This window comes from Nannobrachium achirus (assembly GCF_963921795.1).
Source record: "Nannobrachium achirus genome assembly, chromosome: 5".
NCBI classification, from domain to species: Eukaryota; Metazoa; Chordata; class Actinopteri; order Myctophiformes; family Myctophidae; genus Nannobrachium; species Nannobrachium achirus.
Window position 1 is genome coordinate 29,789,337 of NC_137814.1, and position 65,000 is coordinate 29,854,336.

The window sequence follows — 65,000 nt, forward strand, 5'->3', positions numbered from 1 at the left end:
ACACACACCATTGTGCTGTCAGCCTTTCCTCTATATTGCATCAATTACAGTATCAGTTACATAACAAAGACAAGGGCCGAAATTTGAAATTCTGATTAAATGCACTCTCAAAGAGACAGGGAGAGAGAGAGAGAGAGAGAGAGAGAGAGAGAGAGAGAGAGAGAGAGAGAGAGAGAGAGAGAGAGAGAGAGAGAGAGAGAGAGAGAGAGAGAGTTGTATTAATACAAGGTCAAGATGGGTCTGCGGCCCAAACATGGTTACCTAACCAGTTTTGAGAAACACTGGTCTAGACTAATCCTTCAGAGAACCTATAAACAATATTTAATAATAAATAAATGTCTAACACCATCTTTGATCTTTTGACCAGACAGTTTATTCAAACATCAAGGAGCTGAAATCCAGAGTGATGCTCATGCATTTTAAGGTTCTGACAGCCCGCCTAGATCTATAGGCTACTCCAACAAAACAACTTCAAACTAACTTCTGACTGATATTAGGTATTCTGAATACAGAATGATTTCCATGCTCTCTCATGATGAGAGACTACTCTGTGACTCTGGTCTATTGTCATTCAGCAGAGAATCCACAAGGACAACACTGCCTTCAGCAAACTCCGTTCATTCACTGGAGAATTGAGTCGATATACACAAACTCGCCTCTCACTGTCTTCTCACTGTTGCTTAATTATGCCCGCTTGGCACACACTCGCACTCCCAATAGTAGAGCTAACCTCAACTTCAACTCTTTCAAACGTAATATGAGATAAGGATAAGGTAAGCCTTTATTTATCCCCGTGGGGATATTCAGGTGTTCACAGCTTATGTTTGTTATGCGTGTGCAGCGTGCATGTGTGCACGCACACACACACGCACACATGCCCATCAATATTAAGCCCATATGCCGATACAATAGAATCCCTTTTATGCCATAAATATTAGCTCATATCTGGGAATGCCCATATATGGACATATTGTGTTAGTTAAATTAACCAGTCCAATTTAAACAACTAACCGTAACTCGAATCACACTTGCAAATGAATTCTGTCCTCTGCGAATTCCATCCTGCGTGACCTCTATCTTTAGGACGAGGTCGCTTTTCGCCCTTAGGTGTCTTACTGATATAGTATAGTATAGTATACATGTACAGTATAGTATGTATATTAACACGATGACTGCCAAGGGCCACAAGAGGCCGCTAAAGTGCCAGACATTCTCCCGTAGGCCATCACTATAACATACGGGTACCCACGCAGAAGTGGATTGTCATTTCACGTTGAACAGTGTTATGAACATGACCCGGATGAAGAGAGCTAACAGTTAGCTATAGGCTTTTTTTTTTTTAGAAGCCCGATTTGAGGCCATTAGCCGCAAAAAAAAAACGTTTTCGCTTCCATAGGAACACAGTTCAGAGAAAAAGGGCTATAAAGATGTGAGAATGTATTGGATTAGGCGGCGCGATGCGGCGGCGTTACCCGATTACGGGCCGGTGGAAAGAGATTGCGGTTTTCGGCCTGGATGAATATTTAGACGGGGGCTTCGTTGAGGCCTCCGATTATTTAATTCATTTTATTAAAGAAACCGGAATTCTTCGGTTTCGGCACCTCGGTCTATAGTATAGTATAGTATAGTATAGTATAGTATAGTATTAGGGGCGGCTCCAGGGGGGGCTAGAGGGGGCTTTAGCCCCCTCTGGTGAAGGCTTAGCACCCCCTAACCCCCCCCCCCCCCACCTCACAGACCCAATTGTGATGAAAAATATTTAAGGAATAAATAGATAAAATATATATGAATATGTGAAAGACAATTGACTGACTTCTATGTAAACCATGCTATAAAATCATACTTTTTATGCTGGAAAGCATCTTACGCCCCACAAAAACCCTATCTGTTAACCTACAGTCCTCAGATTTGGAGCTGGAAACTACCTATGATCTGGTCTGTTCAGTTATCCATAACCTATAGGTGCGAGTGAATCATGTTTGTCATATTAGTACTATTCATTATTGTTTGTTGCCTAAATTAATTAGCCCCTGCTCTAAAAAAACAGCTCCCCCATAGCCCCCCAGTCACAATTTTCTGTAGCCGCCACTGTATAGTATAGTATAGTATAGTATAGTATAGTATAGTATAGTATAGTATAGTATATAGTATAGTATAGTATAGTATAGTATAGTATAGTATAGTATAGTATAGTATAGTATTAGGCCTATAGTATAGTATTCTTGTACAGTAGTAGGCCTACTTGTAATTTACTGCTGTGTTCTTTGAACGTCTCTCTCTACCACTACTGAGGTCACAACCCTGAAATCCTCACTGGCAATTAGTCAGTCGTAATTCCATGTTGCTAATCTTAATCCTGCAGTCTACACAAATACACTCCCGCAAACATGAGAACAAAGCACTGAGTCCTATACCTGCCTTTGTTTAGGGTCTACTCCAAATGATTTTACTCACTTGCAGGCCTAAATATAGCCTAATATAAAATAATAAAATAACAGGCTATAAGATATAATTCTACTAGGCCTATATATATATATATATATATATATATATATATATATATATATATATCATTCTAATATAAGTTAGTAGTTGCAATGTCACTTTGTGCATTATACAAAGGTGTTACACTTCTTTAAATTGTTTGAATATTTAAAGGTTGTTTCTTTGACATGGTTGGCCACTCATTGAATACCTTCATACATGCAGGAGAAAGCAAACCAAATCAAGTCACTGACAACTTTTTGAGCCACAGCCCTTGCATATCGCCCACATGATGCTGGAAACACTTTTAAATGAAAGGTCACACTGTAAAAAAAAAAGCTTAATTTATTTTTATATAATTATGCTATAATAAATAAATTGGCTAAAATGGGAAAAAAAAAATATATAGGTCTATATATAGACCTAATTGGTCCTAATTGGACAATGTTATTTTGTTGTTACCAGCAGATAGTTTAAAGAGAGACACATATTATTTATATTAAATTGCATTGTGGCTTGTGGGGCTGTATTAATTATCCATAAAAACTACAGCCTACTCACCATAGTAAGGTCCGGACTGCGTCTCGTTTGTAACAGCGGCAGCATTCTGTTTCTGTGTCACGTATCTGTGGGACGACATGCCTGGTTGTAGTGGAGGACAGGTGGCGAATGAAACACGCACACACTGGAATACAAGTTTATAACGGACCGTAACAACAACACCTCTATCTCTCCCCCTCTCTCTCCTCCTTCCCTCCTCCCTCACCACCAGGCAGTCACCGATGCTCCGTCAATTTCTAGTAATAACGCTCGTCAATCTCTGCCTATGGAAGCTAAAGGGATTTCCGGTGGGATTTCAAAATAAGATAATTAATGACCAAGTACAAAGTACAAGTTTGAGATATTTGTACTTTACTTGAGTAGCCTATTTCCAATTTCCAATACTTTTTCTACTCCTCTACATCTCAGAGGCAAATATTGTACTTTTACTCCATACTCCACTACATATTAGAAAACTTTAGTTTCTTGTTAATTTATAGATTTTGAACATACAATAACCACTTCAGCCGGCAGCCCTATGTTACATTTCAGCCATTTGGAAATAGCAGATCTACAAGCTCACAATGGGTCGCTATGCAACGCATGAGCTTGAATATCTGAAGATCAAAAGAATTTCATACATTTGAAAACTTGGGGAATAGGACATTCTGCATAATGAGAACTTTTGGTACTTTAAAGGAGTATTTCACCCCCAAAATTCATTTTTTTCCCTATTGATTACTCACAACAAGGAGACTTGAATTCATGGATATTTTTTTGTATTTGTCGCATTCTTAAGACAATAATTTGATTATAGTAAATGTACCACCATTGATTACGCATGGGGACCCAAATGCATACCTGGTCTGAGGCAAGACCAGGCCAATGAGAGTCGGAGCCTCGGAGGAGGGGGTGAGTCTAACAAGACAAGCAAATCAGCAGAAACAGAAAATCAACAGAAACAGTGGAGGGAGGGAGAGCTCAGCCAGAGCTCTTAATTGCTCCCTTTGAACTTCAATAATGAAAAAAAAAAAACATCACAAGGATGCAACTGGGACGTATCATCAGTGATGTAGCCTGGGGTCGACGGGTGTTTCGGGTCTCGCAACATCATACACCCTCGCCCAGGTGACCCAGCCGGGGTTGATCAAGTCCCGACTTACGTCCCAGTAGCTATCCACGATCAGTCCTATTAGGGAAAGACAGGGTCACTCAATGTGCTGCACCGGAACTACTCTGCCGGGATTGGGGGTACTATTCTGGCGCGTGGAAGAACTAGGCTCTGTGGGTTGACTCCTGGCCGGGCTCCTCCTACGTCTCACCAGGTCCACTCCTGCTCTCACCAGGTTCAGAACCTGTGCGTTGCACCAGACCCCAATCCAAACATTCCATTCAGCTGCTGCAGTTGAATGGCCCTCCTAAAGGCCTCACCGTGGATTTGTCAAAGGGGTTATGCACTAAGGTAATTGATTGGGCCATAAAAGTGTCAAGTCCTCGTTAGTGATCTCTCTAATCAATGAAAGCATCAAAGACAACGACCTGTTTGATGCCTGTATAGGGGAGGGGGAGGGGGGAATGTTTTGTGTACACACAAGTCAAACACAACCCCTCCCACCCTCCCCTTTGAAATCGCTTACAATGGGGACAATGTCAGACTCAATTAAGCACCAGCGCTGAGTCTGAAATCAGGCTAACTCCTTTATGTAGTCTACATTTTCATTTTCATCATTTGTAGGTAGGCCTACATTTTGAATTACAATTTTACTTGTAACAGAGTAGGCCTATTTCAGAGTATTAGAGTAGCCTACTTTTCCCACCACATGATGATGACCATGACTAATATGCCTATGCTACACCACAGGTTTCACAATAAATTGTGAAACTGTTTAATATGAAGGTATATCCTATATGATAAACGAAGTTTGTGACGCTTTAATGTGGTCACATAGAATAGAAAGGTATAGATAGGCTAGATAGGCTAACTACTCTATGCAGTGCAGCCTGCTGTCTCACTTTAACTGTGAAATGTCGCCCTCTGCTGAATGTAACTGGGGGCTGTTCTTGTTACATCCACAACAAATATGTTTCATTGTTTTGAAAGAAAAATGTACGAATGTTTGTCCATTTTGAATTGTTAAATTCATAATACACAGGAAAAATCCTCAATGTTAGTTTTTATACCTTTAAAATGTTACCCATATCAGTTAAATGAACACAGGTTTTATGCCAGATATAGACATACAGTATGTGTGTAATGATATAGTAACTGAATTGAAAAATCGATTTTAATTTGCAATGATCTACATCAATGTGCAAAAGCAAAATATCGTACCGTTTTGTATCGTATCGTTTTACAATGCAGATAATCGGTATCGAATCGCTTTGCACTGCAAATAATCGATTGTATGGAAACTAAGTATTTTGCCTTGTATTTAGCAATTTTAAGAGGGAAAATAAAAAAGGGTCTAATTACTTTTTTTTATAATTCCATTCCAATAGCTATAGGCTCTTGGTCTATCGATAAATATGTGTAATCTCTGTGTCCATGTCAAGGTGCAGATTTGTCCATATGTGTTGAAATAGGCCTATAATGTCCATGTATTTGCTAGAGAATCAGTGTTTACTTATTTATATCCATAATAATAGATTTTCCCTTAAAAAATATGCACGTTTCACACATATTTAATTTCTTTGCTAAATAGTTACTATATCGATTTTAAATCATTGAATCGTATCGTCATGAATGAACCAATATCGTCCATGTATCGTATCGTCAACCATGTATCGTGATGCGTATCGTATCGCTATTAAATGTATCGTTACACCCCTATAGGCAACAGGTATGTACTGTATGTTTTTGTAAAAATCCTATTATGTCTGTATTCTATTAACGGTATTGTGCTGTTCATAGTCACTCATACAGCATGTGGTCAGTTCTAAACTTTGATGGAGGACAAGTGGAGTGAGTTGCATGAGCTCTGCAAGAGCCAGGAGGCATTGGGCTCATACAATGTCTGTTTGGCACAGAACATAATTTGCCATCTTTGTTGAAAAAGTCATGATGGGGATTCGCACTCGGCCCCTGACAGTCAGGGCTGCCCACCTCCTCAGCAATACAGAACCATGGGGGCTGTGACTCTCTTGGACTGTGAATGTGATGACCAATCTAAAGCAGAATGCAACTACAAGATACAAGCAAAGATCAATAATTTAGGAAGATACGCCGTCCCACGCTTTAGCATAGGTGCGGAACAAATCAATGGTACACAAAAATGGTCTCCTGAAAGGTCACCATCTGACATCAGATCTTGCAAACGTCCTATGATATACTGTTGCTAGATACCGCAAGAGTACATCGCTGTGACAGAGAAAGGTTGATAACAAAGTTGATTTTCTCCTGGTTTGTCTCTCTGAAAAATGCAATTTTTGTGTCAGCATGTTCTGAAGATTTTGTGGCTTGTGAACAATGTCCAATATTTAGTTCAGTGACCATGGGGCTAAAGAATGGGTCAGAAACTGTGTTCATGTTCACCTCTCTGATTAGAATTAACTCATGACCATGACCTTTTTCACCTAATAAAGTTGGTTCCTACTTTTCCTTATGTATATAAATCTGAGCTATTCTGGTTTGTTTGTTAGATTGATTGACATAATACTTCATTAACAGTTTGCAAAAAGTACAGTGGTATAGTTATACAATAACGCTGAAATGACAAAGGCTCTGGGGGCTTGTCTCCATTGTGGTGGTTAGCACATTTGAGGTGCTAGAGTACCATGACGTTCATGCACAGTCAAAATGACAACTAGTGTCCTCAGTGCATTCCTACTGACCTCCCCTCATCATCCAATCTAAAACTCATGTCAACCCATGCAGTTGTTTCATGAGTTGTTCCCACCACAAGATGGCAATGGTAGCATAGAAAACAGAGAGAAGGGCTGTTATGATGAGACATAACCCCTTACTCTCCTCCATCTTGTCCAGTTAGCAACAACCATGCAATGTTACATACATCAAGATGATTACATTATCTTGGGAATCTTTCTCAAAATATCAATCCGGTTATCTGGAAATAACCTAATGTTGCATTTAATGTGTTGTGTTACCTCCTTTGAGTGGCAGGGGTAAACTGACGTGCATGGTTGCCAGGTCCTTCATCTGAATAACTGCTTAAATGTTTCTATTCATTGAACATTAAATGTTATTTATTTCAATAAAAAGTTGCACATTTAAGTTTAAAGCAAAAATATGGAGATTATATTGCCTACAGAGCGTAGTGTCGGCTTCACATACTGTATGTGGTGCATAGTTGTAAAGTGGTGAAAACTGAAAAGTCATTTATAGGGGGGCTTACAATCACATGGGTTCTGAATGTAAGAATATTGAAGGGGCACAGTGGGGCCCTGAATTCCTGCCACTGGCCCTGTTCATAATGAGCTGTGCAGAGCAACTCTTTGACTGTTAAATACAGAAACCCTAACCCTAAATCAAATGAAGGTTGCACACATTTCTCAATTAAAATAATTTAATTCAATCATTACACCCACGTGTTTTGGTAATATGCCAATACATGTATTGCCATGACAACAGTTTATGAAGATTTTCCACAAACAATCAAATGGAAAGTATCTTTTCGAAAACAAAACCTTTTGTTGGGTGTGCATTCCCCAATAACCGTTGTCAGAGCACTTGGTGCAGTATCCATTATCATAGCTTGGAGGCATGATGTCATGTTTGAAGTCAATCGGTTGGAACTCTTATGTGCGGAAAAAGTCAGACGCACAAACAGATTCTGTCAATCAAATATATTAGTCATCAAGATGTTTTTTATTCCAGATTAATACAATAGTTCTCTGACTGGGTCTACAATGAGAACATTCTGTTACACATCAAGACAAATCAAAGCACACTAACAAGTTAAATCAAAAGCAAACTCACATGGGTCACAAACACGAGAAAATATTTAGCGCAAATGTGGCCTGGCAAATCTGCCCACACTACAGCATAACATATGAATATAAAATCTCATACTGGCATACTGGTTATAACATATAAGTGCTATATGATATATGTAATATGACATCTTGAATTATAACAGATGATACACTCACATTACTTAAAGTAGTAATAATGTTCTAAAATCATATGGCTCCTGCAACTCTACATTTAAATTACATTATCTGCTTTAGTTGTGTTTTCCCAATGATGCCTGCAGGGGGCATTCTCAATGTCAATCTCTACTGACTCTTTACATCATTACTGTTACAGCCATCTCTTAAAGGTGATACACCATGAAATTTCACTTTTCCTATTTTAAAACCTTTTTTTGGGGTCCCACTAGCACCTTCTATCCTCACAAAGTCCCATTTCTGACCGTTGTGTCTTTCTCTGGTTTTGAGAAGGTGAAGGTTAAAAGTATCCCACGGGTTCTCAAAACAGGCTGTTCAGATTTGCTGCCGATTGTGACGTCATCTGCCGATTGTGACGTCATCACAAAAAAAAAAAAAAAAATCAAAAAGATTTTTTTTTTTCAAAAAAAATTTTTTTTTTCAAAAAGATTTTTGGGGGGGTGGCGCAGTTCAGGCCAAAGGTGGTACTGCAGCTGAAATGCTCTGAGAGCCATTCAAAAATGAGAGAGGCTCTCTATTCAGGAGTGGTAATTTAGCCTCAAACCTTTTGAAAAACGTTTTTGGGACATAAACAATATGACATAAATACTTTTTAAATGCATGGTGTATCACCTTTAAAATAAACACCTTTAGTGTATTATCACTGCCAATGCTGTTGTGTGAAAACTTCAATTTGATTTGTTTTTACATTTTAAAACAGGGCTTAAGAAAGTGTTATCACCATTACCATTCAAAAGCTTACATTCACTTATTTTAGATCTACGTGATCAGCGGCCAGCAACAACAAACTAACATGTTTGGTGTGGACAGCACGCATGAAACAAAATGTACAGTACTTCATTCTGACATAAACTATATAAATATTAAAGGTGGACCAATAACATCTTTTATCCAATTAACATTATGCAGAAAGAGTGGTAAAACTTGCACCTTTTTGCTCAGCATTTATTCTGCCTGCTTACCTTTGAACATGCTTTCAGTCAACAATGCAACAGTTTACAGTTTCTGCATTTAGCAGACGTTCATATATCAAAAGCAGTCAGACAAAGTGAAACTTGTTTTCTTTCAGCAAAAAGCAAAGCATTTCTAAATAAAAACTTAATTGATTTGAATAGTTTCATTATCTCTGATAGAACATTTATCCTGATCATGAGATACTTTACTCTAGTCTTTTGTGTTTTTAGTAATAATCCTAGCCTTCAATACAAGACCAAAAACTCTCTCAAACTTGCTTTCCCCTGCCCTGGCCTGACCCTTCTATGCTAAAGATGCTGACAAAAATGAGGGATTTTACTAAGACTGGACTTGACTAGGCACAGTTAACTGAGATTTCCTCACTAGAAAATTGAAACGTCTGTGGCATACAGGACAGGCTCTTTGTAGCATTGTCTGTTAGGTGGAATGTTTAGAAATTCACTGAATACTATGACAGGCTTGAGTCATCTGTAGCCACCAACAGCTTCATATGGCTTAGTATAAAAATGCTTTCTTAGAATCGCTTTCATTGGGGTCCAGTGTTCCTGAGCTTAACCAGTTGGCCCTGAATGTGTGTTTTTGTTTTTGTTTTTGTGTGTGTGTGTGTGTGTGTGTGTGTGTGTGTGTGTGTGTGTGTGTGTGTGTGTGTGTGTGTGTGTGTGTGTGTGTGTGTGTGTGTGTGTGTTTGTTTGGTGGTTCTAGTGTATTATGTGTGAAATGGCTAAACAAAAATAACTAAGAATTACAAAAATCTCCATACAAGTACATCATTGACTCTAAAGACGTTTTAGACCATGACTTCCAGTTATGAACGAAAGATGAAAAGGGGAATGTCACTCATTTTCATCGTTCAAGTCTTCTAATTACTGTACTATCTGTACAATAAATACTGCATTAGTGAAGATTCATTATTGTCTACCCAAATCAGAAACTAAAGTGACATGTTGACTTAACAACTTAATCTACTGTACAGAGTGTGTGTATTGTAATGTAAAATGAATGCATTTGAAAGGTCATCAGAGTTGAGTTTGACAATTATAAATGTTGCTCTGTCACAAATATTGACTTAAATATCCTACAACAAAAGAAGAAAACATGCATTTTGAAATTAAGTGTATCCCTCCTTTTGCTTCACACCACCTTCATAAATGTACAAGTACAAATGTACAGCTGGAAAACATCACTTTTGTTCAAAAAAACTATTCCTTCATACCTCCAAATCCACACAATATCGCCATTAAAAAGCTACGCTAAGAGGCTGAAAGCAATCACTATTTATGTTTTAGTGGACTTTGCGCTGTTGTTTTATCATAATGTGTACACATTTTAAGATAACATTTTGGAATGCATGAGGGCACTCATTATTTCAAAGTTAAGTCAATGGTCACCAAAAAAACAATAATTTGGTATTATTATGATGATAAAACTGTCCAGTAGTAATCGGCTACCTTTGGAGGGTGTTATGTATACATGTTTTTTTTTGTTGTTGTTGTTCTTAGCTACATATTCTATTATCTGTATTTTCTGATGCCAGCTGTAGATGCAAATTGATTAAGAATGACTACAGAAATGTGTGAATACAATCCAGTCTTATTAGTGTCCCCCACTAGAAATATGCAAATGAAGTAATAGTGATATTTTACAGGCAGAGCCATAACTTAATTGATAAGGCATACAATATACATAGTAGCCGTGATGTGAACACACTGGTATGTTAACTACCAAAAAACAACAACAAAAAAACAGAGGCACGGGTATGTACAAGACCCTGTGTCACAATCTGTCAAAGCTATAATTCTTAAACTTAAAAAAGGCATCTGTGACCCTTTTATATTTTATACGTTAGGATATTCAAAAATAGATATACATGCTCACAGTGCGTGACTTTGTGCCGCTCACACAAGCTTACACATCTGTTATTTTTGAACATTTTTGAAGAAAAAAAAAGTGTGAGAACTCCTGATTTTTTAGGCATTTGTAGAATCGACCTCAAGTATTCATGGGTTATGGCCCATTTATCCTGTTTTTAATATTTTTTATTTTGGGGCTATAATTTATCAAAGTATGAAGGATAGTTGTGCACACATCTAAACCTCAGAAGGCCAGCTGCTGGATAAAAAAGTTGTACATTAAAGGAAGACTTATTCAAGTATGAAACCTAAAGAATTTGGGCACTTGGCTAGTGGCCACATATTCAGCTGGTTTGCAAATAAAAGCTATTACTCTCTATAGTTAGACATGAAATTACAATTAGAATCACACATGAAATGCTACAATTTGTAATATTGTAATACATTATAAACTCTAGTAGATCAACAATAAAATAGGCACTCATAATAATCTCATTCAAGTGTAAGCCATTGAAATGACAGAGGAAACAAACAATAAGATTGAGAACTTGGTTGAAAATACTGAAGGGATACACTGACATTTTGAAAGTTTGTCACACTTCAATTGGTATTTGTGAACAAAAGGTTAATTCTCTTTCAGCAGCACAAAAACTGAAAATAATAAATGATGAAATGAAGACCGTAGCATTTAGCTAAATTGTCTGTGTTTGGGGTGGATATAACTTTTTAGATTAAAATATAGAAAACAGACTAATTCAAAATGTCAATGCATTTTTTGGCAGCCTTTTTGCCATTTTGAACCTACTATGTGCCTTGTACTTGTGTTTTTACAACACAAAACCTATTGAACATCCCATGTTAGAAGCCTTCATCTCACACAAATTGTTGTCTGTGCTTTGAGTTTGCATTGGGAACCTGTTTTTCTCATGACTGGAGTTGACCTCTATTAGAGAACACCAATTTTCTTAACTGCTCCAGGTCTTTCACCTCCCCTCTTTCCTTCCACTGCTCCTCGACTGTCCCCTTCACAGCTGTTTTTTGTCACGTCCTCTGAATGTGTCCATGAGGTTGAACGCTCCCAGGTACTGACCCAGCAATATGCCCTGTTTCTGGGGTAGGACACTGTCAACAAACAAACAAACACAGAGGACAACAGTTAGCAGGGTCTTACTGTATGTGCTGCCCCAGGACAGTGCCCATTCTAAAATATAAAATAAAAACATTTGAGAAAGATGGTTAAGAGTGACCGTGTTCCCGCTACCATATAATAGAGAAACATGAAATGTGAGCCATGTTTAGAAAGTGGTCTTTCCAGAAAGGTTCCCACAAAACTGACAATGAAGAGCTGGAAGAAATGTTCGTGCAGCTATTGTTAAACTAAAGTAAAGCATCATTTAAATGTATATTACACAAATTAAAGATTAGGTTTACGTTAGACAAAGTGAAGTATCAAGCCTAATATTAAGAGTTTAGCTTGAAAGCTTACTGTGTCAGTTAATCCCATTAACTGACACAGGTTGGGCATGTTTACATTATTTATGAACATATATATTTAGGTTTAAACAGGGTCCAAATGATTAGCATGACTCTGATACAAGGGGTGGGATAATATGAGTAACTTCAGATCCTTAATATTTGCATATCGTGAGGGGGTGGCGGGAAGGGCGCGGGCCGTGGTCGTGTCATATGTGGAAAGGACACGTCTACACGTCCAGACAGACACGGATAAGCTGTGACGTTTCTCATTGTCAACTGCGACTAAAGGTCGCAGTTTTTTGTGTTCCCTAAAACAGTAGTTCTCAAAGTGGTTGTCCAGGGATCCTCAGGGTTCCTTGAGGGGGATCCAATTTCTTCCAAATGGACCCATGAGGTCTGTAACTCTGAAGGTACAAATGGAACCAAATGGACCCATAAGGTTGGACCCATAAGGTTCCTCTTGACTTGCAATGATACGTAGCTTGCGAGGTGAGTTCTGGCAGATACACTTAGATTAGAAGTTCACACTGTGCTGCCCTATGTGGGTGTATTCAGTATTGAGCAAGACCCACACGTCATTCACTGACGTGGCAATCAGCTGACCAATTAGGTGGGTATTTAAGGTCACCTGAGCCTGTGCTCATCCTGCGTTCCTCTGAGCATGCCTCTGGTTGTGAGGCTTTGTTTGCTCCCACCGCCACCCCAGCACCACCAGTGGGCTCTGCCATTAATTCTGTACCCCATGGGGGGGTTATTAGATATATATTTATATATAGATCTCCCTGCTCTTAATGGTTAAAGGTGGTTTTCTAATTGTGCTGAGCAGGGAGAAAAAGTGTAGCAGAGCCTGAACGCCAAGATTAAATATTACATACACTTGCATTCACATGTTACAATAATAAATGTTACAATAATAAAATATATTGGTTCATTAATTCTGTATTGGTTCATTCTATATTGGTTCATTCTAATCGTGAGTTCTGACAGAACTGTCTGTTATGGGGGTCTTTAAATAAAAAGGTTTGAGAACAACTGCCCTAAAATGTACAACTAAAAAAGGCCATTAGGTTTATGAATTGCTGAACAATGAGATGTAAATGATTTGCACTAAAGGGAAACAGCTTTTATTGATAAACAAGGAGAAATGAATCAACAATGGGAATGTAGTCAATAATTAGTGCAAATGAATGGGAGTGCATTTAATAATGGGTGAAAATACTCTTTGTATATTTGAACCACTTATCTATACCAACCTGTGGTATACAGTATGGCATACCACTGTCTGGAAAAAAAATCTGTTAATATTCATTGCCTCTTACATCACCCACTGCTTAGTGCTTACCAGCCTTGGATGACAAACCTTTCTCCCATAAACAATGACTGTACTCTAGTGGTGAACAGAGCTGAAGGCGGAACAATACGACGCATTATTAAAACCTCACATCACAAAGGCTTGTATGAAGTCCCAACACAGGCGACAGGCAAGACCCACAATATGCATTTGTTAAGGTGGTTGTTCACATGATAAGAAGCTTTCCAATACGGAATAATGTGTCTGCCTGTCCTTAGCTAAAAACATGAACAAGACATCTTCATAATTTGCTCTTATCAAAGGTAATTAAAGGGTGAAGTAACTCTGCTTTAATAATGAGTAAGAAGCCTGTAGAAAAGTTGCATTCAATGTCTTGCCTAAGATAATGATTTTATATCATACCACTTAGTCAAGTGAGGTCAACTGATGGGTCATTCCTTCAGTGTCAACACGTACTGTACTCTCCTTCCACTCAGTGCAGTGTGGTACCTTTATGCTATAGAGCAGTTGCCTTTATTGTTTTAAATTATTTCAAAACATTTTCCAAAAACATTCCCCAAAAGCTAGTAAGTAATTTAATAAATAAATAAATAAAATCTAAGAAATTCCATGAATTAGAAAACTTAAGTTTAAGAAGTAGTGAAAATGGCTAATCTACAAGCTCACAACATGGCGCAAAGCAAAGCGTTGTGAGCTTGTAGATCTGTTTTCACTAGTTTGTGTCCAGGGCAAACGTCTACTTTCTCTTTTGGGTCACAGGCTAAAAAATGTGGGAACCGCTGGTAAGAGGCTCTCTCTCTGTCCTACTTCAGAGACTCCCTGAATCGGGTTATGTAGAAATCAGCCTGATGGTGGTGCTAAATGGACAGATCCATGTTGATGACATGACTCTAGACATACTGTGTACCACTTTGCGTGATTTTAGAGCAAAATCTGTAGGAGCAGTGTCCAAAAATCCTGTTTTGCAGGGTGTTCCAACTGTATGTGCCGGGCTGCATCTTAAATGTGACTACTGTACATTATGTTGTTTGTTCATTGTGAATGGTATTCCCTGGTTCATCTGAGGCTTTGTGTACATTTGTGCTGATATTCCCTTAATGAGGATTCACAAATAAAAAACATTTCAGTTCCAGTCAGAGCACTGTCAGGAAATAACTCATTTAGAATGATATGAATATTCCAGTCTGTTTTTGCATCTTAAGACTATGGATAAGTTTGCCTTGCTGTCCGGTCTGATATTTTCATGAGAGACCACTGTTGCCCTATATTGTCCCTGCTTGCCCAAGGCAAGGCGGAGACTATGTTTATGGAACAATGGGTGTCCTTGCCCTGGGCTACAGTATGTGTATGTATGTAGATTTGGGTTACTGGACTGTCACCTGCCCAAATTGTCCTGCACATCTACAGTACATAAATACACCTTCACTACCTGCCCTGGTGGAGACCTGTCCTCCGATTAGCATATTTTTCTAGTTAGTTAAATTAATCCTCTTGAAAAATTAATTCTCCAAGCATGGCTTGACTACCTGCCCCGGTGTGCACATCTCTCTCACATTTTCATTATTCTCCATCTATCATTTCTTCATTCTCTCCATTCATTTCATTCTTGATCTATGTATCAATTATTTCTCCCATCTGCCTATACCTCCTTTAATTGTGCCCTTCATTCCACCCATCCATCCATCCATCCATCATTGTGTGTGCTATAGTGAGTAATAGCTTGTCCTCCATCACCCAGTTTGGCAAGCAGCTTCAAAAGGTCAGAACAATGGCCGTTTAACTGGCAAAGTGTCTGGTAGAGCTGACAAACCTACCTGCCAACAAAGCCAATCCTGCTACAGTGTTGAGCTCATATTTGGCTGGGGTTAAGCTGACAGAACGGCCTGTGGGGAACTTTCCCTCTTTTTTCCCCCTCCCAGTATAATAATCAGCAAAGTCACATTAGCAACACAGACAATATCAAAGGAGGAGGTTGGAAGGAGGAAGAGTTCAGTTCCTATACGATGTGGCAGTAGAAGATCCACAAGGTTCTTATCTCTGGGCAATACATATTGTTGTTGTTGGGTGGAAACATGTTGTCCAAAACCTTCCATTTTAGTTTAACTCATTGAGTGCCAATCCCGAACTAGTTCGGCTTTATTATCGTATCGCAGAGTGCCGATCCCGAACAAGTTCGGCTTTAAAAAAAAAAAAAAAAAAAAAAAATTTTTTTTTTGGACCCCATCAAATCTAGTGAACATGATTTCAATCGCGATTTTGCATGTTCCACCCCCATACAACCCCATCTAACATACAGGGCAGCCATGTTTGTTTACATAACATGTAAAACATAATGGCGATTATCTCAAGAATGCCTGAACGGATTTCCAATCGGATTTTTTTGTTTGAAAGCTGTGAACAAACTGCACAAATCCACTCCAATGCAATCCAGGATTGCATTGGATTTTTTAGAGCTCATTCTTCTCTGTTTTTTTCCCATGCATGAGGTGTGCAAGGTTTAATCATGGCTAAGTTGACGAAAATAAGGCTTCTAAAATGCTTGGTAGCCAATAGCTAACTTCAAGCTAACTTCATCCTCTTCCTGTACATGCACAAAGGAAAGTGTTCAGGCAAGTCATGGCTGCAGGGCTTCTGCATATACCAGCATATCTCTATGGGATTTTCTAAGGCCACTGGGCGCCCTCTAGTGGTGAAAGGGGTGGCACTAAATGAGTTAAAAACGATTAGTGAAAATAGACGATCTACAAGCACACAACGCCTCACATCGCAAAGCGTTGTGTGCTTGTAGAACTGGTATTTTCACGCAGTGAGTATGTGCATGAAATTTCACGGAAATCTCACAATATTCATGATTTGAGCCATTTTAATGAAAACGGAGCACCCAGAAAACTTTGGAAGCCAATCTTGGCCGATCAGGATGGAATATAAAAAATCTGAAAGTTTTACCCGTTTTATTTAATGATTATAGGGATACTGTGTAGTATGTACCGATTTGCGGATTTTTGGAGAATCTGTAGGAGTAGTCTGTCTGCAATAAAGTACAGTAGACATGTCGGACTAGTATCGCCTACATCGATCTATATCTGTAGACTTTCAAGTCTCCTTCATCTGGAATTTCCGGTTCAATTTAATGGATTATTGTATTGTATGCAATGCATTTATATGTATATTTTAGTCTACATTAGCCATGCTAAACGACAATGATTTAAATGATCATGGTTTAAAATAAAATCTAAGTATCACTGCAGCTTTGCAGGGCTGGGAATTTCATTACGGGTTTACTATTACGGTTAAATGAGTTCTCCATAAATGGCTTCCTGCACACGCCGCTATTCTCCCTCAGCAATTTTAGCATGGCTCGTTTTTTTGTATTGACTATACGACTGTGTCGCATGATGAAAATACAGATCTACAAGCTTACATGTGTCATGTGGCTAGCTTGTTGATCAGCTATGTTCGGCAAGTGACACCATCATATGACAGAGTATAATTGAGACAAATGTAAACAAATGCTGTGCCGACCCATCTATAAAATATAACGAATCTTTATTAAACAACTCTTTCAAAACTTGATAATTATAGACAGACCTATGAATAACATAACAGTTTACGTGCAGCCAACTGCCTTAGATAAAAAGTAACAACAGGAAAGCACCATGGCAGAAGAGAAAAGCACCATGGCAGAGAAAATTAACAAGAAAGCGCCATGGCGGAGAATTAACTTGTGTTATTCCTATCCTCTTCAGACAGTTCAAGCAGTGTTGGTGAAAATAAACATCTCTTTCCAAAAGCCAGAAGAAACCAGAGATAATTTCTTTAATCTGCACTATGGCATGAAAGTGCTTACCTGAAGCTGCATAATTAAGGACATATTTTATTGACAAAGTTTACTTAAAGGGGCACTCCACCACTTTTCAACCTATGTTCATATAATTGGTCCTCACTCAAAAATTGCTTTTTTTTTTTCTCTCAAAGGAGGGCTGTGGGAAGGTCAGAAACCCATTGTCTTGTGACATCATCGATTGCCAATCCAGCTTATAGAAACTGCAGGCTTTCTATTCCTGAAAAGTTGCAATTTTAAAGTGGAAGCCATTGTTCTCGCGATAATACAAATCTAAATATTGTTTTCAAAAATATTGATTAATTTTTTTTTTTGGAAAATGATGATGTCACAAGACGATGGATTTTGAACTTCCCACAGCTCTCCTAGGAGACTTGGACTGAGTAGAAAGAAATTGTGATATTTTATCATGAACATTAGTGAGGACCTATTATATGAAGACAGGTTGAAAAGTGGTGAACTACTCCTTTAAGCAAAATAAGTTCCCTTTGAGCAGTAACTGGCAGATAAAATGAAAAGGGAAGATGAAAAGACGGCCTATTGTCATTGTGTATACAAATGCAACATGCCAATCATTCTCAATCTCTCTTTCTCTTATCTGTTGGATCTCACAGAAACGTCTGCTAAATGCAGCTCCAAGATTTGTAGCTTCACGACATGACAGCGCCAAGAGGCGCTCTCTATGTGTGTCTGGCAAAGGGAACGAATAGTAAAGGTAAAACAACGTGCAATCTCTGTTACATGGTGGACTTTCCCTCCAAGCCAACGATAAAAAGTGACTTTTCATGATAAAGTGCTTTTATAAAAACAGCCATAGGCCGTTACAGTGCGTCATGACAACACCACAACCACCACCACCCAAACAGTGCACTCCACAGGTAAAATTCTACAGGGCCATTCTGAGCTGAAGAGGACAGCTAAAAACAGACTGTGTGTGAGAGCTAGCACCAGTAAAGTTGGCATGTGTATACCTACAGTACACACACCAGTATACAAACCAGTGAGTGCTTGTGTTCATGTGTTTATGTATGTCAGTGAAAATTTGAGAGGCATGTGTGTGTTAGTGCAGTTTGCGGTGGCGGCTGGGATTAGCATGGTCGCTGTCTATATTTTCAAAGACGCCCAGGTAAATGCCATACAGGGTGGTCAGCTTCCAGTTCAGACAGCTACAAAACAAAGAGAGGAAGAGGACAGAATCCTGAGGACTTAACTGAGAAGATCACATTCAATCAAGCGAACAAAATGTATACACATTTCGGGTTGATTGTCTCTTCAACAAATTACACTATATTAGGCCTACGTTGTTGTATGATGAATAGTGATAATAGCTAGCTCTGGTATTTTGGAATTTTGTTTTAAATGTATGGACTTTTACCTATAATCACATGCCCAAAATAGGGACGATATGTTGAAAGTGGTTAACCCATTTAGACCTAAGTCCGCCTGGAAAAAAGCCTTAAAAACCTATGGCCGATTGGAAAAATACCCCTAAAACCTGAGATTTTATGGAAAACTTCACAGAGGTGTCAACGTCTACTAAAACATGTATTTCTCAGCCTCTGTAGCAGCTAGAAACAAAATTTCAAAACTGTTTGATAGCTTACACCTTTGGCTTTCGTGGGAAATTATGTGTCATGGTCCAGACCTTTATCATTTTTTTAAAAAAAATCTGCAAACTCAAAGATTTTAATAAATCTTATAAAACGTCTAATAAAAAATACATTTCTCAGCCTATGTAGCACATAGAAACATAATTAGCAAATATTTGAGACCTTACACCATAGGCCTTACAACATATAGGCCACCATTTGACAAGAAACAACAAGCACCAAAACTTTCAATATTTCAATTCTAGTTACCAAAACCTTCTATTGAATATTTCAATTCTAGTTGTTAGCTCCATGTAACGGTAAATCTGGCGAGCGACATTTGTCATTATTATTATATGTGCGTGTGTGTGTGTGCGCCAGTGTATGTGATTGAATGAACCATATCATCATAATCATTTTATAAGTGTTATTACCTCCAGATAGCTGCGAATCTGTTGTTCTGGAGTTTGGGGTTGACTAGCTGTTCGGCTAACATGTTGGTCTCTGAAACTAGCCGTGTCAAAGTGCGTCCGTGAAAAGTTATCCAATTCCAGTCCTCATGAAATCCATGAAACACTTCTTCATCATCGTCGTTGTTTTCAAACATATCACGTAACAATGCCAATTCCAGCGGGTCCGGTTTGCCTTCGCTCAACGCTTCTTCCATTTCGCCGCTATGAGAAGCTGCACTGGGATTCTCAGACAAAAAAAAAAAAAAAAAAAAATCCCAGAATGCTTTGCGGTAGTCAGGGAAGCATACGTCATCGCCTCCTGATGCATTTCATTGGCCACGAGACCAGAAGAGGGTAAAAACTACAGGAAACACATTTTGCGTTCCCAGTCTGAATGGATAAACAGCATTTTGCGTTCCCGGCCTGAAAGGTAGAAACGCATTTTGCGTTCCCGGTCTAAATGGGTTAAAGGACCTCACAGTGAACTCTCGATATGCTGACGTGTTTACTACTGCCATATGCAAATTCCCCTTCACCCCAGCCTCCACCACTGCATCGGTTCTACTCTACATGCATACTTATTGGATTTCACCCCACAACCGACACAGTCCTGGGTGGATGGGTGTTGAAGCTAGCAGAGAGACCACTATTGCTACAGGCAATACACAAACATGATGTGTGTGAAATACCAATAACAATCATTTAGCACTGTTTGGTTATTTTATATCGCATTCTTAAGCCAATAATATGATGACCAGCGGAGATTATTCAGTAGGAGACTCAATTAGTCATGACTGAGCAGTCATCTAATTATTGGATTAGTAATGTGACAAAAACTAAAATATTGCCATGAATTCAAAGCTTCATGGTGTGTGTAATTGATAGAAAATAAGTCACTTTGGGGGTGAATTACTCTTTTAAAACCGTAATTTTATCAACTAAGTATTAATTACTAAGCACTCCAAGATTTACTTACAGGGTTTTGGGCAACATGATAAAAGAAATATTTTTTTTGATAATTATTTTTCATAAGATAATGAATCTCAGATTTCCCCAGTAGATATATCTGGCCAGTGACTTACAGTACCATGACAGCTCAACATGCCCCTAAAGCACTGACATGCACACACCTGACTTTTTATCAAGTTGCCATCTCATCTGTTATTTCACAGCCTCGGGAGAAAAACAAGGAATTTTCCTAGTAACGTAATTAACATACGTGTAAAACAAACCCTGCAGTACCATATTTTGAAGTGTTTAAGTGTGTGTGTGTGTGTACTGGAGGTGGGGGCGAAGTGAAGCGCTGCTCCACTAGTTCAGAGCTGCACGTGCGCACATGCGTCTACCTCGCGTAGGCAAAAAAACAACCAGTCACGGTTTTCTCACCTCGCTTACAAGTGTGTCAAGATTAACATAGGAATGATCATTCCTGGCTGGATCATGAATTCATTGCATGTCAATGTGTGATCTGTCCTGCTAAGTAGACAACTGTAGGTGTGGGCATACTGTCAGATGTTCTGTCTGAAACAGTCCAAAGAGAACATTTGGATAACAGTGGCTGATTGATTCATGAACTAATTACATTGTAGAAGTGAGTTCTGCTAGGTAAATGCCATGACAACACTAAATTATCCCCATTATGCAAGCAGTAAATAGAATAGAGTATATTGCGGGTTAATAAATAGACCTACATTAAAGAGGTCGTTTCAATAGGCTATCGCTCACATGTATGGACGTGCATGTGACATAGCTCTCCACTAGTTAAAAGATCCACAGACAGTACACCCATGGTGTATAAGACGCATATTGGGCCTTTAACATAACTATTTATGGGCCCTCAGTTTGAGGACCTTTGCAAAATCTTTTTTATCATTCTGGTCTGAGGACAATTTTGTAGTAGCCCTGACTAAAGTCATTGAAACTACTGAATCACTTTTCTGTTTTACATAATCATATCGTGCACCTGAACCAGTACAGAGTGCTTTTACATAACAGTCATGCTTTACACCAACACCAGTGCTTGTAAAAAAGCCATGAAAGTGGGCACATGCAGAGGGGGTTAAGTTATGAGGGTCATATTTATGTCTGAGCTAACCTGCGACTCTGAGCAGGTCATGACCTGTAGGTCCACATGTGGTGTTTAGATAAGTAGAGGCTGCAGGAATTTGACCCCCTGTTACACATGTATACACATATTAGGAGAAAGGGTTTTCTACAAGGTCTGGGTGCAAAACTCCTAATGGTTTTGTTACTTTTAATCGTTGCATCATTTACATTTGCTATGTATATTAAAATAATCTAAAACAATATTTGATTCACATCACTAAATAAATCCCAAAATTGGGAGAAGCGAGGGAGTGATACAGAGAATTGAAAAAGTACAGTTTCCTGCACAGGTTCATAGCCAAGTAGTCTTTTGCTAAGAAACATGTTACGTGACGAATGACGTAGAAAAAAGAGGTGATGAGACAGTGAGGAACAGAAACGTGAGAGAGAAAGACCGCAGAGAGTGAAAAGGGGAGAGAGAGTGTCACATACAGGTAGGAAGCGAGATAAACAACACAGGGTCTGAGATGAAGAGACATTATATACTAACCTCTTAAGTCCAGCGATGACGTACATGCTCTTTGGCAGCAGTAGATAGATTTGGTCCGTTAGGACAGCCTGGATTATCTTTTTAGCAACGTAATTCGGGTCTAGGATTGGCAGCACGTGTGGCCATCTGATGAAAGAAATATATATACAGTATTTATAACAAAATAAGAGACATTATAATTGAGAGTAAATGAGGGGTAATTAATACTTTGTAATACAACTGTGCCTCTAACAAAAAATATATCATACATTATGTTCTTCTTCCAATAATAAATTAGGCTTTACAGAGCAACAGTATTAATGGTTTGTTTCCAAAGTCACCATCCACCTTTTGTAACTTTCAATAAATGCTCACTCAAACATGCCTTGTATTGAACAGGGAATCAGTCATTTACAAACAAGGACCTCAGAAGTAGGCTATTTTCCCTTCTTCAATTAAACTATCCAGAGAAGGTCCATTAACCAGGGTGATTTTCTGTCTGCATGGGTCATTAAGACAGACCCAGAGCACCTCAATTAAACAGACAGCGAAACTCAAACAATTAATACTAGATACCCAAAATATGAATAGGCTCCACTAATGAAGCCACAACACAGAGCTGTTGGGGTCACACCAGCTCTTACTACAGGTACAAGAATATTTGGGAAATATGGATGGAAAAATATTAAGAGTTTTATAAACCAATATTCCGTCTCTCTCCATATTATTGCAGTCCTCCCCCATATCTTAACTAAAGAAATGTTCATATCATTGATTAAAATATATTTATGTTATTGGAGAATATGATACATTGGGTACATGCTAGCGGGTATCCAAATCTGTATTTTTAGTGGATACGCGTGTGTGTGAACAGAAAGTGACTTTTGTCTTACACCACAAACTGACGTTAGGACATGATGTCATACACAACACACGTAAGAATGGGTGAAAGAGAAATTAAGTGAAACAAAAGACTGGTGTCTGATGTATGCCTGAGGCACTGTTTTAAACATGTGTATTACACATTTAGCATGTGTCTTCTCTCACACACAAACACCTGCCATAATCTGCTTCATTTGCATTCTCCCTGCTACACAAAGGATGTTTTTAAGATTGGGATCCTGTCTGTGTCTGTCCGTCTCAGTGACTGTGGGAACTGTGCAACGTGTGCCCAAGTGAACAGTTGAAGGTTTCATTTCATCTTCCCTCTAGACACAGACACAATAACTCCTGCGACTAGAAACCTCTGTGGCTGAAGAAAAGGAAGTCAAAGCCAATGTGACTAATTCTCGAAACATGCTTACGATCATAATTATCTTCAAGCACTTGTGCGAGCGTTTCCACAAGAGTAGTCTGATTCATCATCTTAGCTGAATGCGTTTGTTGGTACACACAAAACTCATGTCTTCTCTGAGAAAACATTTATTCTTTATGCCAAATTCATTACAGTATTGACACAGAATGTTTCAGTACCCAACATTTGTCAAAGTCAAAATAAATAAAAAAAATGGCCTGTTCAATCATCTATTGCTTGTACCTGAGGATGGATAATTGAGCTTATATACATTCATAAGTTCATATAAGCTATATGAAGGCTGATTTATATAGCCACCCACCCACCCACCCACCCACCCACCCACCCACACACACACACACACACACACACACACACACACACACACACACACACACACACACACACACACACACACACACACACACACACACACACACACACACACACACACACACACACACACACACACACACACACACACACACACACACACACACACACACACACACACACACACACACACACACACACACACACAGAATCGCAAGGCTGATTTGTTTATTTTTGGAAGACCCTACAGGATTTCAAGGGTAGTGGGAGTGTTTTTGTTTAAACTCGGAAAACATCAGTTTACTTGATACTGCCGAATCAAGAAAACATGTACTATTTCACCATACAGGACAGGACACGATGTTATGTATTTAACATTGGTAACATTGGATTCACAAACACATATCGTTTCTTGAGATGCAAGATTACATTCCCCCAAAATGTGTATTTTGGGTGACCCTGGTTCCTTTGACTATGTTGTAAAACGGCTCTAATGTTGGGACATGAACATATAGTGAGTGCAGAACTCTTTCTGCCCACCGTGAATGTTTGGTTTAGTCAACTTGGTCAGGTTGCAGCTCTGGAAAAAGCAGACTTATTAACAAAGGGGATTGGACAACTACCTGTTAAAATGGGAGGAGGGGGCACCGTCTAAATATGAACAGAGCAGACTCTTGTCTGAACTGTACTTTTCTTCATTTGAATAACCCATCGCCTTATTATTCACATGTTATTTCTTTGTTTTTGTTCCCTATGTTATATTCTGTGTTTCTTTATCGGCTTTATTGGTTTCCTTCTTTTACATTGTTGCAAAAGTCCTTGCTTTAACTTGTGTATTGAAAAAAACAATGAAAATATTAATAATAATAAAAACATTGGAATATGTTATATATTTAAATAATACTTGAGTATTTATAATTTATAGCCCGACTTTTGCAAATGTGTACTAAGAATTGTCTGACTACTAACAAGGATAAGATCAAATTAAATGGATAAAAAAAAGCCCAGAAATGCTTTGCAGACCATTTATGCTATCGTCTCTGACAGTCATTTTCCCTCCCTTTCCTTTCATCCTCACTTTCACCACCTTCTCCCACTCCCTTTCCTCTCCCGTAAACATACATTGCATTTTGCAATCCACCCATCCTCTTTCAGTCTTCAATACCTATCGCTCTCCTTCCTCCACCTGTACCCCCCCCCATATCTGATTTCTTTCCCTGTCTCCACCCCCCACATTGGCATTCCCATTACTTCTGCCCAAGCCATTCCTCACTTACCACCTCTTTTCACCAATCACATTTATTTTCCTCTTCCATGTCTTTGTTCTTCCGTCCGCACTGCCGTTCCTTTCCCTTTACTCTTCCTCCTCTTAAAACCATTTTAAAGCATCTTTGGGCTATTGGCTGACATGGCTGGGCTATAAAACTCAACAGCTACTGTAAGGTGGCCTAATGGACTTTCTTTCAATAGGTACACACGCACACAAACCCATAACTCACACACACACAAACCCATAAAAAGCCATAGTATAGGGAGCTATTATCACAGAGCCTTCTTGATAATCTACTACTAAACAGCCCTTCACAGCAGTGATGATGACTCAGTAAGAAATGAAAAGGGGGAAAGAGAAAGGAGTGACAGTGGGGAAGGGGGGGGGGGGGATGAACTGAGAGGAAACAGGGGGAGAGAAGAGACAACGAGAGAGTCAGTGAGAGGAGAGGAAAAGTGATAAAGGGTCAAACTCAAATACAAAAGTGACAAATATACATTACACACAAGCATACAAACATACCGACAGAAAAAACAATGCAAGTCCATCACAGCAAATTGGTTTGTTTGAAGAGAAGCCAGGTTGATTGAGATGATAATAGTCAATTCACCATGAGTCATGCTGGCACTACAATCATAATAGGCAGGGCAAAGCGTGTAAAAACCTGATTAAAGGGTGCACCAAACTTTTCTCGATTGATTCTTATGTATTTCTTCCTGTAGAATCCATTTCTGCAATATACATTTTTATATCGCGCATAATTAATGAGATAATTAGCATGTTTGACTAATTATGCTAATTATCTCATTAATTATGCACAATACAACAATATACTTTGCAGAAATGGATTCTACGGGAAGAATTACATAAAGATCAACTGAGAAAAGTTTGTTAAACCCCTTTATCAATTTTTGATGAATTCTTTCCCGTTCTTTCTGCCCATGTGTCAAATTATTTGTAACATGGGTGGAAATGACAGGACAAACCCTATTTAAAAAATGATAAAAGGGTTTACCAAACTTTTCTCTGTTGATTCTTATGTATTTTTTCCTGTAGAATCCATTTCTGCAATATACATTTTTGTATTGTGCATCATTAATGAGTTAATTAGCATATTTGAAGCATATTTGACATATGAGGGGAAATAACAGGAAAAACCTGTAACAATTTCATAAAAGGGTTTAACAAACTTTTCTCAGTTGATCCTTATGTATTTTTTCCTGTACAATCCATTTCTGCAATATACATTTTTGTATTGTGTATCGTTAATGAGTTAATTAGCATATTTGACATATGAGGGGAAATAACAGGAAAAACCTATAACAATTTGATAAAAGGCTTTAACAAACTTTTCTCAGTTGATCCTTATGTATTTTTTCCTGTACAATCCATTTCTGCTATATGTACATTTTTGTATTGTGCATATTTAATGAGATCATTTGCATATTTGACACATGGGCTTTAATAATTGTATAATAAATATGCGTATGGATAATTTGGCTGTAGGCAGACAAAATTATGCCATTAGGCCACAGAATATTTACATTTGATCAAAATGAATCTATTTTTATATCCCTAGTGGAGGACCCCCGCCACTGCAGAGAACATTAAATGCTGTAACTCGGGCTAGGAGCAACCGGGAGAGCTGGGGCCGGTACCCACGCGTCCGCCTCGGCGGTGCGGAGACAGCCCTGCGCACCACCTAGCGGCAGACCACCGCCACTGCAACCCGCTAAAAAAGCCTGTAACTCAGCCCCAGCGACCGGGGTGACCTGACGGTCGCTTATCTCCCGATTAGGGAGTCTTACTGGTTAAAAGTCATCTGAGTATTCACTCTCTCTATCTGATGCATCTGGATCACTGCTGATTACAAACTCAGTGTCAGACTCTGATGTGGAAGAAGGCATTTCTGAAGTACATATAGATTCATTTTCAGAGGATGTAGCATCTTTTATTTTCCGCCTCTTTTTAGCAGGTTGACTCTTTGGTTTCCTTCTTTGACTTTCCAGGCTCTCATCGTTGCTCTCATCATCAGCTTCCTCCCCGCACTTTGATTTCCTGGGAGGTTTTCTGCTCAGGCTTGGTGGAAACTGTTTGCAAGTGAACCAAACTGGGACAAGACTGGCAACAGACAGACAATGTTCTTGTCCCAGTTTGGACCGTCAGGTCACCCCAGTCGCTGGGGGGCTGAGTTATGGGCTTTTTAGGGGGCTGCAGTGGCAGCGGTCAGGGCTCTATGCAGGGCTGTCTCCGCGCCGCCGAGGCGGACGCGTGGGTACTGGCCCCGGCTCTCCCGGTCGCTCCTAGCCCGAGTTACAGCATTTTATGTGCGCTGCAGTGGCGGGGGTCCTCCACTAGGGATATAAAAATAGATTCATTTTGATCAAATATAAATATTCTGTGGCCTAATTGCATAATTGTGTCTGCCTACAGCCAAATTATCCATACGCATATGTATTATACAATTATTAAAGCCCATGTGTCAAATATGCAAATTATCTCCTTAAATATGCACAATACAAACATGTACATAGCAGAAATGGATTGTACAGGAAAAAATACATAAGGATCAACTGAGAAAAGTTTGTTAAAGCCTTTTATCAATTTGTTATAGGTTTTTCCTGTTATTTCCGCTCATATGTCAAATATGCTAATTAACTCATTAACGATACACAATACAAAAATGTATATTGCAGAAATGGATTCTACAGGAAAAAATACATATGGATCAACTGAGAAAAGTTTGTTAAACCCTTTTATCAAATTGTTATAGGTTTTTTGTGTTATTTCCCCTCATATGTCAAATATGCTTCAAATATGCTAATTAACTCATTAATGATGCACAATACAAAAATGTATATTGCAGAAATGGATTCTACAGGAAAAAATACATAAGTATCAACAGAGAAAAGTTTGGTAAACCCTTTTATCATTTTTTAAATAGGGTTTGTCCTGTCATTTCCACCCATGTTACAAATAATTTGACCCATGGGCAGAAAGAACGGGAAAGAATTCATCAAAAATTGATAAAGGGGTTTACCAAACTTTTCTCAGTGGATCTTTATGTAATTCTTCCCGTAGAATCCATTTCTGCAAAGTATATTGTTGAATTGTGCATAATTAATGAGATAATTAGCATAATTAGTCAAAAATGCTAATTATCTCATTAATTATGCACGATATAAAAATGTATATTGCAGAAATGGATTCTACAGGAAAAAATACATAAGAATCAATTGAGAAAGGTTTGGTGCACCCTTTAATCAGGTTTTTACACGCTTTGCCCTGCCTATAATTGTATTGACTCAGTGGGCAGTGGGCACAGAGGCAATATACCAGTCCATCAAGTTCTTCTAACGCCAGGGCTCCACTGCAGCCATCTGGCGCCGCATCAGCATCAACGCTGGGAATATTCCCTTTCTAATCAATGAAGGGTGCTCCATTGCCGACGTTGCGCTGCGTTCGATGCTGGCTTTGGGCGCCCAATTCACCCCGGTTCATTTTTTGACGCCGTCTTTCTCTCCTATATTACAATTGGCTAATGGGAGCCGGTGTGTGGGTGGAACATGGCCACGTCACTATGACTCAGATGTAAACATAATAAAATAAAAAATAAAACATCAGATACGCCCATATCAGGCCTGTGTTCTACCGTGATACACAGCAAACGTAGTATGCGTATGCCCTCGTGAAAACTCCAAAGGATACGCTGCAGGGGGAGGGGCTGGGGGGAACAAGAATGTGGAATTCATTTACTTTTTTGTGTAAATGTTGCGTACCGTCTAGCGTCTATTCTCTCGTGAACAGACTTATCTATCAGACTTAAAAAAGAGAGGGCGTTTCCCGTTAGCCAGATTGCATACCGTCTGATGTGAAGGAATGTGTGGCTATTTTCTTGCTTGAGGTGATAAGGAATGGCCACGGGCCATATAGTTCCGAAGCAATTCATACATTAACTCATATAGTGCCAATCCCGAGAAGACTCGTGAAAAGTACTCAGAGTACCCGGAGTGCCAATCCCGAGTATACTCGTGAAAAGTAATATATTACTGTAACGGCGGATACATTACCGAGTACAATGGCCGGAGGTCCGGAGACGAAATCCGTCGCTGATTTCGCATCATCACGGCTCCACAAGCACAAAATAGTCCCATCCATAACATTGAGGTGGACGGGGGATCTCATCTTTAAAATCTCAGTGAATGCCAGCCATTTTGTTTAATTTTACCTTTTTATGGGGGCCAAAATCATATTTTGTACTTTAATTACATATATAAATCTATGCTTCTATCGAAAGCCACACTACCCCTCTTACAAAGGAAAACATGTATATTTATATATATATATATATCCTATCATTAGATTTGGGCTTCAATAGAACATGTGTAAGATGACATAGATCACATTGATATATACTGTTATTTATGACTGCTGTTTGTGATCTAGAGTGCTATGGCCTTTGAAAACCACCAGGTGGTGTTCTCCTACTATCTGATCACACATCAGAAGAAGGAAGAAGAACGTCCATTTTGATTTGGTCCGGGCCTTGTTTGTTTACATCAGTGCCAGGCCTTTTAGCTAACATGCTATAACACTTCAGAGCCCTTGATCGCTATCAAGGGATTCCAGCCGTGCCTAATGGATGGCACGACTGGAATCGCGTGATTTTTTCGAGTTTTCTGAATACTTATAGTTCGTCTGGGAAGCACGGAAAGTGTATAAACGAACGTGTATAGCTAACGCTAAAGTGGCCGGAACCAATGTTCGGTTATACCGGTTTCCCGTCGGACTGTGTTACACTGGTGCTACAGTCAAATCGGCCGTATCGCTCCGTTCACAGAGGCTCACGGCTAACTTCTAGAGCGATTTTTTTTTAATTAAAATGATGTCATGAAAGATAAAACGTTTGATTTATTAAAAAGACGTAAAAGACGTTTATGGCACTGGGTGAGTTAATGTCCATTATCTCAAAACTACACTTTAGAAGCGCAGATGGCAATAGATGCTCGGTTATGTTACACATATATAAAAGCTCCGGTCCGCCATTACACAACTCCACGTGGACAAGGATCGGTTCCGGCGCAGGACGCGATGGCGTCAGACCGGAAGTGTTTGCGCTGTGGACTTCTGGCCTTCAAAATAAGATAACGGGGGTGATGCCAACCTGAGACTGGCATCGTGGACTTTATAATCCGTTAATTTCATGGGCACTAAATGAGTTAACTTAACAATAGACCTGAAACCTCCCAGGCTGACTTTATACAAATTGCGCGCCGTCGCACAGTATGAAATGCAAGGTAACTAACATTCTAGATTCAGTCTACTGCTGACTCTTGCATTGATTGAAGATGGGACCACAACCACCGCAAATCTCAAAGCAATCTCTTGAGTTTTGCCTCGGGACCAACTACAATACTACAATTCATGCATTTTCCAAGAAAACCCATGAAATTATAGTATGCCCTAAAAAATTAAAAGAAGACAACACTGGCCCATATGGTATATAGGCATGTACTAATGACATCAGGTATCTCCATGTAGGAGCGTAAAAGGGACACAGGTAAACTGACAGGTACAGACCCCCGCGTTGCCTCAAATGGTGTTAGCTTGTCAGTTGCCACCATTGGTGTGTGAATGTGGGAACTGAGGAGGCTGGTGTTGAATGAATGGACCATTGTAAAGCGCTAGAGTTCGCAACTTGCTTAGAAAAGCGCTATAAAAATGCAATCCATTATTATTATTATTACTACAGAGATCTCCATATATGGGCACAAAAGGGGACAGACGGGTAAAACGGGTACTCTGAGCAAACATGCTGAAGTAGCCAAGTAGCCAGAACCCCTCAGAAATGATCAAAATCACATTAAAAGCATTATGCAATAATTTCCACTTTAGCCATATATTTTTGTGAAATCCAGTGTGGTGACCTACTTGGTTTGGGCACCGTCGAACATGCCAGTGTTGATGAAATAGGGGCAGACAATGGTGGTTTTTACTCCAGTTTTCCCCGTTGCCAGGAGCTCCAGGCCTACAGACTCGGCAAAACCCACCGCAGCAAACTTACTGGCACAGTAGTCTGAAGGAGGGTGGGGTTTAAAGGTCACAGGAAGGACAATAAAATACAAGTTTAAAAGGTGTATTCAAAGCAAGATTCATGCTTCGAATCATTTAACTTTTTTGCTTAATCTAGACGAGACTTAAATCATCCTATCATACATTTTTCATACATAGAATGTTACATAACATGCAAACAAACACACATGAATGAAAACAAGTTGTGTGGTAGTCAGGGAAGCTGGAACCATGACATCTCTGAGGATTCCTGCAGGTCCTTGTTTTGTCGATTAAGTAGCTGATTTAAAAAGAAGCATGAGCAAAGACACTTCTTACGGTTCTCGAGACACAAACTACAGACAGGACACTTATGATTTTCATAAAATAATTCTGTCACTCTGCGTCTCGCTCTCCGCACACGCACACACAGAGAGAGAAAGAGCGCACGTGTTCAGTGTTTTCATAATAACGCCAATAGTGCTGATGCGCGACTTTATCAACATATTCAAGTGAGATGCGTTGGTTTTATAGACTATTATTTAACAGCAATATTAATATAGCTACCAATATGTATGACCTGACCTGAATTTACTCACAGAATAACAGGTCTACTCATACGCTCGGGAAGGCATCGCCGAGCGACGACATCTTCTCGCAATGCCTTTCACACACGATTTCTTTCCGATCTTGCAAAATGGATCAATTCAGGGGTTTTGACGGCGAGTGCCAAAAATAAAAAAGGTCCCGACAGCATTAGTGTACAGGCCCTTAGTCATAGTTTAGACAAACCTTTCAACCCATTCCCGTTTGAATTATAGAACAGACCCTGTACAGAAATATATCTGTCCACTGCTGTACTCCCATAACATTTCATGCCGTATTATTTCCTGGACTCAACATTACATTTAAGAGGTTGTATTTATTTAATTCAATGGCACAGGCAAACCTTTGGCTTACAGCCTGTCAGGGCAGGGTAAAAGGGTGGCTCAGAGATAGTGAATCAACCTCACCCACTATCTGTCCCTCCTGATTTGGGTGAAAGGCCAACAGGGTTCTGCAGAGTGAAGGTCTATTAAATATTAATCTCCTCTACTCAAGGCCAGAACAATCTGGCAACAGCAGTTCTTAGCTCTCGCTGATGGAACGTTAATGAAGCTACCCCCCCCCCCCCCCATATTAGCAGGCTTGAGAAGCTCAGTTAGACACTGTATTGCAGAAAACTCATCATGAAGCCTACTTTTCTGCACACAATTGTAATACCTGCTAATAGAAGTTATGTACTGTCATTTCAAAATCTCTCACTTTTCTGATGCTTATCAACCGTTACAATCCTATAATCTCATATGGTAGTTGGGACTGTTTGGGGGACAATACTCCAGCTACATGGAAAGGGTTCACTGAAAACAGTACTAACTTGACTTTTGTACAGTGATCAAAGACCACACAAATAAACCCAGACAGGGTTGAGAAATCGTTTCCTCTTCCTATAATGCTTTGGTCATACTCTGTGAATACCGACCAAATTACACAACAACATAGATTGTTTAGTGCAGTGGTTCTCAACCTTTTCTGGTCGCGACCCCCAAAATAATCATATCTGAACTGGAGACCCCAAGTAAAATTATTTTTTGTATAACACGGTTCTATTGTGAAAATAGCAGATCTACATAGCAGATCTACATGCTCACAACTGAGCATGTAGATCTGCTATTTTCACAATTCTTGCCTTTAGAGGTATTAAAACGTCCTAAATTGTCACTTTTATATACCCTCTATACACTTACATTTTATGTTGGATTTGTTTACTGTTGAGTAAGAAAACAATGTTGCACATTAAGTTAATTATCTGGGGACCCCCCAAAATAATTTGGCGACCCCCCTGGGGGTCCCGACCCACAGGTTGAGAACCACTGGTTTAGTGGAGGGCATGGAGGGCATCACACACACACACTCACACTCACACACACAATTATGGCAAAGGAAGTACAAAAAATGCAGTGAAATACAGGAAAAGTAACCCATCCAAACACAGAAAGATGTCGTAACAAACTACACACCTGCCAATCCGTTGACTCCTATGAGTCCTGCTGTGCTTGCGATGCTGACCAAGTGGCCATGGTTGTTGGCTATCATGGCTGGCAGGAAGGCCTTGTAGGTCTGAGGAGAGAAAGAAAATATCAGATTCTTTTTTCTCCCAAAAGACTAAACCTAGCAGTTTCATTCTATAGAGAGAGATGCTTGTTCTTTTGAAGAACACATGCAGCCATGAATGAAACATAACATTATCTAGGGTTCAGTTGTGAGTGAGAACTGGAGGGAAAATGTATTAAATCAAGCATTACTTTAAAGATGGTCTGATGACTTTGCACAGTGTTAAATTCAAAGTGAGGTCTGACTGGATAGTTAGACCCTTTATAAGACTATGATGGTCCTGAAAACCTACCGTTAACAAATTATATTGTACCATTTTAATGGAGCACCTAAAATACAAAGGTTGGCTAGTGGAAAAATGGGTTTGTGATTGTGCCAGCTACCCATGATGCACACAGGGTTTTTTTCCCCTCACGATTTTTCATATCAACTATCAAGGCAGAGTTTTTGTATGCAAAATACCTGCCGTGCTACAATGGTGAGTACATCTATTAACTATTAATTTACAGAATGTCTGTCTGATGTCTGTATGTCATAGTACTAACTTCAGACTGGCCTGGACACAGAACACCATATAATATGGACATAAAAGATATCCAGACAGACAGACATAAGAGATCTCCATATAATGTATGGGCATGAAGGGGACAGCAGGCAAGCTTTTGACAACATGCTTTAAAAAAGAGGGATAAAAATACTACATGGAGCACAGACGCGTGCACATATTGGTCAGTAGCGTTATGTCTTAATGAAACATTCATATAGCGCATATTATTTTCATGCCCCGTAACCATCATAAGACTTTGCACAATGCAGCGCGTCTTTTATGAACCTGTTTTAATTCAGCCTTGGACGTCAACATTGGGTTAATCTCTTTCATACACAATAAGCCTTGTATGTCTGTGGACAAAAAAGGCAAGATCAGAAAAACTAACTTGAGCTACAGTAAATTGGCAACAGTCATGCATAGAAGTACACAAGCATAGGGAATAATCTTAAACAAGAAAATTATGTAGTAATCATAACTGATCCAGTATTGTATGATCTACTGACCCAGAAGTGAGCCATTGTGTTGACTTCCATCGTTTTCTCAATCAGAGAGTCTGGAGAATCCATGAACTTCTTCCCTGTCACAATGCCAGCGTTATTCACCAGGATGCTGACATCTCCCACCTCACGCTTTACCTGCAAGTGAAGGTTCAAAGGTTACATAACCCAAAACCAATATCAGTAAGAGGAGATCTTTACAAAAGTAAATACTAATATAAGAGTAAATATCTACAGTAATACTGTTAAGAAACAAACAAAACTAAAAAAGTGATCCTCCCAAGCGGTAACCGCACACACAAACAGGGTTTGACACCTCAAAAGTCAAACAAGGTAACAGACCAACATGAGCCAATATTATGTTGATCAAATGCAACACAGCCTCAGGAAAGACTTCATCCCCCGACAGATTATACAGTAGAAAGTGCCCTACAGTAGATGCTGTTGGAATATTCTGTATTCCAAAGACTGCGTCATCGTCGAGAGAGACCCCAGTGTGTAAGGACTAGGGAATGTCAAGTTACACTGACTGGACCCCAGTAGAGGTGTGGAAATAATAAGATGCACCACAATATAATCAAACATGGACAATTCTACATTGACATCACATAATCAATTATAGCTAACTAACATGTACAGTATTACAGATTTCATTTTCCAAATACTTCCGAAGGCAAAGAAAAAAATCACCTCAATTAACTGTATGAAGTTAGCAGTGAATGTATGTCTATAGCTATTGTGATAGTTATCTTTGTCATGATAATCACTTTGCAAAAATGTGATAATGTAGCTAGCCCCATAGACTGTAGTAAACTGAGGTGCCAACATTTTAGGGATTCTGCAGAACAAAAGTTTCAAATAACAAATTAAGATGTTTAGTTTTGGCTGACCAGACCCTTTTGAAGCATAAAAGCTAGAGACATTGCTTCAGAGGGCGTAGAATGTCATCTATGACCCTGTTGAATACCATGACCACCTCAGGGTATTCAACGTCTGTTTACTCAATAACAGTAACATTGCTGCCAATCTCATCTAGGCCACATTAGCTCAAGTTTCAAACAAACAGGACTTGAGTCCATTCATGTTATTCCCTGTTCTACCATGGCCACAGAAGACACTCATTTCTGATTCAATGGCATTGGCTGTTGATATTTACAGGCAACCAGGACTATGTTTGAGGTGTCCTGATATCTGACAGATTTTGTTTATACAGTGTTTTCCCAATTATGAAAGTTTAAAAAAAGAATCATTGGACAATAATATTGTACAGCACCTTTCAAAACAATGTTCCAAAGTGCTGCGCAGTGCTACGTAAAAAAAACAACAGACAACAAAACAAAATCAAAACAAGAATTGACACACAGTCAATATAAAATCTGTGGATTGGTGTGTTGACGTTAGTGTAAAAAAAGTTTGAAAAAAATTTTTTTTTGAAAAAAAGTTTGAAAAAAAGAAATTTAGAAAAAAAAAAAAGTTTAGGTCCAAAAATGTGTTAAAAAATCGACCTGATGGTGGCGCTATATGGGACAGATCCATGTCGATGAGATAAGTGTAGACATACTGTGTAGCGATTTGTGTGATTTTAGGGCAAAAACTGTAGGAGCAGTATTCAAAAATGTGTTTTAAAAAATTTGGCGGGGGTCCCTGGAGCTGCGGGGGTCCCTGGAAGGGTGGAGGTTGTGGATTGGCAGACAAGGATTGTGTGTGGAAAATTTCACATGGATAGGGGCAAAAAAGTGTGATGTGACGTGACAGACTGACGGACAGACAGGCGGTGGAGGTTTTCATAGTAACTGCGACCTGGCGGTCGCAATTATAATCATTAGTATTGTTTATTTTAATTATTATTATTAAGGAACTCTAGAAATCTCAGTTGGAACTGTTACCCCAGTGACCCGATGCTGGATAAGCGGTTGAAGATGGATGGATGGATGGATGGATGGATTATTTTAGAGTAAGCTACTTTATTTACCATTATTGTGTACTCCGCCACATGGGGAGCAATCTTCAATTCAATCTTCAATTCAAAGAAGCTTTATTGGCATGAGAACACAAACGTTTACACAGTGGTGGAAAAAGTACCTACATTTTTATAATTAAGTAAAAGTATCAATTCTGCAATGTAGAATCACTCTGTTACAAGTAAAAGTCCAGAATTAAAAATGTACTTGAGTAAAAGTACAAAAGTATTGGTATCCAAATGTACTTAAAGTACCAAAAGTAAAAGTACAAAATGTTTGAAAATAGCAGATCTACAAGCTCACAACGCGTCGCACCGCAATGCGTTGTGAGCTTGTAGATCGGCTATTTTCAAATAGCCTTGGTATAACATAGGGCTAAAGTGGTTTATGTATGTTTTAAACTTTAGTTATTGATGTAGATTAGCATTATTGGGCTAAATGTAAAGACGCTACGCTGCGCCAAACGTGAATTCAACACAATCTGCTGTTGAGCAGTTTAACCAATTTGCTACGTACGTCTACACAAACGGTCAGATTACAAAGATAAATTGCTTAGTGAAGGCTCACGGATGTCACCATAGGGTACGCTCCAGCAGAATGTCCCGTAATGATCGTATTATTTAAAGAGGAGCATTTTAATCCGATCGGTCGTCGTTTCCTTAAAAAGGTATTAATGTATCTAAGTGCAGTACACCTCGCAACCGATGGGGTCGCATGGCTGAAAAACAACAGAAAATGACGTCTGATCGGATTAAAATGCTGTTTATTAAACAATACGAAAGATACAGGTAATTCTGCTTGAGCGTACCATACTGTGACATCTGTGAGACTTCAGTAAGCACTTTATCTTTGAAATATGAACGTTTTTGTAGACGTACGTAGCAAATAGGTTTAACTGCTCAACACGAGGTTGAAGTGAATTTATTACACACCGTGACTCGTGCGTTAGCCTGCAGCTAGCGCTAGCTAGCGTTAGCCTGCAGCTAGCGCTAGCTAGCATTAGCCTGCAGCTAGCGCTAGCTAGCGTTAGCCTGCAGCTAGCGCTAGCTAACGTTAGCGTTAGCCGTTAGCCACACATCCAGAATAGTCTAATAAGTCAATTTTCCAACGGCGAGTGAACGATTGCATTCCGAGTTGGGTCGCCATTTTATTCCATGAGTAATTGTGTATAACATGCCTGCGTTAGCCTGCAGCTAGCGCTAGCTAGCGTTAGCCTGCAGCTAGCGCTAGCTAACGTTAGCGTTAGCCGTTAGCCACACATCCAGAATAGTCTAATACGTCAATTTTCCAACGGCGAGTGAACGATTGCATTCCGTGTCCTTCATGGATTTTTTCCCCCTGGCTGTCAATGTTTTTATTGTCCAAAAAGAAAACGTTCTGAACGTTAAAACTAGATAGTTTTACGATCATGACAATGTGACAAACGGAACGGATCCTTTTTTTCCAAACTCGAGAAGAAGAACAGCGCCAGAACAGCGCAAGGCCGCTCCCAATCATGAAACTAGCTCGGTTACCATGTGACATGGGGACAGCCAATAGGCAAATAGGTCGCCTAGGTCGCCTGAATGTCTCACCACAAACGCACGTCTTTAATAAAATCTGTTTCACAGATTTAAAAACAGTTTGATTGAACAAATGACAACATTCGACTGTGCACAATCACAACAATTAGGAAAAACACTGAACACTTTGTTAAGTGACCATCACTTTGTTAAGTGGCCATCATACAGTACAGTATTAGCAGTTTGCCGTTCATTATGAGGTGTCCCGACTCCCGATGTACTGTAGAAATATATTTTATGGACTTGGTATAGGGAGATCTTCACCTCCGACTCGTTTCGTAAAAACAGTCTTCAACCAGGAGTGTGTCTCCAATGCCATCCGGTGGAATATTTTTCATTTCGCCCAAGAAATGTATTTTAAGCGTGTGGTGGGGTGCTCAGACTGCGTCCACTAAGTAGAGTAAGCTTTCAACTCCCCAATGATACCTTTGGTTTGGTGAGGGGCGAAACAGTTTTTGTTATTTTCGGAACAGACGACACGGCTTTCCGGTTTTGCCAAGTGGGAGCGGAGGTAGAGGAACATAGCGTTTAGGGAGAACTCCACTGACGCTATATGGACCAGAGCTAGAGCACATCCAGCCACATCATCACCCAGTAACAACACAAAGAGACTTGGCCTTTGTGCCAGTGATCAACTTTGTGCCAGTGATCAACCTTCACAACAAATCCCAAACAGCTCTCACCTAATCTCTCAAGACAGACTCTGATAGCATCAAATGAAAAGGAACAAAAATTCCATTTTATTTGATGATGGTTAGCCAGATTGGCCCTTACCTGATCAGCCACCCTGTAGACCTCTGCTTTATCACTGCAGTCACACACATAATAGTGGACCTTGACTGCTCCTGCCTCCTTCGCCAGCCTAGCGGTCTCCTTCATGCCCTCCTGGTTGATGTCCCACAGCACCACCACCGTGCTCAGACGTGCAAACTCCTGCGCCATGAGGCGCCCGATCCCGCTGCCCGATCCAGAGATCAGCACCACCTCCCCAGCCACGTTCTTCCTCTTGGTGGGGATAAACATGTAGACGAAGGCCTCCAGGTTGTACCAGAGGGAGAGGAGCAGCACTTGGAGGGTTTCCAAGAAGAAGTTCATGGTGGCTGACGGGTTGTTTGTGATCTAGTGGGTCACAGACAGAAACAAAAATTATTCAATTTATTTACAAGGCGTTTCATTGGGGGTTTTTTTTGGCCCACTTGTGCCGATTTATACTTAAGCGTATGATGATATCATTCTGGGAAAATAATTGATCTACAAGCTTGTGATGGGTTACACATCGGCACTCCAAAACATCACTATTCCGACCACCTAACCCTAACCTCAGTAAAACTAACGCTGGTGAATGCTAACCGGTGAGTAGCTAACCTGCCGAAGCTGGTGAATGCCAACCTCGTGATCGGAATGGGGATGTGTCGGAATGGAATGGAAACCTGTTACCCTTGTGATGTGATGCATTATGAGCAATATACAGAGGTGAAGAGAGAAGGATGCCATATTTAAGAATGAATTCAAACCCATGTTATTGAAACAATGTCTGAGCCAATAGGTATAGGCCTACGTGCTAAAGACTAGTCATTCTGAAAGAGTGCAGGCTTTCGTTCCCGTCCACATCACACTAGTCCTTTTCACTACTTACTTTCTCCCTAAGTCTGAAGGTATCCTAATGAGTGAAATCTAGCTTTGGGCTATGTTGCTAGCCTACCGGAAAACAAGGGGGATTACACCATTGTGTGTCAGAACAAGACGGCTCTCCCCCACCCCTTCACACACAAAAAGACTTAGCCTACAGCAACCAATTATGGCTTGGCCAGGCGACAACTACATGTGTCTGTGTGTGCAGTTTGGTGTACAAGGAAAAGTCAAGAGCCAAAGCTCAGTTCAGTTCAACAGCCTAGGCTAGAGGTTATTTGTGCAAAGCCTTGCCCCTCAACAGTAGGATTTTATTAGGGTAAAACTATCGTGGTGGCTATAGGAACACACCGTCAAACTAATGTTATGCATCTCAGGCAGTCTTAAGATAAGCAGTTAGGTCTATTCAATGGAAATCAAATCAATGGTAGCTGTGTGATTATTCAACATATTGCTCCATCCATGGTAAAGGACTTGAATGGGCATCTTTCAAGTTTAGACCAGTCAGTGATATTTCCGCTGTCATCTATTGGGTGTCTGCAATAGCAGGATAGAATAACAGATAGGCACACCCTGTGAAGAGAATATGCTGTGACAGCAAGGAACAAATGCCCTTGACAAAACGTGCAAGCTAAATAGGCAAATTGCACAAAAACGTACGGTACCATAACTTTATATCCTGCTTCACGATTCGCTTGTAGTTTCAAATCAGTCAATAACAGATATTCCGCTAATCCAGTAATCCTTGAGGTTTTCGCAACACTTTCCAGATGTATAGGCCTATAAATATACAAGTCGTTAAATGTAAGTATTATGAATGCTATTAATGCAAACTTGGTTAAAATAACCAAACAATCAAGTTACTTGCGTCAGTGCCCTCACTTACCCCCCGGTCGGTAGCAGCTTCAGAGGAAATGTGATTTACGATGTCTGTCTCTCTTCTTCCTCAAGTAGAACAACGGCACGCCTCGGCTCTTTAAAAAGGAGACCTTTGCACTTCATGTATACAACGTTACACACCTGCGCCACACACACCAAGACTGGACTAGGGTCCCTCCCTACAAATAAATACACAGAAAAGTTGTGACACTTCAGCGTGCGTGTGTACTGTTCGGAGTCACTCAGGGCCGTAACGGTACAGCGTCAGCTGCTCCCTGTTTGCTGTTTACTAGTCGGCTGGGGCTGTAGTATTATCCCATTGGCCGGAAGGACGACCGCGCCGTGATTGGATAGTTGGTTGTCGGTGGAGATTGTTCGAAGCTGAGGTTGAAGATGCGAGATTCTCAAGTCCCCACTCTCCAGCCATACAGGGCGGTGCTCAACAATGAATGAAGTAAGCTGAACACACTACAGTTGACCCTGTTGAATTCAGTTTATGGAATTCACATTGTGTGTGTGTAGTGTACAGTGTATATCTTGTAATAGTTAACAGTCCTCCCGTTTTAATATGCGAGAACTTCTCGGAACTCAGGTAAGGTGCCGTTCATCACACATACGACGGGAGTGACTTTTTGTTAAGCAAACCAAATGGAGAAAAAAACAACAACAACTGACAGTCATTGTCTATGTTCTATCCGTCTGTCTTTCAATGTTATATGAGATACTTAAATTGTGGTTCCTGGGGAAATAAGCCTCGGCTTTCTAGGATCTCCTTTTAGTTGACCTTGTACCAGTGATTTGTACTGTCATGAAACTGTACTTTTTTTCTATTGCAAACTTCTAATACATTCTTCAATCAATCAATCAATCAATCAATCAATCAATCAATCAATCAATCAATTAATTGAAGTTATCATTAACTAATAACTACTACTATTAGTCAATAGTCATGGATATAAAGAATTAGCTAAATACCCGTGTATTCAAACGAGAGTGATAGCAACTTCTACAAAGTCTCCCCTCGGGCAAGAAGAGCCGATCAAAGCACGACTTCGCCGGTTCGCCCCTGAGCCTGAGAGGCCCCTCCATGGGCCCCTCCCGTTTGTGTGCGAGAGACGCGTCTGTCCGGACAATGGGATTAGGCTGGCATTACAAGCTAAACAAGCGCTAGGCATTGTGGTAATTTGATGCTTTTAGGAATGGTTCTGCTGACAGTTTGGGTCTCTGTCTCCAGGATACAACACACAGCGTGGGAGAAAACGGTTGAAGTAGATGGATAGATACCTTTATTGATCCTTTAGGGGGGAATTCAGGGCACCAGAGTTTTACACATAATAAAACACAGGCAGTATTGCCTAGATATTATCCAGTATGCAAATACACCTAAACAGGAATCAGGATTACAGGGCTTGACATTAAGGCTTGTCTTGTTGTCCAGGACAAGTAACAAATCCTTCCGGACAAGTTCATAAAAAAGTTACTTGTCCATTGGACTCTTGGTAACATGGATAACAGGATAACATGGAGATCTGTGCGCATAATTGTGACTAATTTATTTGGCTAATACATTTGGATCTCCAGATTCTCCACACATGGAGATCTGTGCAATTTTTTGGGGGTAATACACATGGAGATCTGTGCAACTTTTTGGGGTTAATACACATGGAGATCCATAAATTATTATTTTTTTTTGGGGGGGGGGGCTTAATCTCTCAAGAAACAATCTGGCTCGCCATCGTCAAAGAAAAGTTTGGTTGCTCTTTTCACTTGCAGCAATATGCAGAAGTCTGTAATCGAGAGACTACTCAAGAACAGACTCTGATGCTAAAGGAACAAAACAGAGAGGGCGCTGTTTTTCCCCTTTCTTTGACGCGTCCACGTTTCCCAATGACCCTAAGCGCAACGGTGGGGGCGCAGGGGGGCTGCAAGGGAAAGGAGCGCTTGTTTTCGGTGATGACGACGGAGGCGCGCCGTCTCAAGTAACCATGAGCCATGTGAGGCACCGCAGAGCGGGCGGAAGCGAGCGAATCGCAGTGTCGAGCCTTGCGACGGTCACATTAACTGACTCAGCGCTGTTACCGAGTTATGTGCCGTTATGGACAGAATTGTAAATCTTCGCCCCCCCGACTTTCCGCACCTCCGCGGGGTCCAAGTGAACACAGCGAAGCACACCCTATACCTCCTTGCCCACCACTGGCCCCCTCCGTTGCGCTCAGGGTCCCTTGGAAACGCCAGGTCGCTTCTTTGATGATGGTTAGCCAGATAGGGTGGGGCGTGGCCACCAAACATGGCTGCTGTGGATGATGGTAAGTGTCTCCGCCAGGCAGAAAGGCATGGCTGAGAGTATGTTTTCCCCCCTGTCCGTGTGTCCGCGTCCGTGCGTGTCCTTCCGTCTGTGGACAGCTAATCTCCGGAACATTGGCACAATGGCAGCGAAACTGTCCACGCACACTCCCTGGGCCTGTTATTGCGCCACCAGGAGGCGGATTTGTGCAAAACACATTTTTGGACACAACTCCTACAGATGGATTGGATTTCTTTCCTAATCAGCCTCATGGTTGCACTATAACAGGCCTATTAGTATTATTGTTTTTATCTATAACTCCCCCGATCAGTGTAAAACGTTGTATGTGCACTCCCTAGAGGCCAAGGAAATACCTTTCTTTTGCCCTACATTTTTCACATCTGACTTTTAGAACGCCACCAGGAGGCCAACTTATGTAAAACACACTTTGGGATATTACTCCTTCAGATTTTATCCAAAAATCACGCAAATCAGTACACAGTATCTCTATAGTCATGTGATCAAGAAGGATCTGTCAGATATTTCATATTCCTAATTGTCTAACATTGGCTTCCAAAGTTTGCAGGACTGGTCCTTTTTAAACAAAATGCCCTTAACACAGGGTGCAATTTTTTGTGAAATATTGCACGCAAATTCCAACTAGGTTGAGAAACAAATGCCATCCTTTTCACATTGGCATGTTATAGCGGCAGGGCCGGATCTAGGCATAGGCAAGGGGGGGCATACTGACTACACTAGTGGGCCCATGGACCCCCCAAAAAAGAGGGAAAAAAAGGAATGGGGTTGGGGCGCGAGGCTAACAACCCCACCCTGTTAAAAAAGTGTGATTCTGTAGCCTGATGCAGGTGACCTGTTGTTTGTATTGTGTGTTATAGGTATAAGTGTGCCAAAATGCTTCGTTTTCCATGCTTTTAGGGGGTTTGTCCCCCCCATTCTTTTGGAGGTCACCCCCCTATCATTTCTCCCTGCCCCACCTATTGAGACGGGTCCGACTGCAGTACTCAGTAGGAGGCGGCCATTGGAGGAGGCGGGCATTGGAGGAGCGGGAGGCGTATTAGAAAGGTTCATAGTATCCAATAGAATCATGGCAATAATGTCACGTGCACGCTGCTCTGTCCCAGGTGGGCTTTGAATTCCTCTTCAAACCTTTATTGAACACAGAAACCAACATTCCCAAAAAATAAAACGTTTTTTTAATAATGAAAAGTAACTTTTAATAATAAATAACTGTATTGCATTCATTCTTATTGCCGAAAATGACTCTTCAAACCATTATTCAACACTAGAAAATAATATTACAAAAAAAGAAAACATTTCCAAATGAAAAATAACTTTTAATAATAAATATTAGCGGCGAGGGATCCCCCCTGAGGACCGGCGGTCCGCGAGAGACACCCCGGTGGAGGGTTGACGTGAGTCGGCCACCCTGCGGGAGTGCGGGGGTCTCACGCCGCTGACCACGGGGTGACCGCAGCGGAGGTCCGTGAGTAGTGGTCTCCCGGTGGTAGCCGTGAGTCAGCCGCAGCGGAGCCGCAGCGGAGGTCCGTGAGAGGTGCGGGGGTCTCGCTGCTGACAGCTGACCCCCGCACCTCTCACGGACCTCCGCTGCGGCTGACTCACGGCTACCGTGCGGGGATCTGTCGACCCTCCACCGGGAGACTACTACTCACGGATCTCCCGGCCACGATCTCCCGACCACGGTCACCCCGTGGTCGGCGGTGAGAGAACCCCGCAGGGCGGCTGACTCACGGCTACCGTGCGGGGATCCGTCGACCCTCCCCCGGGAGACCCGATGGTCACCTCGCCTCGCCGATGACCGTCGCCTCGCCGGTGACGGTCAACGGCTCAACGGCTCCGCCGGGGCTATAGCGGCGGGGGCCTCGCTGCTGACCACCGGGGTGTCTCTCACCGCTGATTTATTATTAAAAGAAACTTACTATATTATTAATATAGAAACTATTTACTGTATTATTATTATTACTATATTAAAATAAACTATTTACTATATTATTAATATAGTAAATAGTTTCTTTTAATAATATTCTTAAAGAAACGTGTTATTTTCCTGTGTTCAATAAGAATTAATAATCCATGTTGTTGTAGTATTCTAAAAACGACTGGGCACCGGTGGCTGTGTTGGGTGGCGAAAACAGCCGATCTACAAGCCCACAAAGCGTTGCGCTTGCTTGTGTTGTGAGCTTGTAGGTCTGCTGTTTTCAGCACCTCCAAGGCCCGCCTCCTCCATGATTCTATTGGATACTATGAACCTTTCTAATCCGCCTCCAGCTCCTCCAATGCCCGCCTCCTCCAATGGCCGCCTCCTACTGAGTACTGCAATCGGACTCTTATGCACCTATTGCTAAAGGCTAGATCCGGCCCTGTTATAACGCCACCAGAAGGTCGACTTTTGCAACACACATTTTTCGCAAAAAAGCCTCAAATCATGAATGCAGCATCAGATTACCGTAAAAGGCAGAAGAAGATATGGCACCCTTTTCACATTGGACAATTGTAGCGCCACCAGGAGGCCACAATGACATACCTGACCTGACGGGGAAAATCCCAGTTGGGCGGTGTCCCAGTTGGGCGAACAGACTGTAATTATTGTCCACGACATTGCAAGCGGCGCGAAGGTTTGTCCAGGTGCAACGAAAACACAAAATATTTATGTAAATTATCTTGACTGGAACCAGGTGATCGTGTCAATAAAACATTTGATTTTGTGTCAGAAAAGATTTGAATGTTCAATTATAATACTGCTGGTATATTTAATAAATGCTTGTTTGTTTTTTTATTTTGTTTTTTGTGTAATAGTTTGGGGAGATGAATGGGTTTTCTATCTGTGACACCACAAAATGTCCGCCACTGCTACAGTATGCCCTATATAGGTCTTCTCTCTACCCATTGCAGGGATGAACCTAGGCCTTCTTTTTCTACCCATAGCAAGCAGTCACAAAACAGTTGAATAACACTGCTAATTTCTCATTATTACTCATATGTGATAAGTTATCATCACCGGTCATATGATTAAATGGTTAATATAAGGTTATCACAGGTGTCGCTATCGTTTCATCTATTGTCTCCTTCATATTAATTTATGAGGGCAATTAATCTCCGTGAGAAGACATACTCGACATCCAGATGTTACGTCTACTTCTCTGACCACTTGATTTATGAAAAGCCTGAAAAATGTTATCAAGAGACTTCTGTGCCGGAAAACAATGAGGGATAATAGAGCGTTAGTGGTACCGTAGTGTTATTTCAGTAAGACATTTTACAGCAGTAAATCAAAGCAACATAATATGTTACAGACTCCTGACTGACTGACTGACTGACTGACTGTGTTTAGATGACAGTGGTATGACACTGTGGTGAACCAAATGTTCCTGTGCAACGCAATCTGACATGTTGGCTTGTAGGTTTTTCATGGTTTCCACCCAACAGCGACGATATTGTATAAACAAGATGCGTAGCTCAAAGAATGATGCAGGAGCCGGAGAATGGAGAAGAATGGGAAAAGGATGAAGAGAACAACAGGAAGCTAAGAGCTTTACATAGTGTGTGTTATGTGATAAAAGTGAAATGATATTAGAAAATGTATCAGATATGTGATGACGCCATATCTCTTACATACTGTATATGTCACTCCTATAAGCTAGACTTTATTTGGTCCATAAAACGAGAGATGTGACGATAAGTCTTAAAATAGTTTGCTGTGACTTGACGTGGACATGCTATCTGAGCCCGCTTTATTACCCTGTTCCTTTCTGTGTGTGTGTGTGTGTGTGTGTGTGTGTGTGTGTGTGTGTGTGTGTGTGTGTGTGTGTGTGTGTGTGTGTGTGTGTGTGTTCGTCTTTGTGTGAGTGAGACAGAGAGTACATTGGTGCATCATGGGTGTGTCCATATTTGCATGAGTTTAAGGCTGGGTTTATGTGCATATACACGCATTGTGAATGGGCATGTATTTCCGTGTGTGTGTGTGTGTGTGTGTGTGTGTGTGTGTGTGTGTGTGTGTGTGTGTGTGTGTGTGTGTGTGTGTGTGTGTGTGTGCATATTTGCATGAGTTTAAGGCTGGGTTTATTTGCATACACGCATTGTGAATGGGCATGTATTTCCGTGTGTGTGTGTGTGTGTGTGTGTGTGTGTGTGTGTGTGTGTGTGTGTGTGTCTGTCTGTGTGTCTGTGTGTCTGTGTGTGTCTGTGTGTGATCATGCATTATGTGAACATCTCAATATGCAGGTAGTTGGAAACATGAAAAAGACAATTTGTTATAGACAATTTGTCAGTTATGGGAAAACAGACATAAGTGAAACCTGCAGTCTCTCTTTTTGCAATGATACACACACACACACACACACACACACACACACACACACACACACACACATCAGACCCACGCTGTGGTTCTTCTGTGGGGTGATGAGTTTATAGTCCTAACTAATTGGCAGGAAAATACTGCTCTGTTTTCATCTGAGCAGGACATAATGACTCCATTTCACAGCTGAGAGCCAAATAAACAGTTGTACTGAGATGGATGGAGAGAGAAGGAGATTGAGACAGAGAGAGAGACAGCAGGACGAGAAGAGAGAGGGAATCAAATAAAGAGAGATGAGATGTGGAGAAGCAGCATCATGTTTTAATTAAGTAAAAGTATCAATACTGCAATGTAGATATACTCTGTTACAAGTTGTCGTATATAAGAAGTACGTATTCAAAATGTACTTGAGTAAAAGTATAAACAAATCGGCATAAACATACTTACATACTTAAAGTACCAAAAGTAAAAGCACTCATTGTCTAGATCAGGGCTACTCAACTTTAGATGGCTCAGGGGCCACTCAGCAAAATGCCAAAAGTCCAAAGGGCCGCAAGCTAAAAATGACTGATGTTGTATTTTGGACGTTCACAATGATTTTGTAACACACTTCATGACAAGTCTAATAATTAAGGAAACCCACAGAAAACAGCCACATTTCCATCTATATAAGCCAGGCCAAACCTCATTGAACCAAAAGATTGTCATGGATGGAATGATGAAATTATCACATTTTATCAAATTAGGCTTCATTCACAAAATGTGAAGTGAAAATGAACAGATCTGGTTCAATCTTTTTGTAACCGCCCCTTAAATAACACTGAGAAGGACCAGACTAATAGCCACAACAGTGTCTGGGAATGCAATGCTTGTGAACTTTGGCAATGTAAAGCCATGTTTTCTCATGCCAATGAAGCTCCTTTTAATTGAATTGAACAATTTTTTAGGGCAACAATTCAAATCAATTACTCAAATAATATCCTGGAAATTAAACTAAGTCTTGGGTTAGGTAACAAATAAAATAAAGTATAAAATAAAATACAAATCTTGTTTTTCAAGTCTCTAAAAATGACATGGGCTAATTTGGCTTGAAGCTGTAGCCATGACCTGACAGGCTGTTATTGATCCAGACCTATAAATAGACGTTTATACTTATTATTCAATCACTCAAACCCCAGTATCCCTATTCTTGGGGGACATTCCCCAAAAATAGCCGATCTACAAGCTCACCACAAGATGTGTTGCTTGTAGATCGGCTATTTTTGAAGAGAGTAAAAAAAAAAAAAAAAAAAAAAAACATAAGCTCAGTTCAACTCTGCCTCAGTTACACTGTACTTATGAAACAGTTTGATGCTTTGAGCTTTGTAAAACACAACATCTCGTTGGAGGAGATTTGCGGTAGCATAGTTCCCTGGCTGATGATATCTGTTGGAATGCGGTGCTGACTGGCGGAGCCGCAGCGCAGAGACAAGGGCTAGGTGTAACGTGCCTACAGGCAGTCCCCTCTTCATTAGCCTGAAACATGACAGTCGCAACCGTTCATATCGCACAACCGCCATGCGCCCAGTCTCCAGTGAGCCCGACTGCGGTTGTCTGCTGCAAAATCTCCGCAAATGTGTCTGTCTGACTGTCTCGGTGTAGGCAGGGCAAAGCGTGTAAAAACCTGATTAAAGGGTGCACCAAACCTTTCTCAATTGATTCTTATGTATTTTTTCCTGTAGAATCCATTTCTGCAATATACATTTTTATATCGTGCATAATTAATGAGATAATTAGCATTTTTGACTAATTATGCTAATTATCTCATTAATTATGCACAATTCAACAATATACTTTGCAGAAATGGATTCTACGGGAAGAATTACATAAAGATCCACTGAGAAAAGTTTGGTAAACCCCTTTATCAATTTTTGATGAATTCTTTCCCGTTCTTTCTGCCCATGGGTCAAATTATTTGTAACATGGGTGGAAATGACAGGACAAACCCTATTTAAAAAATGATAAAAGGGTTTACCAAACTTTTCTCTGTTGATACTTATGTATTTTTTCCTGTAGAATCCATTTCTGCAATATACATTTTTGTATTGTGCATCATTAATGAGTTAATTAGCATATTTGAAGCATATTTGACATATGAGGGGAAATAACACAAAAAACCTATAACAATTTGATAAAAGGGTTTAACAAACTTTTCTCAGTTGATCCATATGTATTTTTTCCTGTAGAATCCATTTCTGCAATATACATTTTTGTATTGTGTATCGTTAATGAGTTAATTAGCATATTTGACATATGAGCGGAAATAACAGGAAAAACCTATAACAAATTGATAAAAGGCTTTAACAAACTTTTCTCAGTTGATCCTTATGTATTTTTTCCTGTACAATCCATTTCTGCTATGTACATGTTTGTATTGTGCATATTTAAGGAGATAATTTGCATATTTGACACATGGGCTTTAATAATTGTATAATACATATGCGTATGGATAATTTGGCTGTAGGCAGACACAATTATGCAATTAGGCCACAGAATATTTATATTTGATCAAAATGAATCTATTTTTATATCCCTAGTGGAGGACCCCCGCCACTGCAGCGCACATAAAATGCTGTAACTCGGGCTAGGAGCGACCGGGAGAGCCGGGGCCAGTACCCACGCGTCCGCCTCGGCGGCGCGGAGACAGCCCTGCATAGAGCCCTGACCGCTGCCACTGCAGCCCCCTAAAAAGCCCATAACTCAGCCCCCCAGCGACTGGGGTGACCTGACGGTCCAAACTGGGACAAGAACATTGTCTGTCTGTTGCCAGTCTTGTCCCAGTTTGGTTCACTTGCAAACAGTTTCCACCAAGCCTGAGCAGAAAACCTCCCAGGAAATCAAAGTGCGGGGAGGAAGCTGATGATGAGAGCAACGATGAGAGCCTGGAAAGTCAAAGAAGGAAACCAAAGAGTCAACCTGCTAAAAAGAGGCGGAAAATAAAAGATGCTACATCCTCTGAAAATGAATCTATATGTACTTCAGAAATGCCTTCTTCCACATCAGAGTCTGACACTGAGTTTGTAATCAGCAGTGATCCAGATGCATCAGATAGAGAGAGTGAATACTCAGATGACTTTTAACCAGTAAGACTCCCTAATCGGGAGATAAGCGACCGTCAGGTCACCCCGGTCGCTGGGGCTGAGTTACAGGCTTTTTTAGCGGGTTGCAGTGGCGGTGGTCTGCCGCTAGGTGGTGCGCAGGGCTGTCTCCGCACCGCCGAGGCGGACGCGTGGGTACCGGCCCCAGCTCTCCCGGTTGCTCCTAGCCCGAGTTACAGCATTTAATGTTCTCTGCAGTGGCGGGGGTCCTCCACTAGGGATATAAAAATAGATTCATTTTGATCAAATGTAAATATTCTGTGGCCTAATGGCATAATTTTGTCTGCCTACAGCCAAATTATCCATACGCATATTTATTATACAATTATTAAAGCCCATGTGTCAAATATGCAAATGATCTCATTAAATATGCACAATACAAAAATGTACATATAGCAGAAATGGATTGTACAGGAAAAAATACATAAGGATCAACTGAGAAAAGTTTGTTAAAGCCTTTTATCAAATTGTTATAGGTTTTTCCTGTTATTTCCCCTCATATGTCAAATATGCTAATTAACTCATTAACGATACACAATACAAAAATGTATATTGCAGAAATGGATTGTACAGGAAAAAATACATAAGGATCAACTGAGAAAAGTTTGTTAAACCCTTTTATGAAATTGTTACAGGTTTTTCCTGTTATTTCCCCTCATATGTCAAATATGCTTCAAATATGCTAATTAACTCATTAATGATGCACAATACAAAAATGTATATTGCAGAAATGGATTCTACAGGAAAAAATACATAAGAATCAACAGAGAAAAGTTTGGTAAACCCTTTTATCATTTTTTAAATAGGGTTTGTCCTGTCATTTCCACCCATGTTACAAATAATTTGACACATGGGCAGAAAGAACGGGAAAGAATTCATCAAAAATTGATAAAGGGGTTTAACAAACTTTTCTCAGTTGATCTTTATGTAATTCTTCCCGTAGAATCCATTTCTGCAAAGTATATTGTTGTATTGTGCATAATTAATGAGATAATTAGCATAATTAGTCAAACATGCTAATTATCTCATTAATTATGCGCGATATAAAAATGTATATTGCAGAAATGGATTCTACAGGAAGAAATACATAAGAATCAATCGAGAAAAGTTTGGTGCACCCTTTAATCAGGTTTTTACACGCTTTGCCCTGCCTATAGCTCTAGTGCAGCTGCATCTCGCACTGCTGTCAGTGCTGCGCTATGGCTGCGCTCTGTGTGTTGACTGCATTCGCTTCCTGACTACGGAGTGCACCGAGGCTCAAACATCACCGCCTTTGACAGGCTTAGAAAATTAAATTATTTTTTATTTGTATGATCATGACGGGCCGCACAGACATGCGGAAAGGGCCGCATGCGGCCCGCGGGCCGCGGGTTGAGTAGCGCTGGTCTAGATTCTCTAGTCTAGAATGTCCCATACAACTTTTAGACAATTCAATAAAAAATGTATGCAATCTTTTTTAATAGCTCACAAGTTCACATTGCGTTGCACTGTGAGCTTGTAGATCATTTTTCCTCAAAATGGATGAAATATTTATGCTGTACGGCTGAAGTGGTTAGTGTGTTTTTAATAATAATCAAAATCTACAACGTTTTCAGTGGAGTGTATAATATTGTCCTCTGAGATAGTGTGGTAGAAGTCAAAGTACCGTATTGAAAATTTTAATATTATAATACTGAAGAAAGTAAAAACACCTCAAAATTGTAATTGAGTACAGTACCTGAGTACATACTTTTAGTTATTTTACTTTTCACTGTGGAGAAGGTGAAGGGGGTTAAAGAAGAGAACATGTCAGAGAAATGAGGGAGAGAAAAAGACAGAGTGGGATGACAGGGAGAGATTATGGATAATTATGATATAACTTGGGAAAGCACCGTCTATCTGATGTTGTGCAACAGCACCCACCGACAGGCTGTCATAAATTACTGCAGCACGACACGTTGCAGTAAACATTATCTTTAGAGCTATTACATAGAGGTAACTTTTACAGATTCTGCATACAGCTACTGTATATACATGCTACTCATTGTGTTGTTCACTGAAAATATTTTTTTATTTTTCTTACATTTTTTATCCCATGATTTTGTAACCCATTTGTCACCCGGTGTCAATTATCTAATGTAATCCACAGTCCCTCTCTGCCAACCTGGGCAGACAACGGACAGACCTCATGCCCTATGCATGAGAAGTCCAAGTTTCTTCTTTTCACCTGACAGGGGGGAGTTTTCCCTGGTTGGACGTTGCGCGTGGAAGGAACACCTTATTCCAACCAGTTCCTTTCCCCCCAGTATAGACAACATGCCTGGCCACGCCCCCTACTTCCGACCGGAAGCCCTTTTTTGGGCTTGATCGTAGCGCGATTTCCTGTTTACGTTCATCTGATCTGATTCTCCTCTTAACTAATGAGACGGGATTGTTTTACTTTGTAATTTTACTTTGTAACTTATGTTAACAATGTCACTTAATGGCAACACTCATCCACTCTGCTGATAAATAAATGAGTTGTGACGATACACACCTGTTCTGCCATCATTCAATGTTATGAGTTGGAGGGAAAAAAAAAGAGATCTCAATTGAAACAATTGCCATAGGCTTTCTTGGGCGTATGCTTTTAGTTGACCTTGTACTAGTGTACTGTCATGAAACTACCTTTTTTCATATGCAAACTTCTTAAAAAATAACGCTATTTAAATTGTTTCAAAAGCTTTATACCCTGTATATATATATATAAAATGTCACAATGCGACATAGCTTTTTACACAATGCTGTACTCCCTCCAACTGCATGTCATATTATATGTTCGCCATTTTAAACTGTTTTTATTTTATTTGACACTTGCTTTGGCAATATAAACATGTCTTCTCATGCCAATAAAGCTCCTTTGAATTGAATTGATATAGGCCTACAAATAAACAGATTTGTGTATTTGAAAGCAAGCATTGAACCTAATCAGTATTTCATGGAAGCGAATGTTGTATGATTTCTAGCTAGCAAACCTTTTCCCTTCAGAACGCTGGTTGATCATGTCAAACGTTGTCATCTCCATTCTCCTCTGTTCTGGGATGAAGTCACAGTTGGCTTGTGTTGTGTGATATGCATTAATGTTTTTACAAATAGGCCTGTCAACAACTCAACCCACTCCAGAATAGACATAATACACATTAGCCCACCTATTATGTGCATCCTATGCTGTGTTCATTTCACTATATCACTGTAAATCATCGATTTAATCCTAATCAAGGCAATATAAATATCCATTCATATTTAATGCTCATTTAATCATTAAATCCTAAACTGTCACGTCAAAACAATGAATACATTTGGCTTTAATAGATACAAAAACAAACTGGATTAATTGAAAATGACAAGTGTTTAAAAGCATTCCTTCAAAGCATCATTGGGAACATTCCTTATCTCAATAACACAATATACAGTACAACATTTGAAACCCTCAACAGTAAAAAAAAAAAAAAGGCATGGACAAGTCAAAGAAAAGTGTGTATAAATATTGTATTGCAATAAATATGATGAGGAGACCCTCACATCTGGCTTCATTGGTCCTGGACGTACAGTACAGGTCTGAAAGACAGAAAACAATTGCATTCACAGATACAACACAACAGCGAAGAGCTTGTATTTCAATTATAATCAATGTTGTGTTGTCACAAGTGAAAATAACTTGTACTTAGTTGTAACAAGAGTAGTCCCCATACAGTAAAAGATCGTAGCTAACAAGGCTAATTAGCTAGCATGAGAGTTTTACCTTGTTGTTGTTGTTGTTGTTGTGAGTCGTGCTGCTTCTCTGGGGAGTTTGCTGAGTTTAGGATATGTTAAGGATGTCATCAATACTATTAACAACTGGTGTAGATAGAATAAAAACATCGAAGATAGCGGTGCGCTTGCATATCAAGAGACCATGACCGCAGTCACCGCACCATCTGACAGCTGGAAAAAAAACCTCCGTTGGTTTAACCCTTTCAGTTCATTGTCATAATCTCTTAATCCCTTTCGACTTGGGGGCGGGGCGTCCCTCCTGCAATCGGCCAGAAATGTTGTCTATAGAGACCAGGATTACTGCATGTTTTTTGTGAGGGTACCTACCTTACGGGACATGGGGAGAACATGCAAACTCGTCACAGAAAGGCACTTTTGCCAACCCCACCTAGGGTATGGGCACTTATGACACGGAGGAGAGAACATTATGTAAAAGAATTCTAGGAAAACATCCAGCGAACATATAGAAGATCTACAGTATATAAGCTCACAATGTCACAGTGCTACTGTTTTCGCTGATGAGATTTGGTGTAGAGGAAAAAGTACTTAAAATAAGGTCAACAAAGTATTTTAGGGTGTAAGTAACTGGAGAAACTGGTGCATTTTAATATACAGTCAATACGACCAGAAACAAAGTTTTAAAAAGCTCAACATTAATGCATTTCTGAATGTAAAAGATAAAATAGTACAAAAAGCTGTGCAGAGTTATGAAAGGGCTTTGCAGTCATACTGTGGTGGCAGATTGACCAGCATGTGGTATGACATCATTTTGTAGGCAGAGGAGAATTTCTGCCCCCAGTTTCCGTGAATCGTTTTACCATTTTTACTATTTACACATTTTTCTTCTCTTTGTTGTTGAAAGGAAAGTGTTAGAATTATACTTTAGTCGTTTTTTTTGTCTCGGATCTGTTAAAATAGCGAGGGACAGAAAATGCTCTGGGGGCAGAGTTCTCCTCTGCCTACAAAATGATGTCACGGCTTAAAAGCCCCATAGAGCATCGCAGTGAGGTGTCGGAAGCAAGCTGGCCATTCATATTTACCATAGGATTTTTCATTATCAGCCACAAAGTCGTAGCAATTCAATGTACACTTACCACTAGGCTGGTGGTTGTAAAATGGTTCCATATGCTCCTGTAGAACCCCCGAGTATGTATGCAATCACTCTAGTTTTATTAAAAACACGTTTTAATCAAGATCGCACGGAGAAGAACTGCATTTCCCATGCTGCTAAACGTAAAAACGACGTATGTGATTGGTCTAGCTTCTTCTTCTTTCACATATCTTGCGGTTACCGCGGAAGTAGCTTACTGCCCCCTGTCTGCCCGGCAGATTATTGCACATCAGCAGAACTGCGTGAGCGAATACTTTCTTTTACAAATATGATGCACTGTGTTAAAGATGACGATAAGAGAGTCCACAGAGATGACAATCACTACATTTCAGGCCATATGCTGGCCTGGATAACTAAACTGAGCGTGATTTAAGGGCTGTATTTCAGGAAACAACAACAACATTCGCAAGGCATTCTGGGAGTGTAGTTTCCGCGATTTTAAAAATAATGATGTACACAGTCTTGTACCCTGCCCTTTTTTTCAGCTTTCTAATTAATCTTTGCATTCAAAAAAATGTGAATATTGACATGATCCCTCTCCAGCCGAGGTGGCTTTGTCCAAGGCTTAAAAACGTTTAAATAAATACTTTATGAAATGTCTATGGAAGAAATGAATGCGGAAAACGCTTCCGACACCAGAGTGAGGACGGGGTGGGGCTTCAACTGCGATGCTCTATAGAGGGTATGCACGTCCACTGGGACCCGCCCCCCTAATCTAGACTGAGTGGCAAAACATTGAGCAGCATGGAGCATTGGAGTTTGCTAGTGCTAGTTGCAAATCACTCAACGGCCCTGCATACCACCTGTTTCTAAATTGCACATAATGCAGGAGGCAGCAGGATGTTGTGTTGTTGAAAACGAGCGCTTCCTAACTCTGACACTTGGAATAAATAATCCCCTGCACAGAATGTCTTGACAGAAAGTAGCTCATAACATGTCTATGGTGGATTTTTATGAAACAAAAAATTAAGAGGATAATTCAAGCTTTCAGTACAGCCGCAATGTTGGTGAGTTTAACTTTGTTTAATACAACCAGAAAGGACTTTTCTTTTTGCATGTATGGGCTGTCAATGGCAGAAATTAGTTTTTTTTTGCCACTCAGTAGGCGTTCCCATAACTTCCAGCAACAGTGATGTCACGCGCATACCCTCTATAGTAACTGAAGGATATGTAGGCCTACAGATTATCACAGCTTTCATTGCACGAGGATGATAGCAAGTGCGATGATGAATGAAAGGCAATCATTTATTATGACATGCTACATATTCACAAATAATTTAATTTAATATATTAACGTACTGTCAACACGAAAATGTGAATTTAATATTGTAGTCCCACTGGAATGTTCTCAACTGTGAGAAGAGAGAGTTGGCTGAAAGCATGGACATCATCATCATTACCCAGCCAATCTATGAACCGTCCCAAGTGGCTGTTTTCCACTCTGTATTTTGTCTTCTCTGTTTCTGGATAAATTCCATTGTTTTTATGTCGGGTTGTTTAATATGTTTTTAGAGGACCACAACAGAAATAAGCCTTAGAGCTTTATAGTGTGTTAATTGTTGTTCATGGAAGTGCTTTCTTTTTATCCCCAACTAAATTCAGTCAATCATCTTCTCAACCGTGAATTTGATCACACCAACCACAGCAGCTGTGTTTGACAACTGTTGTGTTTCGTCTATGTTTTCATCCATATTTACATGGTGAGATTCTTCTGGTGCACGGTGCCACTTTAGCTTGCTCTGACTGACTGGGCAGCTGCCATATCATTCCTAAGGCAGATATGCAGTGGTGGAAAAAAAGTAAAAGTAGGTACTTTTACTTTACTGGAATATTTCCAATTGTCAGTTATTTTACTTCTACTCCGCTTCAAATCAGAGGCAAAATATTATACTTTTACTCCTCTACAATTATTTGAAAACATCCATGAACCACGTCAGCCCTATATCTACAATGTGTCGCGATGGTATTGGTATTTTAAGTACAATTTAATAATTGATACCAATACCTTTGTACTTTTACCTGTACATTTTTGAATTTCAGACTTTTACGTGTAAGGCTGGCAACTTATCACACTCTCAGTCCTTAGTGAGCATGATTGCCCCAGGATCAAAACTGATACCGCAACCTGTGAGTGTGCACCTCAGGTTCTCTTCACACTATATACATTTTTATTTCATGGCATTTCTATATTATTTCACACTACAATGGGCAGATAGTGATAGTCAGTGACATCAAACACAGGTCCTTAGGAGACTTCAACCCCATTGCATCATGATTTGGTCTGAGATTGTATAATGAACACACTGGCTGAGCGACTGAAATGCCCAGAGGTTCACATTCTTACAAACAGCGGTCCAACCCCCATACACATATCAACCTCATCATGATGAAAATGGTCATGGCAGGTCTACCAACATCCTGCATCTACACATCCCCTATGGCACTAGTTTTCAACCTCAGGTTTGGGGACCTTTGGTGGTCCCTAAGTTGAGAAACCTATGGTACATAGGCCGAAAGGCATGGGCGAGACTATGTTTTGCCCCCAGTCCGTCCGTCCGTCCGTCCGTCCGTGTGTCTGGCCGTCTGATTGCCGTGAATGGCCGAAGAAGACATGTCACCCTTTTCACATTGGCCTGGCCTATTATAGCGCCACCAGGAAGCCACAACCTGACCCAGTGGAGACGTGTGCTCGGAAGAGCACTGCTTCTAGTTTCTCCTCATTTCTCCTCACAATCCCTTACCTTCTTTCTGTTCTCATGACTTATACATACCACAGACAGTCCAGCTGTAGGGGGTGTCCATTATGCAGGATTAGGATCATCATTGGTTCTGTACTATTTACAAACTAACATCCATGCTGAAAATACTCATACGGCCCACAAGTTGCCTGCTATAGTTTTATACTCGAAGACTGCAACTGGCATTGACATGCATGCATTATTCAATGTTGGTTATGACCACATATTTAGCCAAATTACATTTACAACTGGCATTAAAATGTCTCCCTGTCATACATATTGATATTGGAGCTCTCTCTCTCTCTCCCATATAAAATGTAGATGAATGCACTTGTCATTTCTCTTATTTACATCCTTTAAGGGCTTATCACATGGGAAGCGACTGCATGTGCCTAGTAATTAATTTTCAATGAGAGGCGAGGTAGGCTGGGAAGCGTGGGCAATTTGACAGGCGGAGCAACAAGCACTCCCGTCAAACTGTCATGTTTTTTAGCTGTTTTTTTCACGTGCCCTTGACAAGAGCTGGATTGTAGTCAACCTTCTTCTATGCAATGAGCAGGACAATGATCATTTGACACGCTTAGGCGTAGTTTGCCTGCTGTTTTTACTCGCGGAGCAATTGTATGGCTGACTGTATTCCATGAGAAGCAGGCCCATAGGTCAGGAGCCTCCTAGAAATTATCCCCTTTTTTCTGTTTCCTACATTTATTTCGACTGAGCAACTTTCACTTGCTGTTGAGTAATACTTGACCAGTATCTATAAGTCAAGTACTGGGGTTTAGTATTTTGTTGACCACTGGTTGATGTGAGATTGTAGATCGGCTATTTTCATCAAATGTTTGCCCCAGACTTGGGACACTAGGTCCATGTGGTTAAAACACCTCATATTAGTGACTAAATAGCAGATCTACAAGCTCAGTCACAATGTGACGCATCACAATGCGCTGTAAGCTTGTAGGCTATTTTTGAATTTAGACTTTTGTTGTGGTTAAGTAGTTACGGTAAGTACGTAAAGTACCTTTGAACGAACTACCATCAGGTCCATCACCCTACCTGTTCACCTGTTAGTTATTCTGTATGAGGAAGTTTCAGACAAATTAAAACAATTTTAATATATGCACTCTGTTGTGTTTCTCCAGTGAAATCACACGCATATTCAACACGTCTCGATCAACAGATTCTTTTAATAAATAATAATAATATCATGATGAAAACCGATAACAGACTCAAAATTTTCAGCCCCAAAAAAACAAACATTATTTCTCAAGATATGAATTACGTACATTTCATCTTTTACACACGTTGAAGGACCAAGTTGAACCTAATGAAGGCAGCCAGCAGCACGTTTTAACAAAGCCAGACGACGGAATTCATGTGGGGATGGCGTTTCAAATAATGACAAGTCCAGACTACTGGGTTTCTGATTGGTTGTAGGGCAGGAAATTGTGGGGCCAGTGGGTTGAAGAGGGGCACCACTGGGGGAAGCTCGTAATCATACTAGGCCTAGTCCATGAACCCCCCGTAGCGCTTCTGTATCTCACTGCCGTCTTCCCAAGCACGCTTCAGGACGCCCCCGGTGCCGCCATTCTTGGCGTCTTCCACCAGCCACTCGGGCCGGCCTATGCGTCTCATGAAGCCCCCGTAGCGCTTCTTCAACCCGCGGCCCAGCACCGCCTCCAAGAGGTCTCCTTGCAGCTCCCCTTCTCCTCCTGCGCCTCCCGCCCGCCGCATGAAGCCGCCATAGCGCTTCGCCGCCTCTCCTACGCCGTGGTCGGTCTCTGCGTTGAGAACCTTCAGGATCTCCATTCGCACTTTCTCCTCGTCCTCCTGATTACCGGGGCTCTCCAGCGCCCCCTGTTGGGAGGAGGAGGCGGAGGGAGAGCGTCGAGACATGAAGCCGCCATATCGCTTCATGAAGCCGCCGTACTTCTTAGCCAGCTGGTGTTGCGGTGACGTGGCATCGTCATCTTCGCTGGTCATGCCCCCTACTGCTTCCTGTTCCTGCTGTTGACCTGGGTTGTCATCAAGGACATTTTGGTTTTCATCTTCCAACAGCGTGTCCCGGCACATGCGGAGCATCCGGCTGTCCAACCCACCCTCGCACTCCAGCGAGCATGTCTGAGAAAACAGCAAATTATTGTCATCATCATCATCATCATCATCATCTTAAACATTTAATGTCTAAAAACTATCGCTGGATTAATCTAAATCTTTTGAGAATAAACAATGAACACCAGCAAATGGTGGGCAGTTTATATTCACAACTTGAAGCTTGTGGTCTCTGAGGTATTCCCATTATTCCATATTATCCATAATAACACAGCTCACTCTAGAATGATTAAAGTTGCCCTCACAGGGCATCCAGCCATCCAGGTGGTGCGGGGGTAAAGTTCCTGCCCACCAACTTCGAGATTTTGGTTTGATTCCTCCATTGTGCCTCTGGCTTGGCCGGGCCACATAATGAACATAATTAGCTGTGTTCCCTTTTGGGAAGTCGCTACCAGTGACTCCTGCAGGTTGGTCAAGGCGTCTGTTTAGCATGCAGTGTAAGCAGAACTGAGACGATAGCATGTCCTTCCACACGCGTTACACCCTCCCAGTAAAAAGCCTCACTGTCAGGTGAAAGGAAGCATCTGGCGACTCCGTATGTATTGAAGGAGACATAAGGTTGTCTACACCCTGAGTTGGCAGTGACAGGGACTGTACAGTACATGGTGGGAATTGGCATAACTAAATTGGGGAGACGAAAACAAAAACAAAAGACTGTATAACATGTTTCCAAATGTATTATGACAGTATTTAATTGCATTATGTATACTCTGCCTATACGGAAATACCTGTTTTCAGAGTACAGTCTGTCTGTGTCCCTTTTATGTCCATATAATATGGAGATATCTCTATCTGTCTGTCTGTCTGTCTGTCTGTCTGTCTGTCTATGTCCCCTTTATGCCCATATATGGAGATCCCTGGTGTCATCAGTAAATGTCAAAATGGGCCCATATATATCGGCGGTTCTGGACAACTGATCTCCATATACGGTATGGCTACATAGGTAATCGGTTGAATCTGTGTTTCTGAAAAACCGCCTATCGGATCGACTTAGTCGGACAGTAAGACGGCTCTCGAGACGCGTGAACTACAGACAAACACATGCGCAGACATTTCACGCATTTATAGTAGGATGACAGAGACGGTGGGTAGATATGGAGAAAGTGCTAGAGAAATAAATAACTGACACTTCACACTTCATTTACCTGTATCTATAAATTCCAGGAATCTCTGTATGTATGTGAGACTGTCATACGCATATCTGAAGAACCATTCATCCAATTGATTTCACAAATAGTGGATTGTACTGCTGAGGACTCAAGGGAGTGCAGTTTTGAGTGTGAGATTGATTGGATCAGTGGTTCAGTGCGTCCAGTTTTATCTGTACGGTGACGTGTTTCTCACAAACTGCTCGTCTGACCCACTTCACACTTGGTAAGTGTATTGATGAGGAAAGTGCAGGATCGAGTGTGAACTGAAGTCGATCGGGTGAGTGATTCTCCATGAACCACTCCGAATATTTTCTGAATGGCAACCATGCCCCCGGGGCACTAGTTCTTTATATGCTATTGTTGTTATTGTTGTTTGCACCTTGTTTATCTGCATAACAATATTTCATTATTTTGTGCTGAATCATGGCAAGAAAGAAAGAAAGAAAGAAAGAAAGAAAGAAAGAAAGAAAGAAAGAAAGAAAGAAAGAAAGAAAGAGCTTTGCAGCCCAATATCATGAAAGTATATTAGGGGAGATTACAGTGTGCAACAGATGTTTTGGAAGAACAAAAGTCCCCTTTAGTCACCAACAAACAACCCTTGTTAATTCCTCCCACACACACACACACACACACACACACACACACACACACACACACACACACACACACACACACACACACACACACACACACAAAAACCTCACCCACGCATAAAACCATTTGTTCTGTATGGTTTTACCCATTGTAACCATTCTCCCCTGTAAAAACTATCTAATCGGAAACCCCACTATCCTCATCCCTACTGGCACTCACACTCTTAACTCAACTAAATCAATTTGCCCCTTGGGGTTGGGTATTGCCAATAAAACCTGCTCTGAACCTCATATCAGTCATTGGATTTCACCTATTTTGGTCTATCAGATATTCACATTAAATAGGATAGCGGAGGAATTCCTGCTGAGCTTTCAGTGCTGCAGGCATATGATTGTAGAATTAATGGGCAGGAAAATTGTATAGAGGATATATTGATGGCTTGGGGGGCCAGAGATTACATTCACAGCAGCTCTCTCTGCTGGTCAGGGAAGGAGGTGCATACAATGAGAAAGGATTGAAATAAGGTAAGGTATACAAGCCCTTAACTGGTTACTTTCTGCCCAGAAGACACGAAGCCCAAAAGCACATAACCTGGAAAAAACTAGGGTCCATATCAGCCTATATTGAACCCAACTGTGTGTGTGTGTGTGTGTGTGTGTGTGTGTGTGTGTGTGTGTGTGTGTGTGTGTGTGTGTGTGTGTGTGTGTGTGTGTGTGTGTGTGTGTGTGTGTGTGTGTGTGTGTGCGTGCGTGTGGATGGGTGCGTACCTTTTGCGCGAAGCCCGAAAGCGCGAAGTGGGGAAATGTCCGATACCGTAGCGATCTGGCGAACGTCTTCTGGACAGGGCGTTTATCGTGCGCTTGCCCAGGCCTTACGGCCTGGGCATAAATATAACGATTGCATTCACCACGGCTTCGTAACTCGCGCGGCGCTCCGCCGGCCGCGCGGCCCTGGCCCGCTCTTCGCGGCCACTCGCGCCTGCGGCGCTCGGGGGCGAAGAGCAGGACCAAGGTCCGCTGGCCTTCGCGCCGCTTGCAGTGTCGTTTCCCCACTTCGCGCTAACGGTGCGGTAGGAGACATTTCACCACTTCGCGCTTTCGGGCTTCGCGCTTTCGGGACTTTCCCGTGTGGATAGGTATAGTGGATGTTTGCGCATGATGGGGAGAGAGAGAGAGAGAGAGAGAGAGAGAGAGAGAGAGAGAGAGAGAGAGAGAGAGGCTAGTGAGATGGGGAGAGAGAGAGGGGGAGAGAGGGAGAGAAAACGACAGAAAGAGCAAGAGAGAGAGAGGGAGAATTACATCCTTGTTTTCTGTTTTCCCTTTGAAGTCTACAGTAAGAGCAATTATGCACCTAGTAGGCTAATATGCATAATTCCTTCTAGAATTTGAGAAGGAGGCGATGTAACTATAATTAACCAATTAAATGCGATGCGCAAAACGTTTACACAATAAAATTAAAAAACAAGTTCCATATTATGGCCTATTAGGCCCCGAGCATTCTGAATTCCATCCACATTTCTGTTTTCCCTTTGAACATGTAAGAGCCATTTCACATAAGTAGGTATAGGTTAATATGCATAATTCCATCTAGAATTTGAGGAGGCGGCGATGTCACTAATTAACGAGGCCTACAGCCTACAAATGATACGCGTGGAAAGAACATGAAGGGATGCAAAACACTTGAATTGAATAGAGTTGAAAGACACAGAATAATATTTTGAAATAAGTTTTAAAACGACTGTACAACAGATCTCCCACAACTGTAAGGAATATTTAAACCACAAGTCCAACTCAAATGGACCTAACACCTGCGTGCATGGTGTCAGGCTGATGAAGGTAAGTCGTGCGTAATTTGGAGAGCATGCCACGCATGCACAAATGGAGTTTGGGGGAAAAAGTTGCCGTCCCTGAAAAGTTCCTTAAAGCCCAATGAAAAAGAATGGAATTTACGTAATCAGAGGGGAAACACTGTCCGAAAACATAGGACTTTAATTGTATTCAAAGGCAGGGAGAGCAGATCAGACATAGGCTATTCAATTTACGCTGAAAGCTCCAAAAGTAAGATGCAACCTGATTAAAATAAAAAAGAATCGGGCAACTTTCACTTTGATTTACAGTAGCCTGCCTATATGCTTTTTCGTTTCTTTTTCTTTGGCTGTAACTCAGCATGGGAACGTGACTTGTGCCAAGTGCCAACTAATAGGATTCCGACGAGTAAAAATAATTTTAAAAAAGTTTATAAATTAGGTCATATTGTAAAGGTCATTGTTGAACAGAACAGGGACATGACATACTTACCAGAGAGCTGAGTGTCGCCTGCTGTCCCAGTAGACGGTAGACGCACAGCGCGCACTCCTTCCCACAGTCCGCTCCATGCACCGCGTGCAGCGCCACACACGCGCCCAGCGCCAACATCCACAAACAGCTTGTGTGCGCAGCAGCCATCGACTGAAAGCAACGCAACAAAAATACAAAATAAATGGCAAAACTTGCTTAAAATATTACAAAAACGTGCTGTCAACTATTAAATGTGGCTGAAGTAAATGAGCTAAGTTCTCGTTGCTTTTATTTTGGCTGGGGGATGATTTCTCCCTCTCTCTTCTAATTATGTGCCAAAGGCATTTTACATCAAAATGGCTTTATAAAATGAGCTATAAGAGAGAAGAGAATGGTTTCAAACAACATTTTCAATGCGTTTTTAAAGTGTTATAAACAACTGAATCAAAAGGGGAGGGGAAAAAAAGAGTTCCAAATGTTTAAGAAAACATTCAAAGATAATCAGCCACAGATCAATAGGCTATTAGGCCTATTATAAAGTAGCCTATTGCAAATAATTGTTTGGCAAATATAAACAAAAGCAATGAAACAGTAGGCTATTATGGTTATAGGTCGCCAAGTAATTTCAAAGGATAAAGTCGTGCACTTGCCTTCTGTTTTGTATTGTGCGTTTAATTCCGCATGCGCTGCACTGAAGAGACGAGAGCCAAAGGAACTGTTGAGGTGCGTGGGGCTTCGCACGACAATATAGGCTATGATGTCCACGCGGGCCCGTGACAACTGTCACGGCTCAGCCAATCAGCGCACAGCTGTCCCCAAGGAGACGCGTTTGGGATGGTGGAGCTCAGTGGTGGAAAAAGTAGGCTATTCACATTTTATAGCTACTCAAGTACAAGTATCAATACTGCAATGTAGAAATACTCTGTTACATGTAAATGTCTGGAATTCAAAATACTCCAGTAAAAGTTTTGGCATCACAAAGTACTGAAACTGAAAGTACCAAAAGTAAAAGTACAAAATGTTTGAAAATATCAGATCTACAAGCTCACAACTGGTCGTTTGTGAGTTGGGAACTTGGGATGACAGTGATGG

At 40.7% G+C, this 65,000-nt stretch overlaps 3 protein-coding genes across 3 annotated transcripts in view; all 3 read right to left on the minus strand.

Annotated features, from left to right (window-relative positions):
- LOC308284986 (choline transporter-like protein 5-A) overlaps positions 1-3,124 on the minus strand; it is a gene marked incomplete at both ends in the record, with an annotated part of 36,408 nt that extends 33,284 nt beyond the window's left edge. The window contains one exon of the mRNA XM_080725707.1: positions 3,046-3,124. Within this exon, the coding sequence (XP_080581833.1) occupies positions 3,046-3,124 (79 nt within the window). The remainder of the gene's footprint in view (positions 1-3,045) is intronic.
- A 4,704-nt stretch (positions 3,125-7,828) lies between these two features.
- On the minus strand, positions 7,829-40,651 carry LOC308284614 (epidermal retinol dehydrogenase 2-like). Its single transcript, XM_080725293.1, has 7 exons — positions 40,409-40,651; positions 38,668-39,012; positions 34,377-34,508; positions 33,230-33,329; positions 31,050-31,194; positions 22,243-22,368; positions 7,829-12,098 (listed from the first exon to the last, which is right to left on the minus strand). The coding sequence occupies exons 2-7, from the start codon at positions 38,986-38,988 to the stop codon at positions 12,002-12,004; spliced, it is 921 nt and encodes a 306-aa protein (XP_080581419.1). The 5' UTR covers positions 38,989-39,012; positions 40,409-40,651; the 3' UTR covers positions 7,829-12,001.
- An 18,630-nt stretch (positions 40,652-59,281) lies between these two features.
- Positions 59,282-64,076, minus strand: LOC308285771 (proenkephalin-A-like; the record flags this gene model as incomplete). The annotated part of the gene is made up of 2 exons (XM_080726637.1): positions 59,282-59,896; positions 63,930-64,076. 2 exons carry the CDS (start codon positions 64,074-64,076, stop codon positions 59,282-59,284), a joined length of 762 nt encoding a protein of 253 aa, XP_080582763.1.
- Positions 64,077-65,000: the final 924 nt, after the last annotated feature.

Excerpts from the sequence above, each read along its gene's own strand:
- LOC308284614 (XM_080725293.1), bottom strand. The coding sequence starts at position 38,988 with ATGAACTTCTTCTTGGAAACCCTCCAAGTGCTGCTCCTCTCCCTCTGG. Across the intron at positions 34,509-38,667 it reads TCTACAGGGTGGCTGATCAG|GTAAAGCGTGAGGTGGGAGA; the intron begins GTAAGGGCCAAT and ends CTTCACTTGCAG. Across the intron at positions 33,330-34,376 it reads ACACAATGGCTCACTTCTGG|ACCTACAAGGCCTTCCTGCC; the intron begins GTCAGTAGATCA and ends TTCTCTCCTCAG.